This window comes from Mustela erminea, chromosome 2, assembly GCF_009829155.1.
Source record: "Mustela erminea isolate mMusErm1 chromosome 2, mMusErm1.Pri, whole genome shotgun sequence".
In the NCBI taxonomy this organism is placed as follows: Eukaryota; Metazoa; Chordata; class Mammalia; order Carnivora; family Mustelidae; genus Mustela; species Mustela erminea.
In genome coordinates, this window is record NC_045615.1 from 41643011 (window position 1) to 41704371 (window position 61361).

A 61361-nucleotide genomic window follows, 5' to 3' on the forward strand; every position below is an offset into this window, starting at 1 on the left:
TAAGGTACAGAGCTGATATGACTCTTCACAGTGTGCAGAGATGGGGCACTCTGAGGTAAACAGTGCTTGACGTGTGGGGTGGGGTGGGAAACCCAGACCCTGCAAAGGTTTCTGAACCATTGGCTATGACCCCTCTTATTGGTCCTAGCTTGGGGCATAGTTGGGTAGGCTGGGCTAAAGTGTGGGACCAGAACAAACAAGCCTAAAAGAAGGGGCAGGTAAAGGTCCTTTGGCTTTCTTTACCATGCACACGAACCCTACACTTGTATGCGGTAGACATTTTTCTTAAGTGAGTGCAAATGCTTGATAGAACTCCCACACACCATGCTTTGTAAATTCCTGTCTTCCCACGTCCTAGTATTTTATTTAACTTTGTTAAGGTTGTACTGCTGCTCAGAGCCCCCAAGCAGGTTCTAGGCCAGTGGGAGTAACTCAGATGCCTGTGTAGCCTTCTCTTCTTTTACTTCATAGATTGGATAAGGAGAAACGGTGACCAGTGGCCCCTGGAAATTCTTCCCGGTGTTTTGGCACTGGCATCTGTCCTACCTGTTTTAAGGCAGATCATTCTAACTTGGACTGGTTTTCAAGTGTTATATAGTTTTGCTTTTGTTTTCCAAAAATAAAACACATGTGAAGTCTCCTTTGGTCAAAAAGTCACAGAGAATGTCTTCTGCCTTACGCCACCTCAGATGGGGTCATAGAAGGACTACTGTGGTTTGTCCAGAGGACACCATTGCTATTTCTGAATGAGCCTGTGGTATCTGATTGCCTGGCTACATCGGCAAACACATTGTGCTCTGGGACAGATGCTTTTGAGACTGAGGTAATTTGTCTTTTCTTTTCCTGACTAATTTTCTAAACCCCTTAATATGCATATACTCTCCCTCATACTCCACTTTGATATTATGGATTAAACATGTATTTATTTGTATTTACTGAGGAAGTGCATTAAGTGCTGCAGATAACAGCAGATCAAAATCTGTACCTTCGTGGGACTTAACATAAAATTTATTATAATTAATTTATTATTACATGACTTAATATTGTTTTAAAACTTTAAGGGATTGCGATACCTTAATCCAATTTAGAAGATCCGACTGATAAGCTACATTGGGCGTATTTTTGTGGATAAGCTTAAATACAAGGCTGAGAAGTTTGTATTTTCTTGGATGAGGGTAGGGAGACCTAGAAGGTTCTCGATGAAGACAATGACATGATCGGAGTTCCATCGCAGGATACCAGACGTGGCAGTAGGATGTCGATGGACTTTATCATGCTTCACAGGGTTCCTCTACTTTATTCTCACTCTGACACATTCCTGGGCTGGGCAAATCTCTCACAACCCCAAATCAAAAAATTACAGATGTTAGCTTTGAACCATTCACCCCGCAAATACCTAGGGCCTGCAGGGGGCAATGATGAGCAAGCCAGCAGCTTTGCAACCCCCTCGACCCTAATGCCAGCAAACCTGGCCTTATCTTAGAGGGCTTCCCCAGCCACCCTATCCCAGCTAGCCCTGGCTCAGCCTCTCTCATTCCCTTGCTCTTTGTTTTCCTTCACAGCCTTTGTCATCAATCGATATTGTATAATATATTGTTTATTGCCTCTTTCTCTCCACTAGAGTGTAAACTTCTTGAGAGCAGAGACTGTATTTTGTTCATTGTATTGAACAAGGAGGGCCTGGCAAATAGCCCATGCTCGACAAACATTTAGGCTGAGCAGCCTGTGGAGGAACATGGCGGGACAGTGGACATTAACTGTTTAACCAAATTTGGGGTGCATATTTGATTAAGCATTACTTTGAGAATTTTCCTAGGATGATGCTATCCAGTACCTGTGTCAGAGCCTGAGGCAGCTTACCATATTGGGAAGATAGGAGGAGTGCAAGGACAGGGCCTTCCATACCCATAATGAGATGACGCAGTGTTCAATATTCATGAAGTGCTGGTGGGGAAATTAACCTAAAAAAAGCACACTGGGTGAGATTCAGAAGTATTGATATGAGAATATCAGGTAGCTTTCCAACCCAGAGGGAGGCATGATTAAGCAATTGGTTTCCTGGATCTTGATAAATGGAATTTCCTCTGTGCTGTTTATAAAACATGAAAACACAATGTTCTGAATTTTGACTGATTTTGTTTCATTGTGGATGAGCTTGTCCTAGTTAGCTCTGAAGGGAGGTAATTTTTCAGTAACCTACTGGCACAGTAATTATCAACCACGAATGAGGTCTTCCTTGCAAAACATTCAGTAAATATTTGGGCTTTTGCAAATCGTATCTTTGTTTATCAAGCAGAGGTCACTGTTCCACCACTCAAGGTAAAGCATACATAATAATCTATGTTTAAAGAAGAGGAATGTATGTCACCTTTCGTGGAAGAAGCCAGGTCCTTCAAAATGTCAATACAAAGTTATCCTTTATAGACAATGTATTCTCTATGGGCTTAACTTTGAATTGAAAGGACTATAGTGCAATCCAATTCAGGTAGTAAAATAACCCAAGTAGTTAGAATTTAAAACAAAGACACAAGTCTAATCAGTATTTTATTTGCTCTCATTCGAGATTGAAGGTCAGAGCAAATGCAGGCATTAAACAAGGTCAAGATGAATCATTCCATTTCTCTGAGAGAATTTCCTATTCTTCCTACATCCCTTCCTTCTTTAGGAATATATAATTTTTTTCTACAAAGATAATTTATTTGACAAAATGACCAAAGTTCTCCTCAAACTTAATGCTGTCCCTTTCACGATAAGCTGGTATCTCTATTCAGAGGCTTAAAATTTCCTGTCTCTCTAAAGTGTATTTTTGTGAATGTTACTTGGCCTCGTTGTCATGTTTTTTTAAAACCATACTCATTTGCTCTTGTTATATTCTGCTGATCATTTAGTGGGAAGAAATGTTTCATAGGGTAAGGGATCTCAAATGGTAGATTACATGAGGATAGAAAGGAACAAACCAGTAATAGAGACCAATTTGACCCTTCAATTTAACATTGATTTGTCTCAATTCAGGGCAGTCTCAGAACATTTCTTAAAGTCTAGCAGTATTAAAAACAGCTTCTTCTTGGCCATATTTGGCTCTAAACACAATTTTGATTGGGATAATCCTTCTTTTTCTAAATTGCTTAATTTTCTAAAATCTCATCTATAGCACTTTTGAACACCCCAGCCCCTGGGCCAGATGTCCTAATTGATGCCTGTGATGTAGCTTGATGGAGTTATGAAGCTCAAAACCCAACCTGTCACTGCCGCCCAGCCCCCAGTGAGAACTCCATATTGCGTGTTCCATGTTGTTTTTCTGACTTTGATTTACATAGTGAAACTAAAAGCACATTGTTCAGAGCCTATCAAGAAAACATTTTCATTTTCACTTTTCCTGGGCTATTTTTATGAACAAAGCAAATATACTAACTGACAAGGTTGTTTCCCTTAATGGGATATTTTTACTTTTGGCTGGATTGATTTTCAACATGTCAACAGGTCATTTTCTTTCTGCCTACTTTGAGGAAATCCAGTTCTGAGGAGTGAGGCTATAAATTTAGCTTGTACCTAAAAATAGTTTATTTATTATAAAAATAGAAATATCATTGTTAGCACTGATTTGGGTTTTCTTGGACCGCCTAATGGATGTATCTTCCTTTAATCTACAGAGAGTATTCAATTCATCAAGTTTTATTGAACTTGAATCTCGTAGCCAGCATTGAAATAAAGGCTTCCATCTAAAATTGGGCTGAAAATTCAAGCATCATAAAACAATAAAAATCCAGGTTTAAGAAAGACTATAGAAGACCATCTAGCCAATTTTGTCTCTAACTCAGAGAAGAGAGGCAGATTAGATAGATAAGATAGAGGTAAATACATGTTCATACCATACAGTGTATCCTTAGATATATGTGCACACACATTATTTTTTTTTAATTCATAAACTTCACTAGGAACTCATTCCATCAGCGCATAACTTTGATTCTCATAATAATATCTTGTACCCTAATATCACCTTCAGTTTTTCTTAAGAAGAGCTTCATGATTCTACTTAGAGTCATGGTTAAGAGCTCAAGTCTTGGGCTCATAGGACTGAATTTCTGTTCTGGCACAGTGACCTTGAGTAGGCCATCACAACTTCTCAAAGATTCCCTTTGCTAATTTAGAAGGTGCAGATAATATCTACCTCCTCAGCTTGTTATGAGGATCAAATGAGAGACTATCCACAATGGCAACAGATAAACCACAGCATGACATCAAGCGTAAAGAAGATGGTTAATATCTGTGGCTCTCTCTCTTTTTTTTTTTTATTTTTTATTCCTGAAGGTCTATATCATTGTCACCAGGTCAAAAAGTCTTAAATTAACTCTACATAATCAAATTCAAATTCAGCAAACTATTTTGGAGCAGAGATGAACAAAACAGACTAGGGTTTCATAGAGTAAATTATCAGTATATGAAGATCATTAGCAGTAGATGTTGTACTTTCAAATCAGAACACAAACAGTTGGGGGATAGGCAGTTTGGGAGATTATTATTTCAATAAATAGACCCATTGACCTCTGAACTAAATGAAATGATAATTTTGGCTTAAACACTGCATAAGCTATTTTCTCAGAAAATGGACATAGAAGTAGAAGAAATATGACCTAACAAATACTCTTCTTTCCTGGAATTCATTAATCATTTATAATTTATCAGAGAAAAAAGTGGCCCAAATGTGGAAGAGAACAACTAGTTAAAATTTAACAAACTTAAGAGATACCAGATGGAATGCAGGGCCAATGTAGGCCACTAAGTCGCTGTTGCTCATTTTCTCCCAAAGAGCATCTTATCTAATAAAATTTTGATTGAGAATGTGGCAAAAAGCAAGTCTTTTCTCTAAAAGTATGATTATGCATTTCAGATCCAAGGCAAGTCAGTAAAAGCCAGACATACAAATACTATACTTCTAAAGTTGGATGTGATACAAGGCACCTGGGTCACTCAGTTGGTTAAGCGTCTGACACTTGATTTCAGCTCAGGTCTTGATCTCAGGGTCGTGAGTTCAAGCCCCACATTAGGCTCCACACCCATGTGGAGCCCAACTTAAGAAAAAATGGATATGATATAATGTCTAATTTCCTCAATTTAAGTGCCTATCAACCTTGTGCATGTGAGATTTTATGTGTGTGTATAGATGTAACATTTAACACAAAGTTATGAATTGTTACCTTGAATTCAACAAAGCAACACTTTATGGTCTTAAGTGAAGAGAACCGTGGTGACTACATGCTCTGTGGGACTCTCTGTATGAACTGTCTTTCTGATAGGAAGTACACCTTCTCATAAGGCATGCAGTCCAGTCCATTTGATTTCATCTTTGAATGGTGGAATTAATTTTGGTGAAGTTTCCATCTAAATAAGACAACCAGATGCATTCTTCCTCAGGGAGCATTACAGAATCAAAATGCAGTTAGTTATAATAGATCATTTATTAAAGAAAACTTTCTAAAGCCTGAACAACAAAGCTTGTTCCCTATGAGCCAAATCTACCAATAATGGTCAATCTTAGAATTTTATGAAATGAAGTACTTATTTTTACAAGTTCCAATTTCACTTGAAAACATTTGGTAATTCATAAACTTGGAGATGTTAAGTGACTCGTACAAAGTAACATACCTCTTGAGTTGTAGAGATGGGATTTAAACCCCAGCAGATGGACTCCGGATTTCTTAACAACTACCTATGTTTATTCTCCTCAATCAGGCTACCCTCTCCTTAGAAGGCAATTCTTTTATCATTTTTTATATTTAAATTTTTAAGACTCAAGAAATAGTTATTAATGCAACCAATAAATCATTGTGAATGATTGTTAATTACTTGTTTTAATTGTATGTACTTTGGGGAAGTAACATGTACATAGATTCAAAATTCTAAAGATACCGAATATACAGAAAAAGGAAGACCTTTTCCCCAACTTTGTCCTTCCTGTTTCTACCCCACACCTCTGTAGACTCTAGTATGTAATCTTGGAATGATATTTAGTGTATAAGCTAACATGTATGTGTATAGATTGTGTTGTTTTCTGTATTCTGTCTTTTGTGTACAGCTTTTTGTTTTGTTTGGCTAGGAAGGTTTTTTATGTAGTCAAAATTCAACAATCTTTTCTAGGGTTTTGTGTCACATTTAAATAGACCTTCCATACTCAAGTATTATGAATGATTTCTCTCATTATTTTTCTAGTATTTTTATATTTAAATAATTATTTAATCTGGGATTAAGAAAAGATTTTATTATTTACTTGAGAGAGAGAGAGCACAAGTGGGGTGAGGGGCAGAGGGAGAAGTGGACTCCCCGCTGAGCAGGGAGCCCAATGTGGTGCTCAGTCCTCGGACCCCAGGATCATGACCTGAGCCGAAGAAGGCAGACACTTAACCAACTGAGTCTCCCAGGCGCCCACTAATCTGGAATCTGTTTTTGGCTTAAGAAGCTAGGTACGCATGACACTTGATTTTTTTCCCAGATAGCTTCCCAATTGTCCTAACAGTAGGCTAATGCCATAATTGAAAAATTATAAAGGCTCACTCTCACTTAGCCCAGTTCAATTCAATGTCATCAAATCATTACTGAGTGTTAAATATTGCTATGATCAGTGCAGTACACATGAAATTAAGTTTGCAATCTAATAAGGCGGCCACAGCATGTATATACACAACAGAAAATTGCTCTAAGTGCTCTAAGTGCTACGAAAGAGGGGGCCATAAGAGGGGGGCTGAAGGTTATGTAGGATTTTGACAGCTTGGGATTCAGGAGTCTGTATGAAGTCAATCTAGGCAGACAGTGACATATAATAGGAAGAATACTATGTGAGAGGTAGGACTGGATGGTGCATCCTACTGGGAGGTTATACAATTCCGTCTGGCTGGACTAGAGGGTATAGGAAATAGAATCAGGAGAGAAAATGCAGCAAAGGTAGGAAGGACATTTCTTATGTTTACATTATGGGAGATAGGGTTGTCATTAAAGGTATTTGAGCAGGTGAATGTCAGGATCTGAGCTACATTTATAGGAAGAGGCATCTGTCAACAGTGTGATGAATGGTTTGGAACCAGAAGTAACTGGAATGTTGGAAGGAGAGTCAGTGAACAAGCATTCTACACAAGCAGTGTAGACAAGAATTAAGGAGGCCTCCTCTAGGGTGTTGACCATGAAAATGAAAGTGGGAAGAAAGTAGCAGTGACAGTGGAAAAGAATTTTAGTAGCAAGTTTTGACAACTAAATAGATGAGTAGATAAGGAGGGTGAAGAGGATGGGCTGGGGGTATGGTGATGTGATTGGCAATTACCTGTAAGCCAGAGAGAGGACAGCCATTGAGAGGGAAAGAAAAGGCAACACACTTGATTTTGTTATATTCACTTTGTTATGATGATTATGGATTATTTACCAAGTAGGAACACTGGTCTCTGTTTTAAGTCAAAATGAAAACTTCTTTGTAAGGATTAAACAGCGAAGTGTTAGTATTTCTTCTAATCTAGATGTATTTCTCCCATTAATATATTTAATTAAAACTTGCAGTTAGCTTGGTTTCAGAGGGCCAAAGGAGGGATAGGAGAGGAAGATAAACATGTTTTCCCAATATACAAGGAAACTCTAGGGGCAGGCAAAAAGGGACAGCCCTCCTTAATACCTCATTTTGCCCTTTTCCTCCAGCTATGCTTCTAGTCACATGTACGGGATGTGGCATTTCCTAACCCCTATATCCAGCTTTTCCTCTGAGGGAATAAGATGGATCCTCGGGGGGAAACAGAGTAGGTTCCCGTTTCCCTCTGTGGCAGATGTGACGCCGCACCAGCTAGTTCTTCCAGCAAAGGGAAGAGCAGAGCTTCACCGCCCCCCACAAAATGGAGAGCCCGGGTTGGTGGTCAGTGGACGGGGGAAGCTGGTCAAAAGGTACAAACTTCCAGTTATAAAACACGTCCTGGGGATATAATGCACTGCATGGTGATATACCATGGTGAAATAACCCTGCACTGCATATTTGAAAGTGGCTGAGAGAGTAGATTTTGAAAACTCTCCATTCAAGGTGTGGGGGGGGAGTATTTTGTAACTAGTGCGAATATTAACTAGACTTATAATGGTGATCATTTTGCAATATATACAAATGTCAAATCAGCAAGTTGTCCCCCTGAAATGAATGTAATGTTATCTATCAATTACATCGCAACTGAAACAACAAAAACAACAAAACAAAAACAAAGTAAATGGTAAACACAGAGGGGCAGGAATATATTCCCAAGTCACTCATTCATTCTTGGGAATATTGCCCAATTGGGACCTGCTGCTTCCACCAGGCAGGCAGTCTCCTTCTGCCACAACCACAGGTTAAAAATAGGTTTATCACCTCCTCCCTTGGCCAAGAAAGGACTTGCCCTGAGTTAGATCATGGTACCAGGCTTCCTCTTCAGGTTGGGGCGGGTTTGTTCTCCTCGAGGTCAGCCCTCTGTGTTTGCTCTCAGCACCTACTGGAAGAGGTTGCAACAGGCAGCCAGCCCCCTCACCCCTCCCCTCGCCCAGCAAGAGCTAAGGCTTCACCAATCTTTGCAGGTGAATGTGTGCTTCAGGGGAGAAAGTTTGAGCTGAGCCAAAAAGGAGGAGTTTACGCCCTGTGTGCCAAAGCTGCGAACCTGACTGAGCGTGGGGTGGGAGCCAGGATGAGGAAAAAGACGGGAAAGACCTCCCCGCCTTGCCGGAAAGACAGCCCCGTGATCAGCCCCAGCCACTGGCTGTGCTGGCCATCCTTGGAGCTTACATAAAGGGACAAGAGAACCCCAGAGGCCACAGCGCTGACAGGACAGGGCTCGGAGCACCGGGCACCCAGACACCATGACTTGGTCCTTGAACCCCCAGGGTTTAATTCTCTACTTTTATTCTCTTGTACTGCTCCCCGCGACATGCCTGGCAGTAAGTGCGCTGTTTCCAGAACATGGTTGTGTTACGCGGACAGCTGAAAAGTAAGAAAAGCTGTGCTACACTAGTGACATCTCTTTGTTTTTCTCCTCCAGTACGTTGCTACCAGAGACAACTGCTGCATCTTAGATGAAAGATTTGTAAGTAGTTTTCATGTTTCTCACTGTGTGTGAAGTGGGGAGGGTAAGAGGGAGAGAAGGGATTCTCTCATAAGTATCATTGGGCATTTTAAACTTTTTATTTAAAAAACATCATCTAGGTTTTACCTGTTTTTATTAGTAGACTTTATGCTAACTTCTTTTAAAATCAAGATTTCTAATCACTCTCTTGTTGTATTCTCAGGGTAGTTATTGCCCAACTACCTGTGGAATTGCAGATTTCCTGTCCACTTACCAAACCGGTGTAGACAATGATCTACGGAGTTTGGAAGACCACTTTGCAGGAATTGAAAACAAAACAGCAGAAGCCAAAGAACTGATCAAGTCAATTCAAGTCACCTATAATCCCAATGAACCACCAAAGCCAAGTGAGAAACAAAATACAGCTGAGACAATGCTTTGTGCTGTTCTTTTGCTGCGTATCAGTGCTTCCATTTGCTTACATCTTCTTCTGTCTCTGATCCCATGTTACAGACAGGATTGTGAGTGCCACTAAGGAGTCCAAGAAAATGATGGAAGAAATTATAAAATACGAGGCATTGGTTGGATCACACGAATCAAATATTCGGTAAGCATTTTTGTTTTCATTTAATCTCCATAGTGGGCTTAGTTGTTATTCAATATTCCAAGCTTCAGTGGAATTAACCTTTTTATTTTTCCCCGCTTATGAAATCCAACTGGCATTGTGCCTAACCATCCTGAACACAGTAGAAGTGGGAGTTTTTAGTGCACTATGAACTGCACTGGGTTATAACTGATTTTTAGTGATCATATGGGAGAAATGTGTTCTATATGTCTCCAAATGCTGTTCTGACCAGAATTATCAAAATGGTCAACCATCACCCATCTCAGATTTACAACATAAATTTAAACTGATGGGAATTTGGTTGTTGAAAATGAATTTTTTTTTACTAAAAATGCCAACAAATAAGTGGCAGGGAAATTAGTAAGCAGAGGTAGAGGGAGGATCTTGGCTACAATCCTATATTACACTGGAGGCAGAGCAGCAAAAAACCTGTTTTAAGAAACCAAGCGTAACAAACATTGTAAGGCAAGTGTCAATCATGGCACATTGAACCTGCAGTCGTGTATTCTCTTCTCTTCATTTAAAAGTAAAATGTCTCTGTTAATAACTTCCTAGGACTCACAGACTTTCTGAGCATAGGGTCTCAGATACAGTTTAGTTTCTTACTCAATTTTACCCCCCTCGGTTGTTCTCAAAGTAGCATAGGAAATAGAGTTAAATGGTGGCTGAAGTGACCCAGAAGGGATCTAGCTTCTCATTGGTATCAGAGGCCATTAGTTTTGTGGTTATTATTAGCACTATAATTTGCATTATTATTGTCCGGCATTGAAGTTCAAGGACACTATTGTGCAGAAACTTTTTAAGGGTTGGGAGAGAAAAAAGTGGTCAAATAGTTTGTCTGTCCTTCTTTACTTCAAAGAAAGATACAACAGTCCGTGCGTTATAAGTAGTTTTCTGTCATTTCTGAGTATGTACAGGCAACTCTGTGAGAAATCATAAAAGCAGATTTGTACTTCCCTCAGACTCTTTCCAAAGCTATGTAAATGGAAACATTTAAAAAAAAGAGAAAGTGTCTTTTCTATTTTATGTAAAATAATGCCCCAGATATGTGTCCCATGTAAGTCACAGACTGAAGTCCATAAATCGACCCTCAGTAGATCCTCAGTGAGAAGGAACAGCTTCGGCCCCTGTGAGTTACTGAGCAGAAACTTTCCTTCCCTATGAATGTTCTGTTCTAAGAAATACCAGGTGGTCTTCCTATTAACCAGGTTCCTCACTCAGTAGGTTGTTCTCTGCTACCCTTTTTGCAGGAGAGTTAAAAACCTGGATGACCACGGCACCTGAGTTGGTTAAGCAGCCCACTCTTGATCTCTGTTCAGACCTTGATCTCACGATCGTGAGTTCAAACTCCATGTTGGGCTCCATGCTGGGCGTGGAGTCTACTTTAAAAAAAAAAAAAAAAATCAGGATGATTTCTTAAGATGACATCGTTCACTGACAAGGACTTGCTTATTTTCTTACCCCCAAAGCTTAGAGCTTCAATTCAGTAACATAATTTTATAATTTTTCCAAGAATGAATTTATCGGGAAGTACTTCTTGAGAACATAAAGTATTTTGAATAAAGAAAATACAGAATTACTGCTCTGAAAGGAATAACTCCCTTATCTTATTTTTCTGTTTGTAGATTTTTACAGGAAATATATAATTCAAATAACCAAAAGATCAATAACCTGAAACAGAAGGTAGCCCAGCTTGAAGCAAAGTGTCAGGAACCTTGCAGAGACACAGTACAAATACATGATACAACTGGGAAAGGTAAGTAAAACATTTATATTGGGATGATTCTTATCACAGCAAATATACAAAGCAGAGGAGGATGTATAGGAATGTATAGGACTAATCTGGAAAGTGTTAATAGGAATATACAGGAATAATTTGGAAAATGGTTACCCAGTAAGTCTAAAGTGCTCACTTGCTTAGAATTTTCTTGAGCAGCTAAAACTAGTTTGAAAGGAATGATGATGTGAGAGGTAAGAGAATGTTTTTGGGGGACGTGAATAGTTTGCAACACTGTGAAAAGCTCATCGTGAAGACTGGAACAGTCTAACAGGGATTTCAAAGCACAGTAAAACATTCTTCTCCTTCTCCTTCGTCTCCTCCTTCTCTGCCTTCTTCAGATTGTCAAGACATTGCCAATAAGGGAGCCAAGGAGAGTGGGCTTTACTTTATCAAACCTCTGAAAGCTAACCAGCAGTTCTTAGTCTACTGTGAAATTGATGGATCTGGAAATGGATGGACAGTGCTGCAGAAGGTATTCCCCACTCCCCGTGCATATATAATAACACTCAGATCAACATCTGCCATATGCCAGATACTTTTGCAAGCACCTTGTGAACATGAACTCAATTAGTTCTCACAATGTCTCCACTTTCCAATGAGGTACAATCATTACCTCTAGAGAGGAGGAAACTTAGTCACAAGAGGGTCAACAACTTGCCCAAGTTCACATAATAAGTAACACAGTTAGGACTGGAATCCAGGCAGTCTGGTTCCAGTCTGTGCTTTTGACTCAATAGTGTATTGGCACTGATGTTGTAGATTCATGAGAGCACATCATCACAGTAGCAGAATGACAAAGAAACAAAAGAGACCTCTTGCATCAGTTAGCTCAAGATCTAAGGTTGCCCATCACAAGAAAATAAAGTCCCTGAGAGGATACAGTTGGGCTATTCCAAGACAAGCGTCCTCTTGCCTCTGCCAGAGCCAGACACCCATTGCAGATCCTCTAACCATGTTGATCTTTGATCACTGTTACAACTAATCCTGCAGGGGGCGCTCAGAGAGAGTGAGTGACAGAAGTCCTGTTCCACATACACAGATGGAGCAATGGGCTGACCTTTGCACCATCAGTAAAAAAATCAGCAATACCAAGTTGGGGTTCCTCTAAGTGCCTTTTTAAAACTACCACTGATTTAGAATTTTCTATGTACCAGACACTCCTTCCAGTATTTCTCTTAATTCTCTGGTGTAATCCTGCAACAATAAGAAATAGTCACCATTATTCTTTAATTTTACTGATGAGGAAACTAAGGCAACTTGCCCAAGTTCACTTAGTAAATAGTGGAATCATACTGTCCGGATTTCAAAACGGTATTTATAGCATCTTCTTTATGTGCACTGATAATCCACTCTCTCCTTTTGTCCATGCGATTGTGTACTTAGAGGCTTGATGGCAGTCTGGATTTCAAGAAAAATTGGATTCAATACAAAGAAGGATTTGGACATCTGTCTCCGACTGGAAACACAGAATTTTGGCTGGGAAATGAGAAGATTCATTTGATAAGCACACAGTCGGTCATACCATACGCATTAAGAATACAGTTGGAGGACTGGGATGGCAGAACCAGGTACTATTTAGAAAGGACTTGCTTTTTTTGTTGTAAACGCTGTCTGGAATGTGCACTTTCCAGTGTTCAATAGGCCGAGAGAAAGACAGTCTGACAAATGCAAGAGCACATCCAACCGTTTTCCCCAGGAGTCAGTTTGGATCTTGGGCAATTCAAAGAGATAGTCCCCATCCAGGATGGAGAATGTTTTGGTGTAATCTACTTACCCTGGAAACATACAGAATAATAGCTAATATTTACTGAGAACTTAATAAGTACCAGGCATTGAGCATGAAATTATAACTTAATCTAATCCAGTAACTATTTCATGAGGAAGGTACTATTATTAATCTCATTTAAGAGATTAGCCTTCCCAAGGTCACGTTGCTGGTAAATGGTAAAACTTGGATTTAAACTCAGGTAGTTGAGTTTAAATGGTATCCTTTTAATGGTATTCTGGTTGAAAAGTGAATCCAGACTTTTCTAATTTCCTGGTGTTTTAATGACAGTTCATTCAGTCAGTCCAATGAGCTACCCTAAAATTAAATCAGCTAGTTCCTTTGGTGAGATAAAGTCCCCTCTATGCTCATAGTAACCTGGGAGATTTGAGCATAGAATTCTTCATTAAAATGCAGGAAAAAAATTTAATAATTTTGATATATTTATGAAATAATGAAATATATTGTCTCCAAACTTGTATTTTGAATTTTTTTTTAAATCAGGAAGTTCCATAGACAGCAGATCTTCCTCTATGAGTACACCTTCCAATTTCCAAGTACTGGAGATTAGGGAGGAAGCAAAATATTTTCTGAAAATTTCCATTCATACACCAAAGCCCATTCTTTCCTGCACTCCATAGAATTCTGGCCTTTACTCACAACTTTTCCCAGGAAAGAATCGCTCTCTGATCCTACAGCTTATATTTTGTGGGCTACACAGGGACCATTTCTTCAGTGTGATGCTGTAGGAAGCCCTCTTTCTTGTCACTATCACACTGGTTTGGGAAAGAAAAATCCCTTTCAGACCTCATCCTTCAATGTACCACGAGAGGCTAACACAGCTGCAGCTCCTTCAAGTTTGGTGCATTAATTAATGATCACTCAGCGCCCTTTGCTGTGGTTTATGATAACTGCGTGCAATGCTAAATGCTTAGGGAAAGGTGGAAAATACAAGACAGTCAGATTCATCCACACACCTGGATTTGATATTAGGATTCTATAGGCAAAAGGTATAGGCTAATGTTCTTAATTTTCACTGGGATGCCCTGAAAACTTCTAGACCAATTCTTCTAGACGCTTCTATACCGATTGTGGTATTTTTGTTTGTTTGTTTGTTTGTTTTTGAGATTTTTTTAAAGATTTTATTTATTTATTTGACAGACAGAGGTCACAAGCAGGCAGAGAGCAGGCATATAGAGAAGGAACCAGGCTCCCTACTAAGCAGAGAGCCTGATGTGGGGTTCGATCCCAGGACCCTGGGATCATGACCTGAACCAAAGGCAGAGGCTTTAACCCACTGAGCTACCCAGGCACCCCTGATTGTGGTGTTGATGAGCTCTGAACTGGTTCACACATCCATCACCTTTTGCCAGATTTGCATAAGATTTGATTCAGTGAGCACATTTCAGACTTAAGAAACAAAGTTAAAACTTCCAAACAATTTTCCTATGGAAAAGGGAACTTCTGAGATCCCTAATGAGGGTCAAGATACGATGTCTCTATTCTCTTCTTTATAGTACTGCAGACTATGCCATGTTCAAAGTGGGACCTGAAGCTGACAAATACCGCCTGACATATGCTTACTTTATTGGTGGAGATGCTGGAGATGCCTTTGATGGCTATGATTTTGGCGATGACCCTAGTGATAAATTTTTCACATCCCACAATGGCATGCAGTTCAGTACTTGGGACAACGATAATGATAAGTACGAAGGAAACTGTGCCGAACAAGACGGATCTGGTTGGTGGATGAACAAGTGTCATGCTGGCCACCTCAACGGAGTTTATTACCAAGGTATGGCTTTCTTCCTTACATATGTGAATTAGTAAATAGTCTGTATCTTTATAAAAGGTAAAAAATAATATTAGAAAGTGAGAAATAATTAGTGAAAAAGTTGGGGGCTTACTACATAGTTTTTCACTTTAAACCAAAATTGGATAATTCTAAACTTCCGCAGAAATTGACCTCTCTAGAAGAGATCTACCACGTTGGGTTACGATATCTCTTCTAGATGTCTAGACATATGTGTGATCTGTGTGGACTAACATTATCATATTTGTGCTTGTTAACACCAAGCCTGGTGCATCTTCCCATGAGCTATGTGATAGATATAACCAGCGGGCAGTGAGCAGGTGTCTGAAGGAACACAGTTAAGAGCAGGGAAGTAATGATAAGGGCATGATTCCATGGAAGCCTGAAAGAAAAGGAGTCCAGCCTGAAAAGTGTAGGCACTTATTTTAGAATGGGGGTAACAAACTGTAGTTTGCGCCAAGGCAAGAATATTTCCAAACTCTAAACTTAATGACAAACGATTATTACTACCCAACAGTTGTGTGTTGGGGAAGCTCTACTGATTCTGAAAGATCCATTAAGATAAGCAATCTTACCTCCTCAGTGTACTGTGCTAGCCAAAAGATGATTCATAATCCTCTTAAAAGTTATTTAAATTTACCTTTTATTTTCACAGCATTCTTTTTTTTTTTTTTTTAAGGAAACCTAACATATTTTTGCACCTACAGACCATGTAATTAAAAGACACTCTCAGGGTAGGCGTTTGATCCACATGACTCAGAATAGCATTGTTGATAGGCTGTGGTACACTCCAGTATTGGACTCAGACAATCCTTTACAAAATTACATAAGATGTGATGCCCAAGGACAAGAAGAAGGCAAATCAATGTGGTCTTCACTGTATAATGGAGATGTAAAGTAACTTTCCAGAACTGTTTTCTAAAGTCCTAATACTTTTCAGTGAGATTGTGTTTTTAGATGACTTGAGGTCATCTGGTCAGCAATTGTGACTTCTGCCATTCTAACTTGCTTGTGGAAAGATGGTCCATAATAGTTGATTCCAGGATGGCTAAGCTCAGGAAGAGAGACTGATTGGGGCAATTTGGGGTTCTAGCCCTGTTATTAGGGAATACATTTAGTATGGATGTGACCACGAAGTACAATATAGATATAAGAGGTTGATTCGTAATAAATGTATTTCAATTGTAAATCACGATTTTAGGAATCATTAGGGGTTTTTCAGATAGTAGGTAACTATAAATTTGATGTAAGTGACAGCGTATTTTTTAATAAGCCATACTTTATAAACTTTCTGAGGCAAGGAAATTCAATAGCAATTATATGTATATCTACAATTTGTTTTAGGTGGCACTTACTCAAAATCATCTACTCCTAATGGTTATGATAATGGCATTATTTGGGCTACTTGGCAATCCCGATGGTATTCCATGAAGAAAACCACCATGAAGATAATCCCATTCAACAGATTAGCCATTGGAGAAGGACAGCAGCACCACCTAGGGGGATCCAAACAGGTTGGACCAGAACACCATGTTGAAATAGAATATGACTAAATCACTTTACCCTGAGAATTAAACTGTTAATTTCTGTTAGTCCACAAAGTTTCAGAAACTTTTCTGAAAGTTTTATTTACTCTTACTATATTTATTAATTTTAAGTTTTTTATTAAGAGTATTTAGCTTTAGATGGAAACTAAAACTCACTTTGGATTATATTCCCAAATAACTGAACTCAGAGTTGTTTAAAATTTATTTAAGAAGATAACATTTTAGCTTATTTCTTAAATATATAATAATAAAACTGTTGCCATATTTTGCATTTCATTAACATGTCATTTTGTCTTGGAGATTTGTTTGTATTATTTCTTATATATTTTAGTTTATACTAATAAAATCAGAGTAAATTCTAGCATTTCAAATGTCCAAGTATTCTTTCCATGTTTATTGCCCCCATATCACTCATGTTTAATTCTTCTTTTTAAGCAGAAAGAATTATATCTTTTTATTTTTGTTTTGGTCATAGGCTGGAGACATCTAAAAGACCATTTCAAAAGTGATCTTTTTTTAAAGGACTTTATCTGAACAGAGAAATATAGTATTTTTCCTTTGGGACAATGGACTTACAAAGCCTCACTTCATTTTAAGAGTAAAAAGAACCCATATTGAAAACTTCACTAACAGTTTTATGCTGGTGATAATTTATCTACATTCCATTTCAATAAACATTTTGTTTCCTAAAACTAGAAACATGGTATGTTTTATTGATCATTAAAAACCATCATTTTCCTTCAAATCAGTAATTCCAGTTGGGCAATCATCAGTAGTTGCTGGGTTTTAGTTTATGATGAACCTTATTCTTGACTCTGGGGAGTTATGAAGAAAATGGAAATCATGGCCTTTGTCTTCCGGGAGTATAAGACAAATACAGGAGAATACAATTTAGGCCTTAGAGACAAAATTTGGTATAAGAACATAAACACAAGACACAATCACATAACCAAGGTTCATGGTACCCAAAGTAAAACTGGACCTAGAAGGTTGTCTGAGGATTCTGTCAGAAAAACCTTTTAGCTCCAGACCCCTGTAGTCAGATGTGGGCATTCTGAGAGGATCACACACAATTCAGAACAGTAAACTTTAGGGAACGATCTGTTCTGTCTCTCACTGGTAACTAATGAAGTGAGTGGAACGAAACCATAACTTATTCTGAATCCAGGGATATTGAGATCTGAGCAGCCAGAGAAAGGAATTGTCAACTTTCTGTAAGGAATAGCAAAGTCTATGTAGTTGGCAGAAAGTGAACCATGTAAAGTAACTGACTGATTTCATGAGAGGAGGATCTCGTTGTTTTATAGTCCTCAGTTTTGGCTTTGGATTATCTTCCTCTCCACAGGTTTTGTGTTTTTTTTTTTTTCCCCATACTAAATGTATTCCCTAAGGATTATCTTCCTTTCCACAGTTTTAAATTCTCTCACCTCCTTGTTGTCTTGAGTCCTGATTTTAAAATACCCTAATAAAGAGTTAAAAGCATTAAATCAACTTCTAGGTATACAACCAAATACCTGTGAGGGCCTGAGATGAACACTGATTCACTGTGTGTAACACTCATTCATTTATATATGCATGGAGCATTCATTCAACTAACACTTACTGAAGGCCTTCATTGTACTAACCACCATGCTGGTTAGTGGGGATGTTGTACATAGTACTATCCACCTTCCTCCTTCCTCCCAAACTGGATAGAAATATCTATCCAGTTCTCATGTTCCAAACAACCTAGCCCCTCATCCTCCAGTCTTCCTTATTCTTCCTTCCCCATATCATCAGGCCTGCCAAACCCAGCTGCTAAATATTTATTATATTCTTCTCCTTCTCTAATATCCACTGCCACCATTTTGGGGGGGACATACAGCATCTCCTGTCAGGATAATGGCGGTCATCTCCTTCCTGTCATCCACGTTGCCTTCAACCTTGCCTGCTCCCATCTCGTCATACTTCAAACCATTTTTAAACTCAGAATGCACACAGTCTCCCTTTGTGAATCTATAAAATCCTCTGGGTGAGCAATCTGGTCAAGTAAGAAGAGTTATATTAGTATTCACAACTTTTTTTGGTGATAATATCACTTCAGTGATTTATCCCAAGAAAATTATATTTGAAAAAGAAAACATCTATGTACAGAAATCTAGATAACCATATGTCTAATAAGTGAAAAGTTTAGAAAATGTATAACAGTGGAAGAATGGACAAACAAGATGATTAGTACAACAGAATCGAATGCAGTGATTACCTAATGAGTAAAATATCTCTATATGAACATGGAAACATTTAGAAAATAATAAGTAAAATTTTAGGATGAAAAACAACTCTACAGTGATAATTATGTAAAAAGTATCTATGAATATACATTTTGAGCAAAATGCAATCTTGACATGTATACATTCTTTGTACACATTGATTTTGCCCAACAAATCTAATGTAAAATTTAATACTAAACCACAAAATTAATATAAAGAAATCCAAAAATTGCTGATTTTTCCCATGATCACTTGTCCAGCACTTCTTCTAAAATATCAATTACAAAATTTCTTTCAAAAACATTTTGGAGCTTCCTGTTTTTATGAGTGTCCTGATTACATATTTGGTCTACATGTTGGATAATTCAGCATTGATTGCTAGAGGGAGACTGACTGGCAGAGAGGAGCGTCTGACTTTTCTTTATATACCTCTGTATTGTTTGATTTGCTATAATGAGTACATATTAAATTTGAAGTTAATTTAAAATTTTTTGACTCACTCTAACCAATGTAAACTAGCCAAGGTATTTATGGTTGATATCTTTGGTTTATTCAGTTGATAAGCGTGAAAAACAAAGTACACACTTAACCCTGGAGAAAATATACTTCCCTGATAATTTCTTTTTTAAAGATCTTATTTATTTGAGAGGGAGAAAGAGGGAGAGAGAGAGAAGGAGAGAGAGGCAGCACAAGTGGGGAGAGGGGCAGAGGTCGAGGGAGAAGCAGGCTCCCCCTAGAGCAGGGGACCCCTCACCCCAACACAGGGCTCCATACTAGGACTCTGGGATCTGGACCCGAGCCAAAGGCAGATGCTTAACCATCAACTGGCCCCTCAGATGCCCCTTCCTGGTGATTTCTTAACATTTTGATGTAGCTCCAAAAGAGTGCAGAAAAAGAGTTAAAGACAGTAAAAGGAGATAAAGTAGATGGATAATAACAAGTTGTTAATAAAGAGACTAAGAATATGAAAAAGACGTTTTATACATCTCTGTGTGTGTGTGTGTGTGTGTTGTGCATGTGTGTCTCCCTCAGAGGCAGAGGTTGAGTTAATCATAATCCTCGTAACACCATTCTCATTCATTTGTGCTGGGTTACTCTCTTGAGTGATTGATTCTTTTTTATTGAAATTTCCTTTTCTTCTTTCTATCTCCTTAATAAAAATCATTTCAAAAGATTTGATGTGTTTATTTGTATGCATTCTTATAAATCATAAATTGATCTATTGTGTTATGTATTTTTAAGTAATATAAAAGTCATTGTATTATAAATGAGTATTATCTGGCCGGTTCCCAAAATCTTTGTTACTGGTCTGTGTTAAGATAGGTAGAAAAATTGAGGATTAGCATGTAGAAACATTTTTTCCTATATTTTTTTTTAATTATATTCATTGAAATGTAATTTTATGTCTTCAGAATCTAATAATAAATATTAGGGCCTACATTTGATACATCCTTATTTTTTTTAATTTCACTTTTCTAGTGATTATTTCTATTTTATTTTATGATCTATAGGTCTATAATTGTTTAGAAATTTAACAAAAGTGGTTCTTTACCACAAATAGTTTGAGAAACATTGCTAAGGTCTTCAATGTACTTACTACTTTTTTCATTCAACACTGTGTTAAGATCTGCCCACAATCTGAGTACGTTATAACTTCCTTGATTTTCTTTTGAGTCCAAGGGTTAGAAAGTGAATATTACTTTAAAAAAAGAAAATGGATATTAGTTCAAAGCTTATGATTTTTAAAACTATTTTTAATTAGTATCTAAATTTATTGCATTGTGATTAGAGAAGATAATCCTGATATTGGTTCTTTTGTTTTCTTTCTCTCTCTCTTTTTTTTAAAGATTTTATTGTTAAGTAATCTCTACACCCAACATAGGGCTTGAACTTAAATCCCCAAGATCAAGAGTTGCATGCTCTTCCAACTGAGCCAGCCAGGTGACCCTTGATATTGGTTCTTGAGAGAGAGATTTCACAAGATATTCTAGGACAGAGGAATTATCAGATATAATCGATCTCATAAACGTGTACAAAAATCATAATCACTCTCCAACAATGGTCTATATACCAGAAGACAATTAATATTTTTCCTTTAAGAAGGAAAACAAAGAAACTAAAGATAGTGATAAACGTAAGATTTGTTCCAAATGGCCCTGTAGTCATGGCACCTTACAAGTACTGATACTAGGCTTGACCACTGACTTGTGGAACACTCCTCCGTATCAGGTTTGAAAGACTTTTGGGAAGGCTAGCTGTCATGATTTCAAGCTCTTGCTTATTTCTCTTTAATTGGCAAATATCTGAAGGTACAAACAAGATAAATTCAGGATCATGACATTTAATCGGGTATACAACTGGGTCAAAAATGTGTTTCCCAAATCCAAAATCCAGTTTTTTTGGCCCTCACTCTCATTTCCTAGGTCCTTAGCCAGATTTTCCTTTCCTGGCAACTTCAAACGCACAAAACGACCGCAGGAAGACGAGAAACCTCCCTAAATAAATCTAAATGCTGACTTCCCCTAAATAAACACAGTAGGACAGATTCCACTCTGTGATGAAAGTGGCCTCTTTCAAATGCTCGGGGGCAAATAGTTAAAGTGTGACTTTAAAAAATCTGACCTAACTTTAAGATTAGACCTTGGACTGACAATGTTTTCCTTCCAATTTGCTTTCCTTACATCACAAAGCTGTGGTAAGAGTCAAATGAGAAAACATATGAAACTGCTTTGGAAATAAAAACAAAAAGAAATTGTTTTTTTTGCTGTTAAGATTGGCATTGCTGCATGAGATCTGAAACCAATATCAGTTAAGTTTGGCAATATAATTTTAAAACTTTAATAATTTTTGCCTGTATGTGTTTTTTTTTTTTTTGCCTGTATGTTTTAATAACATTTTTATTTTATTTGGGGGGGGGCAGGGAAGCTATAAAGATACTACAAAAAATTCCCTATACCTGTCACCCAGTTTCCTCTCATGCTAATACCTTATACCACCATGGTTTATTTGTCAAGACCAAGGAACTGACTCTAGTAGTTACTGTTCCCTCACCGACACACTTTATTCCCTTTCACCAGTGTAAAACCAATGTCTTTTTTCTGTTCCAAGATCCTACCCAGGATACGATATTACATTTAGTTGCCACATCTTCTTTGTCAACTTTTGTAATAGTTTCTTAGTCTGTCCTCATTTTTCATGACACTGATAGTTGAAAGACATATATTCTGGTACACTGGTCAAATATTTTGTAATATATCCTCCAATTGGGGCTTCTCTCCTGCTATTCTCAATAATTTTTGTTTACTTAAGCAAAATTTTACCCAAATGCATTCTTCAAACTGCCTTGGTTTTATTATGGAATGACCCATTTAAAAGAGGCCCCAGGTGCGCCTAGGTGACTCAGTTGGTTAAGTGTCTGACTGGGTTTCAACTCAGGATCATGAGATCGAGCCCTAATTCAGGCTCTATGCTCAGCAGAGAGTCTGCTTGAGATTCTCTCCCTCTGCCCCTCCCTCACTTGCACCAGATCTCTCAAAAAAAAAAAGAAAAAAAAAAAAAGGAAAAGAAAAGAAAGAAATTTTTAAAAAATTTTCCAATAAGAGGGGCACCTGGGTGGCTCAGTGGGTTAAAGCCTCTGCCTTCGGCTCGGGTCATGATCCCAGGGTCCTGGGTTGAGCCCCGCATCAGGCTCTCTGCTCAGCAGGGAGCCTGCTTCCTCCTCTCTCTCTGCCTGCCTCTCTGCCTACTTGTGATCTCTGTCTGTCAAATAAATAAATAAAATCTTTAAAAAATTTTTCCAATAAGAATCACGAAGAATTAACTTTATTTTGATAATTAAATTCACTTACACTTTTAATATAATTTTTTGCTCTGAAAAGTCTGTTACTTAAAAATGCTCTTTCTCCAGATCTTAATATACCATTATTAAATTAGTACCAACTGATATATCTTGTTTGCTAATCTTTAATAGAACCACAGTGAAACCAGCAGAGAAGAGAGCCAGATTTAATGGCCTTAAGGTATATGATGTTAGAATGAATCCACATTGTTGATATTAACACATCAATTGATTATTCATCTATATAATGGTTTTACTTTTCAAAACTAACATTTATACTTCAATGCATGTTCAAAACAAACAATTTGATCAATTTAGTAAAGCACATTGTAAGAAAAATTAATTTATCTTGAAAATGAATTATTTAATTGATGACATGGTTAGAAAAATGACAAGTAAAGCAGTGGGAAAAACTCAGAGATCTCACTGAACTCATCTTTCTCCTTCTTCCCCCGTTTCTTCCTCTCTCTCTGTTTCTCTAACACATACACACATATACACATGTCACATACACACATACTCAGAACTACTTAGTGGAAACTTGATTAAAAGTGCTGAAGTTGAGGCACCTGGCTAGCTCAGTTGGTAGAGCATCCAGCTCTTGATCTTGGGGTTGTTGAGTTCGAGCCCATGTTGGCATGTAGACTATTTAAAAAAAAAAAAAAGAAAAGAAAAAAGTGCTTAAGCAGAAGACCATGAAAATAATGCATCAGGACAGAGAGAGAGAGAGAGAGAGAGAACTATCAATGTATTATTGGAACATTACAGAATTTGATTTTAAAATTACCGAAAAATTATTCTATTAAATGGCTATTAATTTGGAGACCATTCAATTATAACAAAGTAGATTTCTTTCCTGCATAAGAAAATTAAGGAGAAATGCAGTGTGACAGAAACAAACAAGATCAAGAAAAGGCCCCCCACTCAGTTTTGTAAATCCAGCTCAGAATCGTTTCTGTATGTTTAAATAAATTCCCATCTTTTCTCTGGAACTGTAACTTCCAGGGAAACCATCTGGAACCATCAGGGTACTAATGAGTTCTGAATGTAAATGTCCCATTAGTTACTCTTACATATATCATCAACAACTCATTCACCTTTCACAGTCAACAGCTTGGTTAAAAGCCAACTTTTGCAACACCCTTGAAATACAGGAGACCAACAGAGAAAGTCAGATACACAAAGTTAAGTAGCCTTGCCATTGTTTCCCAGTGAAACCCTTATAAATTAGTCTCTGCTGTAAAATCTGAGACAGAGGCCCCAAAAGATACCCTAAGTCTCTAAATTTTCAGAATTTAGGCATTTCAAATTTTAGGAAATTAATTTTAGTACTTTCTAATTATGCATTTAATATTGTTTTGATGAAATATGGCCTGTCAAAGCACCCTTATCTTCTTGTTATTAGGACAATAACAAAATTACAGATTCATATAGATCTATGCTGGAAGACATTATGAATATTTTCCAGAAATATCTTGCATAATTACAATTATAGAATTTCTGTTCTTTTTATATACATTATATACCATTTCAGTCCTGCCAGATATTACGGCATAGCAACCAGATAATTTTAATTTGTTAGATAATTTTAATTTGTGGAATGTTTTATTAATTTCAAAAGGACAAATAAATGAAACATCCTTCTCATTAGAGCTAAAAAAAATTAGGTTATGATAATCTCTGGGAAAAATACAATACTCTACAGATGTAGTTTTTTTTTTTAAGGATTTTATTTATTTATTGACAGAGAGAGAGATCACAAGTAGGCAAAGAGACAGGCAGAGAGAGAGGAGGAAGCAGGCTCACTGCTGAGCAGAGAGCCTGATGCGGGACTCAATCCCAGAACCCTGAGATCATGACCTGAACCGAAGGTAGAGGCTGAAGCCGCTGAGCCACCCAGGCACCCCAGAGGTTGTGGTTTAAGAAACTGGAGATTTCTCAGACTTTTCTCCCCATTTTTATATCTGTAAAAGTATCCTTGCAATCATGTGTTTTTAAAAAATGATACACATTGTAGTATTTGTCACCTGTTCATTTGCATGGCTTCTTGGCTAAATAAAACCTGCTTCTCCATAGGTTATAATACAGCTTGCTCATAGGGTTAGGGGGCCCAGCTGGTCAGTGCTTCATCCTACAGTGTTGAGCCAAAAGAAAGCCCCACGAAAGTGTCTAGTTATGGAATTCTGGCACTGGAGAGATAGCATGGGAACTTTCAATTTTGTGGCACTGGGACATTCTAGGAACAGTAAAAGTGACCGTTTCTGGGTCTCCTCATGTGTATATCATGGAACAGCAAGGCAAACAGCTAAAGGTGGTACCTTGGAAATGCCTTGATGTGGCACCAGAGCTGAGGCAGTCAGTCAAATGAATGTTTTCTGTTCAAACTGTTTTCCATTAACTTACTTTCAATTAGATTATGTTCAACTGAATCACCTGAAGCCCCCTGGGTTACTCTCTGGAAACATCTTCCATATACTGTGTTCACTTCCCGAGAGGAAACTTCCTATGAGCAGACAAAATCATCTGAAGAGGTCAAGCCTCAAGTTTCTATGCATGCCTGGCATTTTGCCAGTTTAGTAGACACTGTGGGTTGAGTATCACTCAACTCCCCATGGAATCATTACCTTCCAGAACCTGAATGGACTCTAGGGTTCTCTCTGAGTTTTACAACTGCCTCTAGAAATCCAAGAAAGCAAGATCAGGAGTGAGCTTGATCAAAGAGCCTTCCAGAAAGCAAGCAGTGAAGGAGGGTGCTGCTTTGTACGCAGCTTTCATCCAGTTATAGCAAGATTCCCATCCCCACAATGCCTGAGGAGGCAGTTGGTCAACTCCACACTCATGTTTTCTTGCTCAGTGAGGGCCCATGCCTTTTGGGACAACATAAAGATCAATAAAATGTGTCAGTTCTCAAGTCTGTGATCTAGTGAAGCAGATGGGCAACACTCCTATAATGGTAAATGCCATGAGTGGTACCTGGTCTAAAGAAGTATGGAAGGATAAGGGATGGCTTTTAATGGAGGGATGGAATCAGGTATGATGTAAAGTATCTAGCAAAGTGCCTGGTACTGGGAAAACTCTCAATAAATATTAGCTATTACTATTATCAGAATTGACTTCATGTAGGAAGCAGAATTTGAGTCAAGGTAGGTTCACCAGGCAAATTATAAGATGCCCAGTTAAATATGCATTTCAGATAAACAACAAATATTTTTTAGTCTAAGTATGTCCCATATATTGCATGGGACATACTTAGACTAAAATATATTTGTTGTTTATCCAAAATTCAAATTTAACTGGGCACCCTGGATTTTTGTTTGCTAGATCTAGACAAGGAAAATTTTCATATGAAGATGAAGAGCAGGGAAGGTAAACTGGCATGTCCAAAGACACAGACACTGTTTTTCATGGCACTTTCTGTTCTCTAATAAATGTTAACATTTACTGAGTACTTACTTTGTGGCAATCACTGATCTGAAGGCTTTACAAGGATTAACTCATTTATTCTTCATAAAAACATGTAATTTGTCCAAATGCCAGATTTGGGAAGTGGTGTACCTGAGATTATGAACCTAAAATGCTTGGCTCCAGGGGCTACTGTCTTAACAATTTTGGGTAAAGGAAAAGAATCTGTTCAAGGTAACGTCAAGAAAGACTTCAGGGTAAGCCTATCACCACAGTCATTTTTTTAAAGAGTTGTTTCTTTATTTAAGAGTTTAGGGGTGCCTGGGTGGCTCAGTGGGTTAAGCCTCTGCCTTCTGCTCAGGTCATGATCTCAGGGTCCTGGGATCAAGTCCCATATGGGGACTCTGCTCAGCAGGGAGCCTGCTTCCTCCTCTCTCTCTGCCTGCCTCTCTGCCTACTTGTGATCTCTCTCTGTCAAATAAATAAATAAAATCTTTAAAAAAAATTTTTTTAAAAGAGTGTATTTATTTATTTATTTAGAAGGAGAGTGAGCAGGCAGGAGGGAGGGATAGACAGAGAGGGAGAAGTAGACTCCCCGCTGAGTGGGGGAACACCCACCCCCACCCAGAAGAAGCAGGACTCCATCCCAGAACAAATGGTGGTCTTGAGCAACTTGAGCGGACTTGAGTGGAAATCAAGAGTGCAACACTCAGTCTACTGAGCCACCCAGGTGCCCCCACCACAGTCATTTTTTTAAAAGTCCTGCACTCCAACCATAACTCCTATATGAAGTGCAATATCATTTGCCAAATCTGTTTGCAGTGAGCTGCTGCCAGCCTGCCTCAGCCTCTCTCCATATTGTCCCAAGTACTCAAGCAGAGGTCTGTCTTCCTATGTTTTGCCTTTTCTAAGGTCATCCTGTTCCTGAAATGTGGGATCATCCTGGAATTGCTGCTGCCTTTGCAACAGCTTATCGAAAGCAAACAAGCTTGGGAGAATTGAGCAAGAACTTCTGGGACACCCAGGGCAAAGATAATGATTAATCAAACCTCCTTGCAAATTTAAATAGGCTAGGCACTAGGAGTGGAGGTAGTCTTTCTCTCTTTGAGCTGGAGTTCTCAAGAGCCAGCTCCAGCCTTCGAAAAGATGTTTTCTGTGAAGATCTTTTGCCTGGTCCTGAGTGTGGTGGGCACGGTCTGGGTATGGTTGCCTTTATTTTCTCTTCTTGCTTTATCTCTAGTGTTGAGTGAATCTTATCTATGTCCTCACACACTGTGAGGTTTATAAGCTTCAGGCCCTGGAGGCAAGTTCCTAGATGAGCCTGATACCGCACAAGTAAGAGGGATGCTTAGCTGGACAAAAGTATAGAAATTCACAGGGAAAGCTTAGGCATCTGTGTTTCAGCCTTAGAACATTATTTGTTTTGCAGGAAGAAATCTCTGCCATCTTTGTTCCTATAAAGCCTCAGCATAGTTCATGCTAGTTAACGGAACAAAACATTCTTTTGCTAAGAATTTTAAAAATTTCATTATTAATTTATTGCTAGTTGTCCATAATACGCAGAACAGTGGCTTAATAGTTTTTCTGGATGGTTGTTTGTGTGTGTGTGTGTGTGTGTGTGTGTGTGTGTGTGTGTGTGTTTTGAAGAAAAGCAAATTAGCTGTCTTTAAAACAAACAGCATAGGATATTTTATTACATATTATATAGTCAGGAGAGATTAATCGAGAAGGCAATATTCTTTTGGGAAGTAATCTTTTTTTAAAGATTTTATTTATTTATTTGAGAGAGAGAGTATGAGAGGGGAGATCAGAGGGAGAAGCAGACTCCCCACGAGATGAAGCTGGGAGCCTAATGAGGGACTGGATTCTAGGACTCCGGGATCATGACCTGAGCTGGGGGAGTTGCTTAACTAACTGAGCCACCCAGGCAACCAGGAAGTAATCTTTTAAAATAATTACTAAGTATTGCAACAGTTTCTAAAGTCTGACTCCAGAGGCCTGTGGAAAGGAGACGGACTTCATTTAACAGGTCTTTGAAACACTAAGATCTTATAAAACAAGACAAATATGTTTAAGAAACTCAGTTACTTTCAGGCTGAATTATTATTCCAATTTCTTTCTTTCCCTTCACCACTCGTAAGCCCTACTACCAGAGCAAAAAAACAAAACAAAACAAAACAAAAAAACTAAATAGGGTTTCTAACTTAATTTTCTTCTTTAGAATAAACTAATAAGTAAAAAAAAGTTCTGTGGAAAATAAGACTAACGTTATTTGCTAACGTGATCTTTTGGATAATGCGTAAGTTTTCAGTAAATATTTAGCTTTTATCTGTTTTTATTGTTGTGCCATTTTATTCTGAAATATGTTAGAATTCATAATTTTATTTCTTAAAGAAATAATTGTACTTGTTCTTTTAAATAAACTGCCCTTGATTGCTTGAATAATAACTGCCCTTGAAGATTGTTATTATCATTAGGGTACTTTTTAAAAAAAGAGACAGCAAATATTAGCTAATTATAAGAATAAACTATCCAGGGAAGCACCTGGATGGCTCAGTCCGTAAAGCACACGACTCCTGATCTCAAGGTTGTGAGTTTGAGCCCCATACTGGGCACAGAGATTACCTAAAAAAATAATAATAATAAACTATCTGAGATTAAAATAGTCATAGCAAAATCTCTGTAAGTTAGTAGTACAAAATAAAAATAGCTAAAACTTAAAACCCATCTTGATTTATTAGGATACAAAGTCTTGTTGGGAGACTATTTTTTATGTTCTATTTCACTTCCTAGGTCACAATAGAAATTTTTAAAATAATCTGTATTTCTAATCAGAAGGTGTTCAAAAAAGGTTGTCAGTCATGGATCATTATTTTTGCTATCTACTCTTTTGCATTGTAAATAAGAGGACATTATTATGTGAGTGAGTAACCTCAAAAACATTTCCCAGTCTGATCGGGCCATATTTGTGCCCTTGATGTACTTGCTCAAATTATGGACCCATCAGATCAAATTAGAAACTTTAAGGAGGGAGAAATTAAGCTAACACAGTATAGGTTTTTTCCTACTAAAACAGAAATTATAAGAGAAAGAACTCTGACTTTTGTAATTACCTTTCTGTCTCCAGACATTACTGAAAATGAAAAGGTAAATTTTAAAATGTGTATACCTTATCTCCTTTAACTCGTACAACTCCATAAAATACCTATTAGGATTTTCAATCAAAATGTCAGAAAGCTGAAGCTTGCAGAGGCCCCAAAGCTGGGGCTCTTAATCTCTGTGAGAGCTCTCCCTTTCCTTGGGGTTTGCAGGTAGGCCTGTATCTTTTTATCTGCCTAATGTTGTCCTGTTTTTTGTGTTAAAATGAATCATAAAGACCACCGATGTCAAGGAAAGTGAATTTATAGCCGAAGGAGCAGTTGCACGTGGCCCAAGAATTGTGGAAAGACAACAATCTACCTGCAAGGAGACAGACTGGCCCTTCTGTGCTGATGAAGACTGGGTGAGCAGCGGGAGGAGGGACAGAGGGAATGGGAGAATCCTTCCCCGTGGTGCTAGAATTGTGCAAGGGCTGACCCAGTAGGTCAAGAAAACTCTCCCAATAGGAATAATCTAATAACTCATTACATGTAAAAATCAAGAAGACAAATGGAAAGCAACCTCACCCTGAGAGCACTATTTAAATTACCTCCCAAACTCTGGGTCATTAGGGAGATTAATAGTTTAGATTTTAGTTGCATGTTCAGATAAATCCCAGAAACCTGAGTGTTATGGCCTCAAGATTTGGTGGGGGCTTAATTTATGGTTAAGTGGACCATGTTACAGAATTTCTCTACGACTTCTAACTGGTCCTCTCAAACTACTCTTAAGTCAATAGATGATCTGAAGATATTGGGGGAGGAGGGGACAGTGGGGACTGTATGGAAACCTTCAAAATTGTACTATATCCAAGATATAGACTTTTAATATACTTTTTCCTCTTCACTTCCAGAACTACAGATGCCCTTCTGGCTGCAGGATGAAAGGGTTAATCGATGAAGTCAATCAAGATTTTACAAACAGAATAAATAAGCTCAAAAATTCACTATTTGATTATCAGAAGAACAATAAGGACTCCAATTCATTGACAGGGAATGTAATGGAACTTGTAAGAGGGGATTTTGCCAGCGGTAACAGTAAGCATTACATATTTGGTACTTTGCCTTTATAGCACACAACAACACAGCAATAAAGGCCCTAAATAAATATGCTGTCTTCTTATGGCAACTTCCAATTTTATTCCACAGTACTTAAGATAGAAACACATGCCTTTATGATGTCCCTGAACTTTAAGGAGGGGATTGCTTTTTATAAAAGTTACATTAAAATGTTTGGCTTAGAATTCTTTAATGTCACAAAGTAAGTCAGAATTTTGTATTGAAAACTAGAATTTAAGTGTGTTCTTCTTTTAAGAGTGTATACTGAAAAGAAGATGAGCATAAACTTTTGAGGAGGTAGTATTTCTGTCTTACAGAGGAGGGAGGAAACAGAGATCAAGAGACTTACCCAAAGACACAAAGCTATTCATGTGATGGATTAAGATTTCCTTCCACAGACTCCACCAAGCTGTCTCTGTTTTGTTTTGTTCTGTTTTTCCATTTAAAATATAGAGCTATGTTCTCATTTCTCATAGGACTATGACTATGTCTCATTAGGACTAGGAAACATCGGATTTACTCTGGGCATGGGAAGCACGTTTAGGGAGGCCCTAGCCCCTGAAGCCTGCTTTGACTCTTTATATCATTAGGAGACACTTAACTAATGTAAAGTCAACAGTACAATAGTAATAGCAAGTGAGTGATCCTGTTTGACAAAAACAAAAAACAAAACAACAACAACAACAACAACAACAAACCCACAAAAAACACCTTAGGAATAATTTCAGAAATATACGTAGGAAAGAAAACTTCACCATATGAAAGTTCAAGAATATGTTTAAGTTTTTTAACACATGGTTTAAATTATGTTTAAGTCCCTTGGTTAAGGAAATGATGAAATAATTGAAATGTGATCGAATTTAATCTCCTAATTATAACTTTAAAATTCCAAAGACATTTCTTCTGCATTTATTTAGAATACTAATAGCTAGTAGAGCATCTTAACTGACAGCTATTGGTGACTAAAGGACATGACATTGTCAAACATCGAATGCCTAATAGATTTGGAACTCATAAATAAAATGTCCAGAGAACAAATTGCTATTAAAAGGAAGAAGATGTTTATAAGTAAATTTCTTTCTTTTGCTGGCTATGGAAGCAAGTCACTTAGCAGCTCCTTCACTCTCGCTTTTTTCAGATAACGATAATACATATAGCCAAGTGACAGAAGATCTGAGAAGCAAAATTGAGATCCTGAGGCGTAGAGTCGTAGAACAAGTACAGCAAATCCGCCTTCTACAGAAGAATGTCAGGGATCAGCTGGTAGATATGAAACGACTGGAGGTAAGTGCGTGTTTGATTTTGACTCCAGATTTCTTTGTTTTGGAATAGCAGGGAAAAGGAAGGCAACAGTCATTTACTAAAGACATACTATATGTAGAGCAAAACGTTAGATCCATTATCCACCTACAGAGTAGGTATTTTTTACCCCCACTCTACAAATGAAGAAGAAAAGTTCAATGATATTAAGCAAACTTTCCAAGGATACATAGTTAGTAGATTCAAAAGCAAATATTAAGTTCCTGCTTGTCTTGTTCAAGCTCTGACACCGCCGTGCCTCTGGATCTTCAATCTCAGTCTCACTAAGAGTCAATTCATCAGTGTTTCCTTTTGGAGGGAATAGCATCTTACTGATATGTTTTAAGACTAAGATGAATTCAAATAGCTCCTACTTCTTCTCCAGGCTAACCTTACAATACCTCACATCTCTTCCACTGAGGTTACGACATAAATGAAAAATAGAGTACTGGGAGCACTTGGGTGGGGTTAAAGCCTCTGCCTTTGGCTCGGGTCATGGTCTTAGGGTCCTGGGATCAAGCCCGCGTCGGGGTCTCTGCTCGGCGGGGAGCCTGCTTCCCCCATCTCTCTGCCTGCCTCTCTGCCTGCCTCTCTGCCTGCTTGTGATCTCTGTCTGTCCAATAAATAAATAAACACATCTTTTAAAAAATAGAGTATTGGTTGGTAGGTCTCCACCTCAAAGAAATGAATCTAGTTTCCAAAAAATAAATTAACTGCTTAGAAATGAACAGTTTCTAATAATTTCTTTTTATCAACCTCTTTTCTTTCTCTTTCTCCCCCTCTTAGGTGGACATTGATATTAAGATCCGATCTTGTCAAGGGTCATGCAGTAGGGCTTTGGAACGTAGGACAGATCTAAAGTACTATGAAGATCAACAGAAGCAACTTGAGCAAGTCATTGCCAAAGACTTACTTCCACCTAAAAACAGACAACAATTACCACAGCTGAAAATGAGCAGAGCTCCAAATACGCTTCCTGGGGACTTCAAGAGCCAACTTAAGAATGTCCCTCCAGAGTGGAGGGCACTCATGGAAACGCAACAGATGAAAATAACATTCGAGGGGTCTGGTAGAGATGGGAATACCCGAGGAGACACTGCATCTCATGGAACAGGATCAGTGCCTGAAAACCCCAGGAACCCTGGGAGCTCCACACCAGGAAGTTCTGGCACTTGGAACGCTGGGAGCACCCGGCCTGACAGTGATGGCAGTTGGAGCTCTGGGAGCACTGGGACGACCAGCAGCAGCTCTTGGAGCTCTGGGAGCTCTGTGAGCACTGGCACTTGGAATGCTGGGAGCACCGGAACTGGCAGTACTGGTCCTTGGAGCCCTGGAAGTTCTGAGTCTGGAAGCTTTAGGCCAGATAGCGTAGGGCATGGGAACTCCAGGCCTACCAACCCAGACTGGGGCAAATTTGAAGAGGTGTCAGGAAGTGTAACTCCAGGGACAAAGAAAGAGTTCCACACAGGTAAACTGGTCACTTCTAAAGGAGATAAAGAACTTCTTATTGGTAATGAGAGGGTCACCTCTGGAAGCGGGACCACCACTCGTCGTTCATGCTCTAAAACTGTTACTAAGACTGTTATAGGTCCTGATGGTCGCAAAGAAGTGACCAAAGAAGTGGTAAACTCTGAAGATGGTTCTGACTGTGGTGACTTACCCCATTCTTTTGCTGGTAGCTTAGATGATCTCCATTCTAGGCACCCTGATCTGGAGAGTTTCTTTGGCACTTCCTCAACTAGAAACATATTTCCAGGTGCGCTTTCACCCTCACACAGAGAGTTTGATAGTAGGACCCATGCTTTGGGCTCAGAATCGGACATATTCACACACTTCGGGGCATCTGAGTTCCCTTCCAGTGGTAAAACTTCAAGTCACAGCAAACAATTTTCAAGCAGTAGTACAACGTTCAACAGAGGAGACTCCACATTTGAAAGCAAGAGCTATAAAGTGGCAAGTGAGGCTGGAACTGAAGAGGAACATGAAACCCTCAAGGGAGGATATACCACCAAAAGAGGCCATGCTAAAGTTCGCTCTGCCAGAGGTATCCACACTTCACCTTTGGGGAAGCCTTCCCTAACCCCCTAGACTAAGTTCACTATTCTTGCAATGCTTTCCCTAGCGCCTTGAACTGCTTTCCTAGCCCTCTATTACACTTTGCAGAAATTACACCTTTTGTTTTTTTTGTGTTTGGGCACTAGACTGTAAGTTCCATGAGGGCAGGGACTTTGTCTCTCATGTTCATCTCTGTATTCCTAAACGCCTAACAGTGCAGAGAATCATCACTCAATAAACACTTGTTAAATGAATGGATGAATGAATCCCTCTGAAACTCGATTTTCAGTTTGTTTAACCAAATTCTTTCACCACTCAAAATGTGTGCTCTTGGAATTGTCACCCAACTTAGAATCATATTTTTAGTGTGTGTCTCAGTTGACATTTAGATCAGGTTAAAAACAAGTTACATCAGCACTAAGTGATGCTTAGATATCTTTGCGGGTTACTTGCTGTTGTCAGTACACGCAAGTCAAATTTCAGATCCATTGAGGAAAATCCCCTCTGTGATTTGTAGGTATAAATGTCACTCACTCACATAAGTTTCAACCCAGTGTAAGTGCACCCTTTCCCCCATGGAGGGAGGGAAGGAAGGAAGGATGGATGAAAGGAAAAAAGGAAAAGGAAGCCAGTATCTGCCTTCCTTTAACCTGGGCCATGCCTATCTTTGTAAAGTTAAATGAGAATAACTTCTTCCAACCAGCTTAATTTTTTTTTTAGACTGTGATGATGTCCTCCAAACACATCCTTCAGGTGCCCAAAGTGGTATTTTCAATATCAAGCTACCGGGATCCAGTAAGATTTTTTCTGTTTATTGTGATCAAGAGACCAGTTTGGGAGGATGGCTTTTGATCCAGCAAAGAATGGATGGATCACTGAATTTTAACCGGACCTGGCAAGACTACAAGAAAGGTTTCGGCAGCCTGGATGACAAGGGGGAAGGAGAATTCTGGCTAGGCAATGAATACCTCCACTTACTAACTCTGAGGGGCTCTGTCCTTCGGGTTGAATTAGAGGACTGGGCTGGAAACCAGGCTTATGCAGAATATCACTTGAGGGTAGGCTCTGAGGCAGAAGGCTATACCCTGCAGGTCTCTTCCTATGAGGGCACAGCAGGTGATGCTCTGATTGAGGGCTCTGCAGAGGAAGGAACAGAGTATACGTCACACGCGGACATGCAGTTCAGCACCTATGACAGGGACAGAGACCAGTGGGAGGAGAACTGCGCAGAAGTCTACGGAGGAGGCTGGTGGTACAACAGCTGCCAAGCGGCCAATCTCAATGGCATCTACTACCCTGGGGGCTCCTATGATCCAAGGAACAATAGTCCTTATGAGATTGAGAATGGAGTGGTCTGGGTCCCCTTCAGGGGTGCGGATTATTCCCTCAGGGCTGTTCGCATGAAAATCCGGCCCCTGGTGACCCAATAGGACTGGAAGGGAGAGTAATCTGCTTTCTTTGTTTAGTGAAATAGAGGGGAAAATGAGGAAGATAAAGAAGTGAAGATTCTTTACAATCTCCTAAGAAATTCATGGGTGCTATTTTATTATTCTTTGTACTGTATCTTAATGTAACTGAGACATATTACTGCTTTAAAAAATAAAGTTATGTTAGTTTTTTTCTGAAAGTAGCTCTCTGGGTTTTCAAATTTCTATAAGGCTACACCGAGGAACATTCAGTACAACCAGGAAGGAGTCCAACTGATGCTCCTCTCTATAACTCTTATGGGTGTTGTTTTGAACACTTCTCTCCCCACACCACTCAAAGTCATAAAGCCATTGTAAAGTAAAAAGTTTTTCATTCATTTTGTTTGAATGGGTTGAAGCCAATTTTTAAAGAGATTTTATTTATTTATTTGACACACACACACACAGAGAAAGAAACAGTAAGAGAGAGAACACAAACAGGAGAAGTGGGGGAGGGAGAAGCAGGCTTCCCTGAGTAGGGAGCCCGATGCAGGACTCTGGGATCGTGACCTGAGCCTAACGCAGGTGCTTAATGACTAAGCCACCCAGGTGCCCCTGAAGCAAGTATTCTAAGTTACAGATCACTGAATTGAACAATGGCTAGCCTTCGTAGAGGAACTTAACAAATTACAAGTTACATCCATCTCTTCTGTTAGCAAGCAAATCCAGGAAGGCAGGAGGAGCATTCTTTCCAAATAGAAAGAGAAATCTGTTCCTTAAGTTTTTCAGTGAAGACCACAATGCACAATTAATTTTTTCCCCAGTTTGATGAATTTCCTTCAAAAACATATGGCAGGAAAAAATGCATTTAAAATTCTTTAAATATTTTCAAGTATTCAAAAAACACAGCTAGTATGTATTGAATTCATGAATTCTATATATTTACATTGATCAATATTTTATTTGATGTATGTTGCATCTCTGACGTTGGCTCCTGCCCCTAATTTTTAACTCATATTTCTGGTTCGTGGGAACTACCTGCTATTTACACTTGAAAACGTATTAAAATAGTCCAACCACACTGGGCTCCTGGTACATTGTTCTCATTTTTGTGATCTTCACCCCAGTTTAACTGCATCCTTTATCCTAGAGAAGAAAAAAAGAAGGAAGCAAGCAGGCAGTCTAGGGATAGAGGCCAGAGCTGGGGGAACAGACAAGAAGATGGACTTGCAAATGAGTCACATAGGAAGCCCCAGCATTCTTGCATTTCCTTATGTGCAACTGAAAATCCTTGATAGGTTTGCCTGGGTGGCTCAATAGATTAAGCCTCTGCCTGCAGCTCAGGTCCTGATCCTGGGGTCCTGGTTGGCAGGGAGCCTGCTTCTCCCTCTCCCTGCTGCTCCCCTTGCTTGTGCTCTTTTTCTCTCACAAATAAATAAATAAATAAATAAAATCTTTAAAAAATATTGAAATCCTTGAAACAAATACATCTCCAAATCTTTGAATAGCTGGATAAGAACTTCAGAATTAACAGAAGTTTCATTTATTTCAGACCTGGGAATTAATTCCATGTTATCTCTATGCCTGCCCCATTTACTACTCAACATATGCCTCCACAGAATTTGAGTTGGGAGTAGGAATATTTTACTTTCCAGAGTGCCACACCATTAGGGACAGAGTTGGGTCCCCAAATGAAAGTGACTTGGAATGTGAAAGGCCATTCATCTCTCATTTATGTTAAAGGCTTTGAGTTTCTTGGCAAAGAATGGGTAACCTCTTTTCATTTAATAAACAGAAGTCAATATTAACAGGATTGTGATCATTGGAGATACAATTTAGTCGCAAGAAGAGACACAAAACATCTCTTTTTTTTCCATTTTACCTTTAACCTGTTGATTTATTTCCCTTATTCCTGAAATTAAATATGAATTTAGCTTCTCTGACTCTCATTCCTTATGGAAGCCTACTTTAATTTGAGTTTCATTTGGTTACTACTGTCTTGAAATTTCTCTTTTTAAAGTCAACAAGAACTTCATAGTTCTAAATTTAATGTCGTGCCTTCAGGCCTCCTCCTGCTTGACTGCTTTGGTCCCCACCCTACCTCTTCAATCTGCATTTTTTTTCTTGTTTTTTAGTAGATTATTCTCATTTGTCTCACCTTCTTTGGTCTTTTTAACTGACAGTGCCTTCTTAAACGGCTTTTTAAGTATAGGGGTTTCTCATTGTAGTAACATTAGTACTTATTTTTATCAGTTGGGATGAGGTTTGATGCATGTGCCTTAAATAAGATAGAAACTTATTTCTTGTTCACAAGAAGTCTATAGTAATATGTCCTCTTAGTGTCTTCCTGAAACCAGCATCCTAGTAAAAGTCTTTCATCTTCAGATTTACCTCATGTTCTATCAAACACCACGGCCTGTGGCAATCTGGAAGATGGAGGAAAGACAGAAGGGAAATGCAGTATCTTCTCCCTTTTAAGGAACTTTCTGAAATCTTCCATATAGCATTTTTACTTATGTGTCATCATCCACAGCTTAGTCACATGGATATACCTAGTTTCAGAAGAGGCTATGACACCTTGGCAATACAAAATTAATACAAGTCTCTACTAATTAAAATTAGGATTCTATTAATAAGGAGAAGCAGAATGCATGTTGAGGCAGGCAATTAGCAGTCTTAGCCAGACCATCCTTTCTCACTCTATAAGTGAGTATATTTTCTCCTTGGTTGATTTGACAATCACCGTAGCTTCAATGACCATCAATAGGTTGGTGATAGCCTAATCTAAAACTTTGGCCCCGACCTTCATATCAATGTTTTCAATTCATACTGAACACATCCATTTAGGTCTTTCTCATTAGCCTAAGATTGAGCTAATTACCTTCTCATCAAAACCTATTGCAACTTCTATGTTTCTTATCCTAGTCCGAGGCACCATTAGCCTCTAGTTTCCTAATCTAGAAAATTTGGGGTCCTTCTCAGCTTCTACTTTTTTCTTTAATTCTCATGTCCAATCTATCTCTAAACCCTCTTCTATACTAAAAATGGCCATTCTTGGATCACCTGGGTGACTCAGTGGGTTAAGCATCTGTCTTCAATTCAGGTCATGATCCCAGGGTCCTGGGATCAAGTCCTGCATCAGGCTCCCTGCTCAGCAGGGGAGACTACTTCTCCTTCTGCCTGCTGTTCTCTTTCTCTCTATTTGTGTCAAATAAATAAAATCTTTTTTTTTTTTAAATGGCCATTCTGGGGTGCCCAGGTGGCTCAGTGGGTTAAAGCCTCTGCCTTCAGCTCAGGTCATGATCTCAGGGTCCTGGGATTGAGCCCCACATGGGGCTCTCTGCTAGGCAGGGAGCCTGCTTCCTCCTCAGTCTCTGCCTGTCTCTCTGCCTACTTGTGATCTCTGTTTGTCAAATAAATAAATTAAAAAATAAAAATAAAAATGGTAATTCTTATAGCACTTTTATGTTCTTATGATATCTTGAGTTAATTTTTTCCAATTTTGGCTCTTTAACAGTTTCTTTTTTAAAATTAATTAATTAATTTTTTAAAATAAACATATAACGTATTTTTATCCCTAGGGGTACAGGTCTGTGAATCGCCAGGTTTAAACATTTCACAGCACTCATCATAGCACATACCCTCCCCAATGTCCATATCCCCACCACCCTCTCCCGTCCCCCCTCCCGCCAGCAACCCTCAGTCTGTTTTTTGAGATTGAGTCTTTTATGGTTTGTCTCTCTCCCAATCCCATCTTCTTTCATTTTTTCTTTTTCTACCCCCCAAGCCCCCCACATTGCATCTCCACTTCCTCATATCAGGGAGATCATATGATAGTTGTCATTCTCCAATTGTCTTATTTCACTAAGCATAATACCCTCTAGTTCCATCCACGTCCTCACAAATGGCAAGATTTCATTTCTTTTGATGGCCGCATAGTATTTCATTATGTATATATACCACATCTTCTTTATCCATTCATCTATCTTTAACAGTTTCTTAATCTCCCCCTTTACCACCATTCTTTTGCACATTTATTTTCTAGAAAGTTACCTTTTAAAAGATTAACGAATCATGTCTTTCTCCTACTGAAGGCCTATTTGACATTGAATTAAAACTTCATAGCTTTGCACATAATCTCTTTCACAAATTGGTCCCTTTCCAATGTTTACAGTCATTCGCTGCCTTTGGATTGCACTGGATTTTCACTAGTATCAGAAAACCAGAGCCTTTAATAAGTTTGTGCCTTTACCTGTACTGCCTAGAAGAGTCCCCTTTGTCCTTGAGGATACGACTTCATGGTGTTCCTTCTGTAAACCCTTCCCTAATTCCCACCATAGGACATAGCACCAGGAATTTTTCTCTGGGCTCTCAGAATTCTTATTTCTATCCCCAAAATAACAGTGGCACCCTATCTCTAACATAGTTGTTTATGTCATTGGGTGTATTCCCTTAGGCCAGAACTCAGTTACATGGTATTTCCTGCCCTACATAAGAATGTCTCACCTACCACAGAATTCTACAGATAAGTTTTAAAAGTTTCTTCAAATATTTTTATTTTCTTCTTTTATTTATTTAACCTATAATTTATTTTAACATGTTACAGAGAAGGCCTACTTTTATTTTCTTGTGGATGCATATCCAGTTAGGCTGGGATCAGCTATTAAAGTATTCTTTGCCAGTGGAATCAAAATGCCAATTTTGTTGAATAAAACAGATCTATACATATGATCTCTCCTGTGCTTATATCACTTTGTTCATCTTTAAAGTATAGCTTTTCAGTGGACTATTCTCCCTTTTACCTTCCATTTTTTTTTCTTTTTTTTAAGACACAAAAAATTTTTCCTTTCAGTTTTTACTTCCTTTGTTTGTTCTAGGGACTTTGGAAAGTTCTTTCTTAATTTTGAATTAGTTAGTTTTTGGGGGGTTTAGGGTGAGTCATCTTTCTTTTTTCTATAACATTGACCTCATGGGGAATTAGTGAGTCATCTTTTAATTATTAATTTCCAAGTATTTCATTATATAATGTCCTTTCCTTTTTTTAATTTATTTCATGCTTTTGGAAATGAATTTTACCTTGTCAAATATTGATAGTCTCTTCACTTCCAATTTCTTTTTCTTTGTGCTTACCTATATATCTTCACATTCACTTTGTTTAGAAGCCTTTCCTGAAATAATAGGTGAATTCTGAAATACATTTTATTTTAAATTTATTTTTTGTTTTATTGAAGTTTCTCCTTTCTTTAACTCTTTTCTTGTAGTTCTTTCACTTTTAAACTATAATTCTTTCTTAATTTAGGAGATGTTCTTATAAATAATGAACTTTTTAAAAACTACTTTTATTGTATATTTACCTTTAAATTTTTTTGTTTCTTCTTTCCTTAACTTCTGCTGACATCCTCATGATGCTTTTCTCCATCTAATGCCATGCCCTCTTATTCTTCAAGCTTTAATTGGGTTAGACATCTCAGCATAACCCCTCATTGAATGAATGAATAGGTAAATTAAGTTGTAAAATGGACATGAATCTGAAAGTTTTGCCACAAAAGCACACGGTTCTTAAATATTTCTGCCAGGGAAGCCTGGGTGCCTTAGCCGTGAAGCGTCTGCCTTCAGCTCAGGTTATGATCCCAGGGTGCTGCGATGGAGTCCTGCATTGGGCTCCCTGCTCGGTGGGAAGCCTGCTTCTCCCTCTCCCACTCACCCTATTTGTGTTCCCTCTCTCACATCTCTATCAGACAAATAAATAAAATCTTTAATAAATAAATAAATATTTCTTATTTCTGCCAGAGAAGAAAATGATAAATTTGGGATTTTGATCCTGGGCAAGAAGTAAAATAAATGTCCAACTGCATTTTAATTTGACATCGAGATGGATGGTTCTTCATCATTTGGCCCATAACTGTCCTTGATGCTGTCCTTCAGGGTGCCATGGTACATGAAGAAAACATGAGGAACTTAATTGCTCTTTTCTTAACTGAAATTACTGTATTTTATTTCTACCACTTCATACAAGGTCTAACACAAAGTGATGACCCAATAAGACGTTTGTGAATTAAGGAATGTAAGTGTTTAGTGGAACTTTAAAGGTCATCCAGTTCAACTTCCTCATACTCAATGCATAAATCCCTTCTATATCTGTTGATATCATGTTCCATTTTTATTAAAAGAGATTATTCACATTTCAATTCATTTCAATTCATGTACTCTCATGTTTACTTTCAGTTTCTGGAAACCCTTTAGAATAAAGTATTACATTTCCAGGAAAAATTATTAGAATACTTTTGATCAATGAGTACTAGAGTTTGTTAAATAAAGACGAGAACATTTTACAGGTTGATTTTTCTAGTGAGAAAATAGTTTAGGAAGGTTAAATAATGAGATAATAAAGAGCACATCTGAGGATGAAGCTCACAAATCTTATATTCTTAGAGGCTCAAGCCCTGTAAGTTCCACACATCATTTATTATGAGTTCTAGGATGATGATACCGTAGTTTTAGATGAATGGAAGAGTACAGTTGACTCCTGAACAATACTGATTTGGACTAAGCAGGTCCACTTATATGCAGATCTTTTACAGTACTGTAAATGTATTTTCTTTTTTTTTTATTATATTCTTGGTAATATTTTCTTCAGCTTATTTTATTGTAAAAATACAGCATATAACACATATAATATATCAAATATGTGCTAATTGACTGTTTATGCTGTCAGTAAGGGTTTTGGTGAGCGGTAGGCTGTTAGTAATTAAGTTTTTAGGGAGTCAGAAGTTAAACTTGGATTTTTCTATTGTGTGGGGGTCTGAACTACTAACCTCTGCATTGTTCAAGAGTCAACTGTATTACACATAACATTTAATTTTAATTATTTTCCCAGTGTTATTGTTAAACTAATTATACTCTGTCATGGGTTCTCCTTAGAACCAATAAAACACATTTCCAGTTTAGTTAGCAGACACTAGGGACATACATGGTAACTCAGAACAAGGCCCATCCAGGGAACTTCACTAACTTCAAATCGTATCTGGAAAAGTCTGAAAGAATAAGTACATGCAGAAGGCGAATATCATAAACTAAATATTTTTTATACTTGAGTCAAGTAGTATAACATTTACTGTTTGCTGAAACAGCTTGAGAAATAGCAAAATCTAGATCTTTTTAGCCATAAATATTATAAAGCTCATCTGTAGGTAACAAAATTTACACAGAAACCCCTTTGGGGATATCATATTTTATCTCTTTGTTCCTATGGGGTTTTTTTGTTCATATGTTTGTTAATCTATATCCTGTTTTTAATTGAATTTCAAGTGCTCTGTAAATCTTGTTTATGGAGAACAATCCTCCATTAACTGGGGATGGGGATCGCAGGGGCCTTAAACATCACAGAAGGGAATAATATGGTTAGGAATTTGCACCTGGGGAAGAGATTCAAATTAATTCTTATACAAAAGCTGGACATTATGTCCTCCATTCCCACATAGTAAAAGCAACTCTTCGTCACCATGGAGGCAATAAAGGTTAAGATAACACGCCAGGTTTGAGCTAAGACATACTCTGTTACTAAACGATGGTAAGCCTATTCTTCACCTTTTTGCCGAAGGTGGCTTTGTGCTGGTTGCAACATAGGACTCTGAAAAATATTTGCTAAATTCACCTTTGATTCTGTCTACAATAGGTCTATGACCTCAAGGTCAGAGACCTACATAAGCTCTTACAAAACTGCTTAAAATATCTCCTTTTGAGAGATAAAGCAAAGGTAGCAAACAATTGGTGAATCTAGCTGAAGGACATAGAGGTATTCATTAAACCGTTCCGGCAATTTCTCGGTTAGACTGGAACTTTTCAAAATAAAAAATTTGAGGGGAAATGACTATAATTCAGTCAAAAAACAAAACAAAAAACTTACTGCCTATTGGCCACAGCTTGGTTGGGAGGAGAGAAAAGGGTATAATGGTTAGTACTGGCTCCAGTATAAGATATGTATAAGTATTTGTATAAGCATATGACTCTTTGAGTCTAATCACTTAGGAAATAAAATATTTTAATAAATAGAGGGTAATATCATGTTCCTGATTGCTATCCTACATATGTAAAGAATGTTTAAGAATTCATATAAAAGATTATTTATGCTAATAGAAAAGTAGCAGTAGGAGAGGACATGAAAAGTAACTCTCAAAAGAAGATAGACAAATGGTCATTAAACATTTTAAAAATCTCTTACTTGCACCAGTAATTAAGATGTGACAGTTAAAGCAGCTGTCAAAATTTTAATTACAACATTTAGCATTAGTGAGGGAGAAGATAAATAAAAACAAACAGCTATAATTCTGTCTGTCAAAGGTAAATCGATACCATTTTTTCTGGAGAGTTACTTGGCAATATACATATTTTTAAAATCCTCAGAACGCCAACCCCTTTGTCTCCTCCAGATATTCTGCTTCTAAAAATTTACTCTAGAAAGAGTAGATAACGATATATATTATACATAATTCAGATTATTTATATATACAAAAAAGTTTATGTAGAAGGATACTAACTTCAGTATAATATTTATTAGAAAAATACCAGAAAAATCTAAATTTTAAAAAGTGACAGGGACTTGCTTAAAAATTAGAGCACATTCACATGATGGAAAATTACATAGCCATTAAAAAGAATATTATAGAAAATAATATTAAAGAAAAATATTAAGTAACATGGAAACATTCCCATGACACCATGTAAAAAATTCAAGTGCTAACACATGGACAGAATCACAAAAAAAAAACCATAAATGGGGATGGGAGCTGCTCTCCTGTTAGTGTTGAAATTATAAGCTTTCTATATTTTTCCCAAAATGTCTGCAAGTAATGTTTACCACTTTAATTACTTAAAACCACAATTAATGTTGTTAAAATGAACAGATATTGTTCCATTTGCTAGTTTGGCTGTAATTATGCACCAACTCATTGTCTCTTAGAGCTGAGTTGAGCAACAGTGGAAGGCCAAGCAGGTAGTATCAAGCCACATGACTCAGTATGGGGAGGGATGAGATACAGAACTCAATTTCAGCTCAATGTAAAAATGGTAGGTAGCATTTTTAAGGTGTTTCTACATGGAAAAACACTAAAAGTCCAACCTTGAGACTCACATGAGCTCAGACACAACAGAGTAGAAATATTAGTTCCAGCTCTTGGAGACTGTGTTGTTTAAACCCAGGTTAAGTTTTAAGCTCAAGAGGTTGGTCCCTATGAAATCACAGTCGTTTCAAAGATGAGCACTTGCCCTCAATCTTGCCTTATGGTCACCATTGGAGTGAAAGAAAGGTTATATGAGAACAAGGGAAGTCTCAGCCAAATGCAAATGTAGCTTGTATTAGTCATTCTAAATCCTAGCTTCTTGTACCTGGTGAATCAGAACAAGACCAATCCGGGGAACCTCACTATCTTCAAATCGGATCAGAATCTTTTGGGAACAGATCAGAGTTTCTTGGGGATATCTATTTAAAAATGCAGATTCTGAGGCTTTTCCCATGTAGAGCCTCTGATGTAATAAATCTGGGTTAATACCGAGATATCTGTATTGGAAATAAACTCTGCAGTTTTATACAGTCAACATGCATGTTGTCTGATGTGCAATGGTTAAACCACAATGTCAGCTAAGCTACTGCAGTTGGTGGTATGTCACATACTCTACATTTCTGTCCCATGTGGAAAATTCTGTGTTCAGTTTAAAAGACAATTCTTTAGTCACATTGGTTAGCTAGTTTCCTTGGTTCCTAAATGCAGAGGAACTGGAAGATTACATCCCAAGTATATATATCCTTTCTAGTTTCTTTTTTTTTTTTAACACAGTCTTAATCATATAATAAAATATATTGTGATTTTCATGCCATAGTGTGGGATAAATAGTTTCCAATTAATCTTTTTATTATCTTCATAATAGTCATGAGTTAAGGGTTTTTTAAATTGTTTTATGTATTCTAATTCAGGGACACTACCTTTATATTATATTCAAAATTATGGTGCTTGAATGGGCCAAATCAGATATGTACGATTTCTTACCAAATGATAACTTAAGAAGGTTTGCTTCTTTCTAGACAGACTTAGATTACACACCATCCAGGAATGGTCTCTGTGTTTCTGCAATTTGCACATTAACCATCAGATTGACTACTTTAACATTTTTTTTGTTGTTGTTGTTATCTGTGGCTTTATTTTAAGCTCATTAGATCTTCTATGAGTCCCTAAGGGGTTGAGCAAAGGTCTGAGGGATACTGCCCTTGGATTGGGTTCCTGCTCTCTTCCCATCCTTGATTCCATGGGCTTTTGCTATAGTCAGTCTTTTTTCTTTCTCTTTTTAAAAAGATTTTATTTTATTTTAGAAAGAGCAAAAGTAAGAGAAATCACAGAAGGAGAGGAGGAAGCAGACTCACCGCTGAGCGGAGAGCCCCGATATGCGGCTCCATCCCAGGATCCTAAGATTATGACGTGAGCCAAATGCAGAGGCTTAACCATCTGAGCCACCCCAGGTGACTCTGCTATACTCAGTCTTGCTGCATATGTTCTACTTACAGGTATTTTGTGTGTTAAGTTTCCGTGTGTGACTTTATCGGAAAATGGGTTCTACACAAAAGGGGGGTGTTTCTAAGATGTTGATAATCACTGGATTTAGTGATCCAATATTTATCAACTTATGAAAAACACATTTACTGACAGGTTGATAATTCTGGAATCAAAGATGAGTAAGAGCTCATCATTAGTAAAGGAGAAAGGTATGTAAAACAGAGAAATTGCCTTTAAACTGAGGCTTAAAAATGAACAGTAATTTGTCAAATAGTGTTGGGGGAAAGATGCTATTAACAATGGAAGTATCATATAAAAGGGCCTAACCTTCTCCAGAATGGTGGAAAATTTACTGTGACAAGAATGTAGATATATAGTGAAGGGGGTAGGAGACATTGTTGGGACCAACTAGCAAATCATTTCACTCCCAGTTAAGGAAGTTGGAGTTTAGGATTTAGGTAACAAGAGTTACCATTAAACAGGAAGCTAACTAACTTGGTCAGAATGTCCAATTTTTAGGACCATACATGTGATGGCAGATTATCAGAGTATAGGTAAGGGTGAGACAGAAATTATGGCAGGAAACCAGGTAAAAATTGAAGTTGGATTTAATGAGGAATTAAGAGAGTGACAGCATTTCTATGATAGAAATTAATAACCTCTGCACAGATGCAAGGGTAAGAGAATGAGTTTTGAGACAATAAGTTTCTATGAAAATCAGTGGCAATGATGCTACATTAGGGAGGGAGAGTCTGGGGGTATAGGGTTGCCCAGGGCAGTAGGAGTGAAATGATGGGAGAACAGAAGAGAAAGGAAATATTGAATTGATATACACATTACTTGGGGCAAAGTAGGAAGAACAGAAAACCCACTTTTACTTTAGTAAAAGTACTAAAATTACTTTAGTTTTGGTGTTATCATGGAAAAGACAAAAATCCAATTGAAGTCAATAGGCTTAAATTCCAGGGGCAATAGGCAACTGCTGTTTTCTACCCCACTCTTCCTCTCAAAAAACAAATGATGAAGACTGGACCCTCATTGTCCTACTGAGATTTCTGATCCCAAAGTCTAGCTAAATGGCAGAGTAGTGGTTTTCCCATGTTGCAGAGTGAGATTTTGAATCTTCATATGTCCAGTGCTACTTTATTAGTTACTTAAAAGTTGTGATCATTCCTCTTTTCTCACAAGTTCAAAGCTTAACTCGTTGGTCACATGGATTACAAAATAAGAATACGTTAATTTATTGAAATAGAGACTGGTTTAATTAATAAACCCTTTCGAAAGATTTGTGTGTGTGTGAGAGATCTTACATAAATAAACAACCTTTAAAGCGGACTTTTGAACAAGGACAGAAAATTCCTCTTCCTAATTTGAAACTTTCTAAAATCAACTGAAACTGAAATGATGAACCAGTCTACTATTGTTTCAGTTAGTTCTCAATGAGATAATACAAATGAATAATACAAAAGAAACTCATGTGCCATTTTTAATATCGTTTAGCCTAAACTTTTCCCAAAAAGTCACACTCACAACCTTTTGATAGTTTTAGAGGAATATAATGTGTGAAAGGATATTCCAATGACATAATATACAAAAATGTGTTATATATAGAAGAATAAAAATTTATGTTTTGGGGGTTATTGCCGTGGGAAGAAGGGTCTGATCTTCATAGACATCTTCTTCATTGAATACCAGGACCCCTTCCAATTCATCCATACCACTCCATCATCTGTGCCATGTTTCGCCATGTCCCAGCTGTAATGTCCACCCCAGTAGTATCTGCCATTTGGATTGGCTGCATGACATCTATTATACCACCATCCACCACCATCTTCTTTAGAACACTGTTTTCTGGGATCTGCAGTTATCCTGAAAGGAAATGTTTGGGGTTGTTAGAACTGCAGTACTGTTGAGTTTATTCTTTTGCAAAATACCCACAGGAGAGTGCTGGGCACAGTATTCTTTCACTCTGGTTTTCTAAGTAAAATCAAATTAAAACACAAAAGGCCTTCTCTGCCCTATAGCAAGAAAGAGAGAACTGGGCCTGGTGACGAGTTCATCTGCATTTGTTTCTTTAAACCGTCATGTTACATTTTAGCTCCCTTAGTATTAGAGAACCCTGGAAAATAAAATTAAGGTCCCAATATACACATAATGATATAGAGCTAGAGAAACTTATCTAAATGCTCACTACTCAGAAGGTAACCGTGCTCTAGTTCCAGGTCCATCTTTTATTGTTGTTATGACTTTGAGTAAGTTACTTTGTCTATTTAAACTTCATCTGTCAAGTGAGGATAATAATGACAACCTTATAGAAGAAATGGTTTAGAATAACACATGAGAAGCTTAGTATGGTGGCTAAGGCCCAGGAAGCACCTAAGAAATGATAGTTATCAATAACATAAGCCACCATTAAGGATCCCAATCACAACATTAGTGGTGGCTTTTAAAGCAGGGGAAAAGACATCTTACATACCAGCCATCATTATCCCTGTCGTACGTGCTGAAGTACATGCTGTTGTGAATGGTCATAGTTTGATTCTCTCCAACCAGTTGAGAAGCTCCTTCTATGAGTGCATTGCCAGCTGTTCCCTTATATTTGCTCACGGAGAGTTGGTATTTGTTGGCCTCATTCTGTACAGTGAATCCTCCATAAAGGGCCTTCACCTTGTCGCCTTTCCAGTCTTCCATTTCGATCAAAAGTTCTGTGGGTCCCATGTTGGTAAGCTGGCTAATTTTATCATTTCCAAGCCAATACTCCCCTAAAGGAAAAATAAAATAAAACCTCATCAAAAGTAGCACCTTTGGAAATAAAAAACAGTCTTCCTTCCCTTATCTTTCATTTTTACAATCTTTTTATTTTTATTTTTTTTAATTTTTTTTAAAGATTTTATTTATTTATTTGACAGAGAGAAATCACAAGTAGACGGAGAGGCAGGCAGAGAGAGAGAGAGGGAAGCAGGCTCCCCGCTGAGTGGAGAGCCCGATGCAGGACTCTATCCCAGGACCCTGAGATCATGACCTGAGCCGAAGGCAGCAGCTTAACCCACTGAGCCACCTAGGCGCCCCTCATTTTTACAATCTTTTTATAAACTCTTCTTAGCCTCCTAAAAACACACTCCCAGCACTATGGTTTTTAAAGGGAAATAAAAAAAAATTTTCAACATGATGATTTATTTTGTACTCCCAGTTTTTACCTGGTAGACCACAGTATTTTTTCCCATCAGCATTGGTTGCAATATTTCCAAATCCTTGTTTATACGGATCCCATTTCCTGCCAAAGTCAACACTACCATCTTGACGGTTCTGAATTACTGTCCATCCTTTGGTTGAAAGGAAAAAAAAAAAAGGCACATATAAACAACAAATAATCTCACTTTGGAAAGAATGTATGAATTTCTCACCTATTTAATTTATTTTATGCTCTAAATAATTTATTTGGTGCTTCAAAATGGATACAATAAGGAAATAAATATGAAAGGAAAACTTAAAATCTTTAGAGACCTCAAGTGCTTTATCTTACCCCAAACTGTGAATCACAGATATTTTATAACTTTTAAAATATCAGGTTAAGTTCCAAGTCAAATGGCTCATTGTTGGTATGTTAAAGCTGGGTCTTATTTCTTGGCATTCTATGGTATCAAAATAATTACAGCATAATAGGTGAACAACTATCAAATACTTACCTCCACTCTCTGTGGTCATATCACAGTATACTCTGTATGGTGTGATAGAACTGAGAGGCTGAATGAGATACATTTCAGATGTTTCACCTCCCTTCCTGATAATTTCCTCACATTCTGCAAACATAAGATAACATATATTCAGGGAACTACAACATAACTCCTTGGTCTTTAGTCATCAATTTTATAACACAGGTTACTGAGGAATGTTTTATTCTAGACATTTGAGAATAAATTATAGAAACTGAATCATCTTTTTACTGAAAATCAGACTCAGTTTTGAGTTCTATTTCCCGAGGGGATGAAACAAGCCCTTCTTCACCTTTTATGTCCTAAGATATATATAACCTGCCAGAACACAAGGGATGGAGAAACTCCTATTCCCCCCTCCCCCGCCGTGCTTCTGCCACCTATCCAAGAAAATAAGTGCATTAGCTAGGTGGAGCTATCACCATCATTACATTATATCCTATTCATCAAAAACTGGCAAATACATTAGGCTAAGTCAGAACACAGCAAGCTAGGGATATCTTCATGATGTGCTCTTTTGTCATTAGGGTTGGTTGGGGAAGAGCCACTAAGCTTTTTGAAGTTCTCTTATTTTTAGAGACTATTTATTCTGGAACCCTCTAGAAATATGTTTATTAACTACTTACCTTTGCCAGACACCACAGGAATATTGCAACTGACTGTGCATGGGGTGCGGCAGTATTCCATCTGAGCGGAGACATCTGATTCTAATTTTTGTATTTTGCTTCTCAAGTTTTCCAGGATTGAACGGAGCACACGAAGGTTAGTTGGGACATTACTATTCACAGTTTCATCTATATATAATTGGTGCTTTTCCAGCTCTGAGGAGTACTCATTTATTGCATTTTCATTATCTGGAAAATTAAATTATGAAGGAATGGTAAGCATTTTCTCCAATTAAAAAACTACAGGTATTCAACCATACAGTTGTGACTTTGATTTTCTGAGAATAAGTTAATAGACACAGAGCTACTGTCAGGCAATCATGATATGTAATTGTACGAGAGAAAATCATTTCACCCTTGACATCTACAAGTTAACATAAAGTCTAGCTACTATACTAGTAATTTACCTTAGGTGTAAGCCAAAATTATGCCTAATAATAAAAACAAAATGTTCTTTATTTCTCTGGTGAGGAAAAGAGGAGAAAGCAGTGTTTAGGCCTTCCATCTCAGAAGTTCAACATTGTATGGGTTGGATACACTTGATTTACTTACTCATCTCATAAGAGTACAGTAGAGCCTTGAAATTTGCAAGAAGAGTGTCATGATACCTTTAAAAATGTCCAAATTAGGATAAGCTACTCACTGAGATGTCTATGCCACGCTTACTCACTAGCTGATTCCTAACCACCCAGCCAATAACACTCAACATTCAGATTTCAAGATTCAGAGATTTGGTAGTGGTATTTGCAACACAATTGAGTACATCATAGATTATCCTCTTATATTCAAAACCAGAAGTATTAAATCTATAAATGCTAAATTTGACTCTAAATATTGTCTTCTGATTCACAAATTTCTTATAGAATGAAAACAAGGGCTCATGGTAAATATTTCATCGAAAATGATTCTAGCTGAGAAGAAGTGCTGAATAGTGTTTATATGGCAAACTGCAGGTAAAGGTGGCTAAGTGAGAGCCTTAGGGTGGGTAATCAGGCTCATACTGAAAGCAGTAGGATGCTATTAAGGTTAATCTAAAAATGCTGATCCTCTCAGAATCATGCATTCCCATGGCAGTTCAAGACGTTCTAATTTTATAGTAGTAGCAAACATAAAACACAGGATATCTACCTCGTATTTGTTTCTGCCTGTTTTTCCACATCTCTTTTAGCAGAGTTATATACTGAAAGGTGCTAGAAGAGGACTGGGACACAGACTCCACATTGTTATTTAACTCTTCTATACTTTTTCTGATTGGCCTTTCCTGTTTTACCAAAGTATCTTGCAACTGACATCCTGTAGGACACAACACTCCCTGCAAACAAAGAAGAGAGCAGGCATTAGATAAAGGATTCAGATTATGGGTATTTGTGAAAATAGTACAACAGTGAAAACTCAATATTATCATTAGCCAATGTAAAAACTTATAATTTGATTTTCTGTATGTAAGTCCAGAAATTCTAGAGTCCTCAACATATTCCTATGGAGATTAAAATTAGTCCTTACCATAGACTAAATATAACTGGACTATGAAAACTTTACCACCTGAACAATCGAGGAGGGCAAAATACAAAATTAGGAACAATTTTTACAATCTTAGGCTCAGACTAAAGGAGACTAGGAAGGAACTCTTAACCCAAGCCCCAACAAGTTTTGTAGTTATTTCCAAAAAAAAAGAAGCAAAATAATGATGATGATGTGATTCAAGGAAACATTAGGAGGCCATGAGGAAGATAGGCATTCTCTGCATGGGAGACCCATCATCACGAGAAACATCAGTGTACCCACCAGGTCTGGGTCAGCATGAAGACAGCCCCCAGCATCAGGGGCCTTTCTTTCTACTTTCTTTTGGCCTGCTGCTTTTTTGATTGGACGAGGCTGATAGCCACCTCCACTGATGGGAGGTGGAGCAGGTCTCAGGCTGGGAGCCTCTTCCCTCTTCTTGTCACGTGGCCGGTGACCACGTGCATCCACAGTGGCCTTCAGGGAACCAGGCAGAAATAAAACGTAAAGTGTTATCAGAGATTTGACATGTAAATATTCCAATACACTCAATTTACAATTTAGGTTATCACACGATTAATGGTTTCCTTAAGCTCCATCAAATGGCTAGTCATTGTTGGTATATCAATAGGCTGCTTAGGTCTCTTCGGTAACAACAGACAGAAAAACTGCATGAAAAGCTATAGTCCCGGAGGGAGTTGTTTTGTTTTGTTGTCTTTGTTTTGTTTTGTTTTTACAAAAAGCTTTAAAATAAAGCTGCACCAGATTGTGAATAGTAAGGACCTTAGATTCCTGATACCTATACAATGGAATACATCAAATAGTAAGGCATCTACACTGTCAGGATGAATAAATATTCTCAAGCCACCCAGATTACTAAATTCCTATAACCACTGTTCCTTATTTTCCCACTTTCAGTTTTTATGAATTGATTATTTTGCCTAACTCCTATATAACAATATTTGAGAGGCAATACAGATTTATTCAAAGTGAAATTTACTTGGGATTTATTTGTAATAAGACAATCTTTGACTCTAGCATGTTTGAAGAGGAATAAGGTACTCTGGAGCCAAGCTGCTTGGATTCAAATCTTGACCCTACCACTTACTAGTTACAAGATCATGTACAAGTTCTGATATCTGTGCTCCAGTTTCCTTATCTGTAAAATAGGGATAATAACTGTATCTGTTGTATAAAATGATTGTAAGGGCTAAACGACTTTGCATGTGATGCCCCCTGAAGAGCAGCTGGTATACAGTAAATACTCACTATTTCTATTACAATAAAACATAATAGATACTACAGTTCAAAAGGCTTCTCTGCTACTAATTCCAATATTATTCTTTTTTAAAATATTTTTTTTATTTATTTGACAGACAGAGATCACAAATAGGCAGAGAGGCAGGCAGAGAGAGAAAGGGAAGCAGGCTCCCTGCTGAGCAGAGAGCCCGATGCGAGGTTCAATGTGGGGCTCAATCCCAGGACCCTGAGATCAAGACCTGAGCAGAAGACAGAGGCTTGACCCACTGAACCATCCAGGCGCCCCTGCAATCTTATTCTTATTTTATACCCACAAAATTATTTTTTAAACCATTCTCCTGAAATTTCCTACATGATTTCCTTATCAAACAGCATAATTTTCTCCTATCTAAAATAATTCTCAAAGTACGTGGTTAAAATTATTTGTTAAATTTAAAAGTACTACATTAAAAGATACTGAAGTAGAAAATATGTGGTGCAATACAAAAATGTTGGCTGGGATTAACTGCATTGTCATTTGGCCGTGGTCAGCAGTCACACTTTTTAAAAATTATACTAGTTACAAATTAACAAATAACTAGATGTGAGGCAGAGGCTAAACTCTCCAGCCATTCTGAGAGCCCAGAAGTCATACAATGACTTTGTTTTGAATTTTAATGTCATGTATTCATTATGTTATAATAATATTTAACATTCAGTGAGAATGTACATACAAGTCTTTCAATCCAGGCAATTTGGCTCCTGATCTCCCCATTTAACCACTATAGTATTGGGGTATGTGTGAGGATTTGGGGTATGTGTGAGGATTTGGGGGGGAAATATATATATATATATATAATATATATATATATATATATATATATATATATATATATATATATATTTTATGTGGTCCTGGTCTATTCTACCAGAAATTTTATGAAATGTGGCTTGCCTTTTATTGAAAATCAAATTATAATAGAAGAAAATATTTTCTTTCTATTTCATTAGAGTGCCTTTAGAGAGGTGGCATTGATGGTCTAGCTTTACCAGAGAAAGGGAAATTTAAAATATTTAACGAAATTCTATGGATATTTAGGTTCGTGAAGATCATTTAGGGAAATTAAAAAAAAAAAACCAAAAACTAGAAAATCTATTTGGGAGCTAAACTAGTAAACTATCTCTGTAAGGATTAGCTGGTAAGTAGAAATGTAAAAGTGCTTAGCCAAGTGTTTACAAAAGTTTACTCTTACACATTCTTTACATTCTTCTTACCTAATGCAATTAGCCAGACAATTATCTTTTTACCTGTATGGTTTGATAATTAAAACAACTTAGGTTCCCTTCAAATTCAACAAATGATCTGAACAAATCACTTCCTTTAAGTATTATTATATACTCTAATTTCTATGTGACAGACTATGTTACAGACAAGAAATCTGATCATGATTCATTTGAGAATAAAATTAAAATCCTCTAAGTATTTATCTCCCTAAATGCAATTCTGTATTTTTGTTATCTTCAAGCCAAGACAAATAAATCAGCAAAGATAGTAGTTGAGGTAAAACTGTTCCACAAATGAATAAATTATACTGAGCTATGTGTTTCATAACTATTAATAATAACAATAAATACTAATTATGATTTAGATTTTCTCACTTGAAGAAACCCAATTATTTCATTTTCTATCACTGTACTTGGTCTATTCTGCTTTTAGATTGGTTTAGAATTTTCATTCATAAGTCACCAGTAATTTCAGGAGCTATACATTACTCTTCTTCACCAAAGAGTAATCCATCACAGTTTTTCTCTTAAAATACTGCTTTTTCATTATTTTATAGTCTGCAAAATTCTCAGATTTGTCCTCATAATTGTAATAACATATTGCTAGAATTAAATAAAAATCGCCGTACTTAGGATAACAAGTGAGAAAAACAATCTTACCACAGCTCTGTCTCCTTCATCCTGGGAAAACAAAGGTAAGAAATAAGAAAATAAGAAATTATTATTTTGTTTCTATGCAAGAAATACTATGTAACATCTTTAAATAAAATGGGTCCCTGAGATTAACAATTCAATTTCATAACTAAAATCAAGGTTAACATCATTAAAATATTCATATGATTACATTGTTATATTTTATATTAATAATATTAGTAATAATATAATAAGTTTAAAATAATCACCAAATCGTCATAAAGTTGATCTTGCGACTTAACAATAACAACACACAACAGTAGCAATAACAGATTCTTCATGATTTTAAATTTTTGGAGGTTCCAAGAGACCATCCTTTGCTTATGGACTTCACTGAGATATCTTCAATCCTATATATAGCTGAGTCCTTTGTTACGTATCACTTTAGAAACAGTACCTTCCTTAGTTAATATTTAATCTTTTGGCTCACTTGTTGGCTGAACCATTTCAACATATTCCCAGCAAGACTTATTTACTTGTCATACAACTATTCTGTGTTGGCTGAATTTAGAAACACCACAGTTCTTAATTGGACAATATGAGGGAAAACTAGGACATTCCTCAAGGAAATGTGTATCACTTTTCCAGTAAATTAGTGTAGATGCTGCTCAGGCTCACAGGGAATGTGTGAAGAAATAAACATTTCTCATCTAAGCACAAAATTCTGGACCTACTCACAAAGAATCCACTAAAACTGTGTATTCACAAAAAATATAGCACAAATGTTTATGCTTTGAGGCAATCATATAATTAAGCTTTAGGAGGCCTATATATTAAGAATAAGGTTATATCACCGTGTATTTATCCTTTCTTTTAGACCTTAATCAGAACAGGAAATTTACAACTCAAGCCTTATACTCTGATAGACAAATATCAAAAGAAAAATGTCAACTTCTCATTTCTTTCCACAGTTTGTCCTTCAGTAATATGTGTTCAAAAAAATTCTAAATACTGTTAAAATAAGACAGCACAGATTCCTAAATCAAAATCATTATTATTGTGATTGGACACATAATTACATTTTATTTTTATATTACATTATATATTATATTGTATATTATATTGTTTATAAAGACAATGTTATTTCGCTATGAGTGAAGCCTTCATACATCTATTTCAAATAGAGGCTCAGACACTACTTGGTCCATTTCCTATCATTATTTCCTGTAAACCACGAAATCCCTGCCTCATCTTTTTATCTATTTGTTGCAATCAGGATTACCAACTCCTACAAGAATCAATGGGGAACTCAAAGTCAACAACACAAATCCCAGAAAGTGTGCTGCTTTATAGCATTTTCTGTGTGTGCATGTGTATGTGTGTGTGTGTTTAGTACAGAAAGTAAAACATTCTCGTGACATTTAAAAAATAATTCTTTGCAAGATACCAGGTTATCCAGGTTTAAATCAGGAGAGTACGTTTTTAATTGAAATAGAGTTGATATACAATATTATATTAGTTTCAGGTGTACAACATAGTGATTCTACAATTACATATATGTTGGGAAATGCTCACTGAGGAAACCCCTTGTCACCATACAGTCATTACAATATTATAGACTCGATTCCCTACACTGTAATTTTCATCCTCATGGTTTAGTTTATAATGCAAATTTGTACATCTTAATCCCTTCTCCTATAAATCATGCTTGGAAGCAGACTCTTGATAATGGTATGAGACCCACTAAATTTCTTTCTTCTCTGAGCAGCAGAGATTGAATCCCCAAATTCTTTTAACTCAAATTTAGAGAAGCAAAGTATTGAGTTTAAATTAAGTAAAATACCTCACTGGATTTTTTCAAATTTGTATACCTTTTATCAGTACTGAGTATTTTAAGACTAACTTAGTTTTAATTTTTCTTAGAAGACTACACATCTGACCATAAAAGCAAATATATGTGTGTATTAATTAAAAAAAAAGATGCAAGAACATTTATCTTTGAAATGTGACTAAGGGAAAGCTCATTTTAGTAATCTGAACAGGGTCTTGTGTTAATGATGTCAGATTCTTGCTGATTTGAAAAGACTATCAAGAAGACTAAAACTTTTTTTTTTTTCTTTTAAGGTTACATTATCAGACTACTACTTCATTTTCAAGCACTGAAACTAACAATAGAACTGTTATTTAATTTTCAGAAGTTTGTTGATTTTCAAGTTTCTTCTGGTATTTAAAAGAATCTTGTACATTAACATGAAAATGCCTTTAAATTCTCACCTTTTTCTATCTAACTGGCATTCCTGCCATCATCAGTAGGAAGGTGGAGGACAGAAACTACTAGAATGTTATGTTCCATGGGAGCAGAGACTTAATGTTCATTTCACAAATAGTTCTTGAAAGCCGCCTATGTGATCAGTAGTATGCTAGACGCTGGGGACACATTTGAGAGCAAGACTGACATAGCAGGCATTCAATAAAAAATCGGAGAGTGAATGAGTGAACTACGTTTCCCTGAAACATGCCTCACAAGCCAATTCCTGATGATCATTTATTGCACTTAATTCTTAAAACCACTAAGTTCCTTGATGATGAAATTGAGGCTCTGAGAGGTTAAGCAAACTATCCAAGGCATTCATGTAGTAAACACAGGAACCAGGACTCGACCCAGGACTGTCTGAGCCTATAGTCCATGCTCTCTGCCCATTATGCCATACTGCCCCACAAAATATAAACATAAAGAATTTACCAGTAGTTTTGTTGTTGTTGTTGTTGTTATTTTGGCCAGCCCATGTCTTGGGGCTATACGGTCTCAGACCAGCTCACTCATTCTTAGCCTTTATTTGCACCTTGATATATGGGTGTGGGTGTGACTATTCTTATTCATGGGAAAGGCATGACTAATCCAGTAATAATAACTGCCAGTTTTTTAAATTCCAGTTCTTGTTAGGTATTTTTTCCTACTGAGTTACATACAGCTACACTAACATTCTAAAATACCTGATATTACAAAGTAAACTACCATTATTTTCAAAGAGAAAAAATATATTTGCAGATATTCTGATTATAAAAATACTTAAATTTTTAAAAATGTTGATATTATTGGTGGAGGAGGAAGGGAGTACTATTTGTTCAGTTATATTTTCAGGTCAATAGTGCAGTGTTCTTCCCATCCTGATACTGTTACATAAGTCAAGGGCAGTAAATCAGTGACAGAGATTACAGATGATCTGTCCCGCCCAGCAGCTCTCTGGCATGAGGGGCAGCCGTGTGGGCGCTGATTGTCAATGCACTTGTTGATACCTCTACAATTCATGTCAGGCCTGGTCTATAGAACACAAGGCAATTTGTGTTCATCGAATATTTATAAAGCACTTACTATGTGGGAAGTAGTACACTAGGAGCCCAAGATATTTTGGTGAACAAGATACACATGTGCCCTCTAATCATGAAGCTTTATGTCTACAGTGGAAGACAGAAAATAAGAACTACTTGTAATAACATGCAATGAGCCTAAGTCATGGAAAGGTGAGGCTTTGGGAATAGTTACTAGGGACCTAACCCTCCTCAGAGGGAAAATGGACTTGAAAGAACAAGGCTTTTGGGCTTGAAACTTATTGAAACTTATTCAGTTATTCTTTGAATAGCTATATGGTTTATGTGACATACTTGGCACATGGTAGGTATTTTATAAATATCTGCGGAACAAGTTTATGAATGTATGAAAGAGTAAATGATTAAATGAATAAAATAATTCTCTTTGTCTACACAGCCATAGCATTTGAGAAACTATACTAAATCATTGTTAATGTCTATTTTTCTTGTCTTATTCTGAGCTACAGTTTGAGAACCACTATCCAAAAGGAAATTAACACTCAAGAGCTGCAGGCTAACTTGGACCAGGGCTTTGATGGGCAAGCCCGAGACCAATATTGCAATGACACTTGTAATTGGTTAGTCATTTGCAATAGGAAAGCATATTGCAGGGAAGAACAGGGGGGGCCCACACTGTATCTTGTACAAAGTTATATATTTTATATATATATATATATATAAAATAACATATATATAATTGTAGAATCACTATGTTGTACACCTGAAACTAATATAATATTGTATATCAACTCTATTGACTTGAAATTTATCAGTTTGCTTTCCTGGAGGAAGCTGGTATACGGCATGGCTGAATAGGGGGAAAACCAGCACATTTTCTTCACCCCATGCCAATCATAAGAGCCAGAGAAAAGACAGAGATGCTCTTCTGCTCCTGTCACATTGATACTCAAAACCACAAGGCTATAATGGATACCCTTTAGAGTGCTGATCCCTTCGCCTGGAACAACTCTTGAAACATAGGGATCCAGTGGTCCTATTTAGCATAGTGATACCCTGACCCTCTAGCTAGACACTTGAGCTGGTGGTAGACTCCTTCCCTAAACTAGACCTATCAGCTTCTCTCCCCCAATTTAATGTTTTCAAAGGAAATAAGCAAGGAATTGGGTTGATTGACCCGATGTCACATTTGTCACAGCATTCCAGAGAGAGAGCCTACCAACCTTGGCAACAGAAGTAATCAAAACCTCTAAACTTGACCATTTGATTATTCTGTCAAATTTGTGAGACCACTGGTGTCCTTCTAATAGTACCCATTCCCCTGTTATCTTTTGGTAAGTTCAGCTGAAATGGCTTCTGGAGTTTGCTGAATTAAAATTAAATTAAAATCAAATTTGTAGGAATCAAACTATTTTTTAAGCATACATTTCACATTAGAAGGAAAAGCTGTGTTCAAACAATGCAATAAATTACTATAGGTTTTTATGCCTAAAGTATATAATACCAGCAGTAAAATCTGTAGAAAATAAAAAGTTAAATTTTACTTTGGAATGTTTTAGTAACATTTATTTAAAAAATCTTTCATTATTTAATAACTATTTCTTGAATTAAAAGTATTTTCCATAAAATGTCCTTGGGATTAGATTAATGGCATAGCAGACATTTATAATTTTGACTTTTCCAATGCAAGAATAACTGTCCATTTTCCTTGATTCAAATCTTTTTCGGGTGGTGTGTCCCTTATTTATCTAGGTCTTGCACATTTTCATTTATTGCTGTTATAAATAAGATTATTTCCCCCATTACATTCTAACTGTATATATATGAAAGCTATTGATTTTTTGACTACTACTTTGTACTCTGCTCTCAGTGAATTCTCTTGTTGTTTCCAACAGCTTTTCCAGTTGACTTCTTGTTTGTTTGTTTAGGTATACGATCATACCATTTGCAAATACAGATAGTTTTACTTCATTATTTCCCATATTATACATACATTTCCTTTTTTGTCTAACTACGTGACTAATATTTTCAGGAAAAAAAATAAGTGTGGATAATAATAGCAATAGCAGGAATTTTTGTTTTGTGATGAAGGTAAGTTTTTAAAGTTTATCCATAAAAATAATGCTAGTTTTTGATAGTTTACTTTTAAAAGAAAGCTTTAAAATGCCTAAATTATAGTAAGAAAATATTGAAACAACCAAAATGCATTATCTTCTTCATTATTGATGTAAAGAAGTTTTTCTGCCAACTAAACCCATTTTTGAAAAAGAATATATTTTTACAAATAAATCAGTACCTTTTAGTTTAATGTCAGAACTATATAAACTAGATAATATTTTGTACTAACTTACCTAAATATAGTGGAGAATAATTCATTTTCATAAAACTTAAAATGATCAGAAAGACTGTCCTCATACAAGCAATTCTCTGCCTTTCATACAGAAAAGGTTAAGATTAAATTGTTGAAATAGTGCATCTTTTCAGGATTAAGCACATAATATACACATGCAATGATAAACAATACTTGATACCTGCAAGCCCACATCAAAATTAAGGTCTCAGTGCCTTTCATCCCCACATTTAAGTGTCTAAAACTTAATACCTTACTTATTCAATCATTCAACAAACACTGCAAGTCTTACCAGTTGCAAGTTATCCAAATACTGGGTGTGTGATAATGAGTATCACACCATATTCACCCCTATGTCTATTGGGGAACACAGATAATTAAGTAAATATTACCATCAAACATGTTAACATGTGAACTCAGCTGAGAAATCTGGAAATGTCACATTGCTATTTTTTTTCGCTATAAGCAATGACACTCACACATTTTTGCAAAATAGAAACATAAGAAAAGATAAAATATGAGTCGTGATCATATTCAATTTGGCACTTGTTTTTGTGACATTAGATGGGACTTCACACAGTAGGAACAAAAACTGTGATAAGCAACACTTCCCTTCTTTCTCTGTCACACATATACAGCCCTTGCTAAGATATTTATAACTGACAGTGCAGCTTAATTAGGTACCAGGCCTTTACAGGCATTGATCAGAATAACTCCCTCACTGTTTCCGATGATCCCAGAAGCTTTCCTCTTAACTCTGTTACTAGAAATCACTTGCTAACACTCCCTCAGCGCTTGGGCCCATTCTCAGGATTGTAATAAACGAAGACTGAACTCCTGGAAGAAACGTCCAAGTATTCTTTTTAACTGGTTCTGACCTTATAAATTAACAAGAACTGATAACCACCTTATCCACCTTATCTCCCTTTTGAATTAGTGAAGAATTACAAATCTGAAATTCACGGGGAAAAGGACCTATTGTGTCAAACGAGTCTAAAGAATATTTTATGTAAAGAGAGTAGTGTCTACAGAGATTATATATTTAAACTTCTAAACTGAGAGAAACAAGAAGAAATAATAT

At 37.1% G+C, this 61361-nt stretch overlaps 3 protein-coding genes across 4 annotated transcripts; 2 read left to right on the plus strand and 1 right to left on the minus strand.

The window, feature by feature from the left end:
* The first annotated feature begins 8749 nt into the window (after positions 1 to 8749).
* FGG (fibrinogen gamma chain) lies at positions 8750 to 17273 on the plus strand. Of its 2 annotated transcripts, XM_032332734.1 has the most exons (10): positions 8751 to 8925; positions 9027 to 9071; positions 9274 to 9457; positions 9564 to 9657; positions 11301 to 11431; positions 11794 to 11927; positions 12839 to 13023; positions 14738 to 15015; positions 16378 to 16547; positions 17056 to 17273. In XM_032332734.1, exons 1-10 carry the CDS (start codon positions 8848 to 8850, stop codon positions 17068 to 17070), a joined length of 1314 nt encoding a protein of 437 aa, XP_032188625.1. In that variant the 5' UTR covers positions 8751 to 8847; the 3' UTR covers positions 17071 to 17273. The 2 variants fall into 2 exon arrangements, with proteins under 2 accessions (XP_032188624.1, XP_032188625.1); XM_032332733.1 differs by lacking the exon at positions 17056 to 17273 and having other exon boundaries at positions 8750 to 8925; positions 16378 to 16941.
* A 9863-nt stretch (positions 17274 to 27136) lies between these two features.
* Positions 27137 to 35239, plus strand: FGA (fibrinogen alpha chain). Its single transcript, XM_032332735.1, has 6 exons — positions 27137 to 27269; positions 29446 to 29571; positions 30061 to 30244; positions 31404 to 31549; positions 32351 to 33608; positions 34340 to 35239. Exons 1-6 carry the CDS (start codon positions 27216 to 27218, stop codon positions 35047 to 35049), a joined length of 2478 nt encoding a protein of 825 aa, XP_032188626.1. The 5' UTR covers positions 27137 to 27215; the 3' UTR covers positions 35050 to 35239.
* Positions 35240 to 46696: 11457 nt separating this feature from the next.
* FGB (fibrinogen beta chain) lies at positions 46697 to 55019 on the minus strand. Its single transcript, XM_032332736.1, has 9 exons — positions 54873 to 55019; positions 54631 to 54651; positions 51733 to 51924; positions 51076 to 51259; positions 49909 to 50136; positions 49256 to 49369; positions 48767 to 48892; positions 48046 to 48331; positions 46697 to 47438 (listed from the first exon to the last, which is right to left on the minus strand). The coding sequence occupies exons 1-9, from the start codon at positions 54975 to 54977 to the stop codon at positions 47207 to 47209; spliced, it is 1488 nt and encodes a 495-aa protein (XP_032188627.1). The 5' UTR covers positions 54978 to 55019; the 3' UTR covers positions 46697 to 47206.
* Between the last annotated feature and the right edge of the window lie 6342 nt (positions 55020 to 61361).

Excerpts from the sequence above, each read along its gene's own strand:
- FGA (XM_032332735.1), top strand. The coding sequence starts at position 27,216 with ATGTTTTCTGTGAAGATCTTTTGCCTGGTCCTGAGTGTGGTGGGCACG. Across the intron at positions 29,572-30,060 it reads TCTGTGCTGATGAAGACTGG|AACTACAGATGCCCTTCTGG; the intron begins GTGAGCAGCGGG and ends CTTCACTTCCAG. Across the intron at positions 31,550-32,350 it reads TAGATATGAAACGACTGGAG|GTGGACATTGATATTAAGAT; the intron begins GTAAGTGCGTGT and ends TCCCCCTCTTAG.
- FGG (XM_032332733.1), top strand. The coding sequence starts at position 8,848 with ATGACTTGGTCCTTGAACCCCCAGGGTTTAATTCTCTACTTTTATTCT. Across the intron at positions 9,072-9,273 it reads GCATCTTAGATGAAAGATTT|GGTAGTTATTGCCCAACTAC; the intron begins GTAAGTAGTTTT and ends TTGTATTCTCAG. Across the intron at positions 13,024-14,737 it reads GACTGGGATGGCAGAACCAG|TACTGCAGACTATGCCATGT; the intron begins GTACTATTTAGA and ends TCTTCTTTATAG.
- FGB (XM_032332736.1), bottom strand. The coding sequence starts at position 54,977 with ATGGTCTCTTGGAACCTCCAAAAATTTAAAATCATGAAGAATCTGTTA. Across the intron at positions 51,925-54,630 it reads ATGAAGGAGACAGAGCTGTG|GCCACTGTGGATGCACGTGG; the intron begins GTAAGATTGTTT and ends GGTTCCCTGAAG. Across the intron at positions 49,370-49,908 it reads TCCTGTGGTGTCTGGCAAAG|AATGTGAGGAAATTATCAGG; the intron begins GTAAGTAGTTAA and ends TTATGTTTGCAG.